This window comes from Sorex fumeus, unplaced genomic scaffold (assembly GCF_029834395.1).
Source record: "Sorex fumeus unplaced genomic scaffold, SorFum_2.1 ptg000002l, whole genome shotgun sequence".
NCBI lineage: Eukaryota > Metazoa > Chordata > Mammalia > Eulipotyphla > Soricidae > Sorex > Sorex fumeus.
The window spans coordinates 21674091-21746179 of record NW_026606059.1 but is presented as its reverse complement, the minus strand read 5'-3'; the positions used below and the strand labels follow the sequence as shown (position 1 = coordinate 21746179).

The following is a 72089-nucleotide window of genomic DNA, read 5'->3' as shown; positions in this document are numbered from 1 at the left end:
GTAGATCAAATTTTATCAAAGCTGACTACTTGGTCTGCAAGTGGAACAAAAGACATAGTTTAACAAATGCAGAAATAATGAGGGTTTCATATTTCTTACCGAGGCACCAAAAGATATACTGTATTCTAGCATTTCAAAGCCTGGGAGTTCACAACTGAAACTGCACCATTGCCACATAGAATTTCTGTGTTCCGTAGGCAGATCTGTTAAAGCAAATGTTTCAACCACTTCCTCTTTGCATTTCTATAATGAGAAGATATATGATAGATATAATAGGAGAAACTTGAAAATTTCAGTCTTTGTGTTGGTTGACAAAAGTAGCCTGTTTATTCTAGAATAATTAAGTTCATTGCTCCCTGTACATTTTCAAGATATAAATTTCAAAATACTAGCACTAGTCTTCAAAAGAACATATTTAATGTTCCTATTTTGACGTATGACTTGGCTGATGCTAACAGAACAATAATGAAAAATAAAAGTAAGTAAATTAATAAATATATAAAATATTGCACCCGCATTTTAATTTTTACCTATATAAGAGCTTGCAAAGTAACACAACTTAAGTTCTAGTTCATTCTGGTCAAGAACACAGTAAATGGAATGAGATTTAGGACATCATTAATTCAGATGCCTAACTTTAGCTAGATGTCTTAATATGAATATCTGTTTCTACATTTTGAAATTAAGAATATTATTATAGCTCACCTTTAAGAACTACAATGAAGCTCAAATATAAACTATAGTGATGTGGGTTAAAAAATCCAGTCACCAATACATTATTATTAATGCCTTTTATTCTTCCCCCCTCTATATATTATACATGTATGTATGTGTGTGTGTGTATATATATAATTAAATGTTCAGATAATAATATACTGACTTCTGCATTAAATGAATATGCATTTTAAATGTTATTGGTTATGTTTTCTCTGACTTAAAATAAACTAAAGCTGGAGCAAAACTGGGTTCAATCCCTGATACCCCAGATGCCTGAATGCAGAGCCAGGAGTCAGCTCTGAGCACTGCCACACGTGGCCCAAAACAAATAAAAGCAAATTCAAATTAAATGAAATAAAGTAATAGTTTCCTAATATCAATTCAAGTAAAAGTTGAATTTGTGGTCTCAGGAACAGAATTTTAACAAAGCACCACAGATATATTTATAAAGATTTATTCTGGACAATATTGATGAAATTTGCAAGTAAATCTGTTTTATTGTATGCATCACATGCAGATAGTAGAGGTGCCCTGATGATGTACCTGTGGAAAACAATAAAATTTAAAGAAACTGCATAGCCCTAAGGCATGAAGACCACATCCATTTGACATGCAGATCTTGAGGTCTTTGGAGCCCTAGAAATTAGAAACTGCCACAACCTTGCAGCAGAACTTCTAGGCCCTGCCCAGAGATGGAGTTTCTCTTCAGGAAAGGAGAAATTCCAGACAAATTTGTGAGACTGTAAAAATGCCATAAACAGTGCAAGGATTGAGGTTGTGGAAAGACCATGAAGAGTAGAAGGCTTTCCCTATGACAAGTTCCAGAGTAACTTGTGTGTATGCAGAGAACTCTAGGAAAATCAAAACAAAACAAAACATTTCAAGAACAGGAGATATCGTTCAGCAGGCAAGGCACTCATCTTGCGCAGGACAAAGCAGGGTTAGCTTTCTGGCAACCCATAAAGTTCCCAGAGACTGACTTGAGTGATCCTTGATTAAGAGCCAGGAGTAAGCCCTGAACACCACCACTGAGTGTGCCCCAAATATGACAAATAAGAATTTAAGAAATTGTATAACACCTCACCCTGAAAGCCACTTGGGGATTGCTCCCTCAAATGATTGTCCTCTCGTGAAGACAGATCTCTCTTGGTCATGTCTACTTCTTTGTCTGCTTTTTTAAAAACTATGAAGAAGAGCTTGTCCTCTCCAAACACGTTATCTCTTCTCTTTCTCTCTCCTCATGTCTTTCTAAATAAATTTTGTCCAATAAAAACTATGTTGCCACTCAGGAATATCACTGGGTGATGAGTGCCACCCAGGCAAGTACCAGGGGACAATCAAGTCTACCACAACTGGTACTAGAGTTAATGGGGAGACGGTGTGCACTGATAAACAGATTTGAGTCATATCGTAGTGTATTTGAGTTCTTTCATTGTGTTTTGCTGGTTTGAGTTTAAAAAAACTATCACATTTAAAGTGGCAATATTCTGAATACTCTCAGGTTTTTTTTAAAGTCTACAATGATCACACACAGAATATAAAATGCTTAACTCTAAATCATATTCAAAGATTTGCTGCTGTTTAGTCTTATTCGAGGCAAGATGTTAGAAGCTCTAAACTTCATGGGTAGATTTTTTAAAAGGTCAACAAGAAAAAAAACACTTTGGAAGAAATGTTTCTGCATTGAAGTGGACAAATAGAATTTTACAACAAATTCGATATTAAAATATGAATAAATCCATTTTACTTATTGTGTACTACATTTATTTTACTTGTAGGGAGGTTACTTCTGGTTCTGGATTCAGCAATCTCTCCTGGCAGTGCTTGGAGTACCATACTGGGTTGGGAGATCATAAGCTGTGTCTGACATGTGCAAGGCAAACACTGTATCTGCTCTACAATGGCTCTGATCTCTATAAAATTATCTTAATGACCATAGGCTCGGTTTTTGTCTTTATGTTTCTCTGTTTTATAAATGCATTTATACATTTATAAATATATACATATATATAGCAAAATTAATTTTCCCACACTTCAGGATCTTTTAAGATATATGTGTAGATATATATTTAATAGATATAAGATATATAGTTATATACATGTATATTTGTGTATATATGTACGTATACATATATATATACTTAGCTATATTTAGTGAAAAGAATAAGAATAGGGGAAAATGTATTTACTGCACCCCATCTTGAGTTGGAGAATTTTATTTTCTTTTTTACTGGTTTTGGAGCCACATCCATCTGTGCTAAGGTCCACTCCTGTCTCTGTGCCCAGGGATCACTTCTGGAGGGGCTCAGGGTTATATGAGTGCGGGGTTCTGCACTTGGGTCAATAGCATAGGTGGAGAGCACCAATATCACTACTATCTCTCTGACTTCTAGGTAGGGAACTTAAAAGAAGAAAGCTATTCAAATTGCCTCTAAAACTTCCAGCACATTCCCAAAATGCATAACCTCCATCAGTCCAGTGTTTTGTCAGTCAACACTGAACAATCATCTTTCTGGGGTAAAAACCTACACAAAGCATAAAATAAAATAGGAAAAGAAAAAGACAGAATAGGAAGCCCCAGGAATCTGTCTCCATCCTATAGCAATTGCATTGGCAGAATCTTGATGATCTGCAACTGCTTTGGAACTAGACTACATGGTTCTGCATGGTTCGCACTTAGTGGGTAAACTTCGATGAGTAAAAAGTAATAGCACTCTGACATACCTACCCCCTCCTCTACCTCGAGCAGAGACAGGTAACTGAAGAAAAATTTTTCTAGCAGAATGTCATCAGACTTGAGGAAAGGCAAGAAGTATCCATCCATACTGAGAACTGATTTCTTATCGCTGCTTCTGATCACAGAAGGGAAGGGGAGGCGAGAGCGGTCATTGCTGCATTTTCGTCCACAATCCCCTGCAGCTTCAGTGAATGACTTCCAGAATTTAAATGATTGGAAGCTTTCCCTCTTCTATTTCTTCATTTTTCTCTTTGTGAGAGAGACCTTAAAGATTAGAACATTGACATATGGAGAAAATTAGAAAGTGACTATTCACATCTAAGGAAAGGTCAGGCTCAGAAAAGAATTGAGAACTTAAGTTTACAACTCCAGCTAATCTTTGGCACAGAACCAGTCTACAGTTTAAAAAAATGAAAACAATAAACAGAAGCAATAATAGGAATAGCAAATTCTAGTAAAGGGGAAAATCTGATTCCAAGAGTTATCACATTATTAGATTAAGAAGCCCAGTTTTCAATGAAAAGGCAAAATGATTTTTTGTGAAATATGAAAGTATATTCAATTTAAGGGGATTGAATGCAGGACAGGATGTAAAAACTTAAAATTAATTGCCATATTTATAAAATAAATATGGATGTAGAATGGAATAGCGGTGTGGAAAATGGTATGTCAGTAGCTCCGGCAATTAAAAATAAAATTATAAAATAAAAATCCAACATTTACCCTTATTGCTGCATGACCAAAAGAATTGAATTCAGGGTCTAGAAAATATGCACTATGTCATTAGACACAGTTTTCACAATAGCTAAAATGTGAAAGTAATCCAACTCTCCATTAAATGACGAATGGTCAAAAAATGGGATACAGACATGCAGTTGAATATTATTCAACCTGCAAAAGAAGGAAATTCTGAGATATGCTGCAACATGTGTGAATGTGAATGACTTCATGGTAAGTGAAAGAAGCCAGTCAGAAAAGGACATGTAGGGCATGATTCCACTTATATGATTTAGTGAAAATCAGAGAAACAAAAAGTCACTAGAGCAGTGACTTGTGGGGAAGTGTGATGCAAAGTCTTGTTGAATGGATATAGAATTTCAATCTTGAAACATAAAAAGTGTAATGAAGATAAATAGAATTGACAGTTGTTCAACATTGTGAATATTTTTTATATCCTGAGTTGTACAATCAAAATAAATAAAATTCAAATGTTTGATAAGTATTTTATTACACTGCTAAAAAACAAATTTCAGATTGAATAGATAGTACAGAAGATTGGGCACTTGCCTTGCATGTAGTCCACTTGGGTTTAGTCCTGGAGGCACATACAGTTTCCTGAGTACTGCCAGGAGTGACACTTGAGCTCAGAGAAAGGAGTACATTCTGAACACTACCAGACTGGACACCCCCCAAAATAACAGAACAAAACAAATTCCCACAGTGACATTTATGATACCACTAAATAGTAATATATGTTCCAATTTAGTTTTGTTTCTACCTATAATTAACCACCAAATATAGACATCAGAAATAATATTACACATCAACTTAACATATTGAAACCAAACATTGGTTTAGAGATAAGATAATTGTGAATATCAGATTCATAAGAGTCAACACCATTATAAGCATGTAAATCACACTAAAATAAGTAAAATTAAAAAAAAAGAAAAATAAACTATCCCTCAATTGAATTTGGACACATTTGTCTTTATCTTAAAAATTCTACTCAGTTGAATTTCTGGTCCACTCTTATTAGAATCTTAGAGTTTTCTTGCATTTAAGTTTTTTATTTCACTTCAAATAAAATACATCTCAGAGAAGGTGTGAATTCCAGAATATTCATTTGTGCTTTTGGTAACTATATACTATTTTAAATTCACATTTAAAATAATTCATTCAACAGAAAAGTGTCCTCTCCTGTTGATTCAGCGGTATGAGGAAGGAGTCCAAATTGGTCAGGTAGCAGTGTCAAGGTTCGGGTAACAGGAAATTTTGATGTGTTAATATCACTAAGCAACAGATCTCTAGATTTCAGAAGTTGGAAGCAAATCTTATGAGTTGACAATTAGGGATAATAATAAGACAACTCAAACCTCCCTCCTACTTGCATTGCTGATTCCTAAGACCATATTCTAACCATGTTAGAATGCACTATATATTCTTTGTTCACTGTAACTGAAGGAAGCATCAAAATCCTGCAAGACTAGACTCATGTTTAATTTTGTGGTCAATGTTTCATTCAAAGGTCATTAAAAACCCAGTCCTTAAGGCTGTGGGATAATAACTGAAATCAGTATTTTCTTGTGCATGGGCATTTAGTCTTGATTATTTTGCTAAAAATGGGTTTCTTGGTGAGAAATAACATAATCTAGAAAGCCATCATAGAAAATGCATTTAATAAACCCATTGATGGTGATGTACTATGGGCAAGAGCCCTTCAGTCTGGAGAAACAAATTCATTTCAAGTGTGTTTACTCTTATTGGGATATATCATTATTTTGTCATTGATTGAGGCAATCAGTAAAATCAATATGACCACATTGTCCCTATATTACTGGAGGTTTGACACTATGTTGAATATACAGAAACTCATATTACAGAGATCATGTATAATATTCTTTCCAACTGCCAGTATCCTCTTGTTCATTAATAATAGAAAGAAATATCACAGCATAGAAATAAAATTAATATGACTAACATTCTAAGAAGTTAATATCTTTTCAGCTTATCATTTATAGACATTTCTTCAACCATTTGGTGAGATCATTTATAAAATTTCAACATTATTACAATATCTACCCTTTTCAAATGTTTATCCAAATATCTTTCACAGAAATCTTTATCAATTAACCAATACTATGATTTCTATGTTCCTGACTAAACAAATATATGTAAATCTATTTGGTGGACCATCTCTCCTACCCTAATAAATATTCAGCTAAGCAAAAAAATAATTTTTTAAGAAATTTTCATGTTGCCACTGTTAAATGCCGGTAAGTTTCCAATTGTCCATAGAATTCAACTGTAGCCAATACCAGATATCTTGTATATGAGGTTTGAATTTTTTTCCTCCTCAGATAAATGAGAAGGAATGCCCCATAAAGTAAGAATAGTTGGTAAAAAGAATAAGTAGAAATGCAACACGTATTGAAAAATTAACAACAATTATGCATATATCTTTGATATGGTGATAAAACTTTGCTATGATTATCAAAATTTAGCTTTGCGGTTATATAACATAGAATGTATAATATACATCTCTGAAAATATTTGTTAATGATAATAAACTACAGTTTAATAAGGCCCAAGTAAAAAATGAAGATAACATTTATTTCCAGGAGGTAATAATATAGCATTACAATTCCTTAAAGAAATGAATCCAAATTCTTCTATGGGACTTTGATCAGAGCTCCATATTGCAAATTTTATAAATTTCTGATATCATTGGATTTTATGACTCACAAGAGTGCTCAAAAATGAAAGTATTTGGTCAATGACCTTTGCAGCACACTCAAATACTGTATGAATCAAAATTGTGAGTATGCATCAACTTCTGAACTTAATTTTCAGTGGTATGGACTGGCCCCATTCTCAGAAAACACTCCTGCCAGGCTCTGGACACTTAATGTGACATCAGGGGTTGAACCAAGATTGGGCACATGCAGGACAAGCATACCATCTTCTATACTATCGCTTGGTCTTCTTTTACAGGTGGATTTTATTTTGAAATGTTCATTATGTGCTACTTTCTGCTCACTAGGTCAAAGCTGTATCATATCCTTAGTGTGGTGAAAGAATTGGGAAATGACAAAGATCTAGAAATTGAGAGAAAACTGAATCTTTCAGTGTACTTCTACAAATAAGATTTCTCTGTAGCAGATCAAGACTAACTTCCAGTTGGTTTCATATTTCCTTATGTCTTCAAAGCAATGTTATCCTGAATATTCTACCTTTACAGGCAGATAGCCACTCATGAATCCTGGAATTCCCTAGTCAATCAAAAAAAGAGAGTGTACCCTGGAACCTGGATCAGGAAAGTATTATTAATGGATCTTATTATATAAACCCCTTAAAGCACTCTATATTCCTAAATATTTTATTTTCTAAATTGTATCAAGAAAGGATTGTGTCTTCAGCTACACTTAATAGTGTAGTTTGTATGTGCCCAACTTCTATTTAAACAACAGTATAATATTTAAATCCACTTCCTCATAAACAAGTTAAGACTTTCTTGTAATATCATCAATATTGATGTTAAATCTGACCAAACCATGCTATTTTCTTTCTTCCATAACTTCTAAAGAATTACTTCTCACATATATTTCTCAGTTCTCTGTTAGAAATTTGATACTTGGCATTTTATTTTTTTGTTTTCACATTTTTATTAAAATTATTGAATCTAAGAACAGCTACTTACAAAATTATTTAGGCATATAACATTTCAACACCCATCTAGCATTTTTAATAGATATCCTTATTGTCTTATACTGTGGATCTAGAGTTCGTGATTACATGGAGAGTATAAATCCTTAAGGATCATGGAATAACTTAGAGAAAGCAGAAAGATTTATTCAGACAAGGACTAAGAAGCTTTATTTCTAATAAGAGATTTAACTTGGTGTAATAAAGAGGGATTGCCAACATACTGAAATGGCGCCAGACAGATTGTACAGCAGGTAGAGTGTTTCCTTACACACAGCCAACTTGGGTTCAATCTCTAGCAACATACGACATCATGCTGTACCAGAAGTGATCCCTAAGGGCAGAGCACACCCTGAGCACAGCTGGATGTGACACAAATCAAACAGGCAAAAGTTATGGATTAAAATTTGTTTAAAAAACAATTGGTGACAATTCCCAAACAATATGACAATTCCCAAACAATATGACAAGTCACACTGTAATCTAGAAACTCATTGACTCAAATTGTTATCTATAGTCTGACTATGTTGGCCCTTTGGCTATAAAAGTTAAATAAAAAAATATATTGAGGGGGCCGGAGCGATAGCACAGTGGGTAGGGCATTTGCCTTGCACGCGGCCGTCCTGGGTTCGATCCCCGGCATCCCATATGGTCCCCCAAGCACCGCCAGGAGTAATTTATGAGTGCAGAGCCAGGAGTAACCCCTGGGCATTGCTGGGTGTGACCCAAAGAACAAAAAATTATATATATATATATTGAGCCTAACCATAGATTTTTTCTACTTCTTTGAGGGGAGGGAACATGGTGGGGGGAAAACCCAGCAATATTTAGGGACTCCGACGAGTGCTCATGGATCATTTGGGAGAACATGGATCAAACATGATCAGCCATTTGCAAAGCAAACACCCTACCTTCTGTACTGTCATTCCAGCCACAAGATTTTCTACATTTTTAAGAATGCCTATATAGGGACTGAAGAGATAGTACAGTAGCTAAGTTGCTTTCCCTGTGTGTGACCAACCCAGATTTGATCTCCAGTACCTCATATTATCCCACATGCTTTGCCAAGAGTGAACCCTAAGCATAATGACCAGAAGAAAGTTCTGAACGCTACAAGGAATGGCCCGAAATAAATAAAGAAAAACTTAGATTAATAAGGAAATATATAAGGATGAACCTATACTGCCTTTCAGGAAGATAGGAGTGGAACTTAAGATGATAATGCTAACCACAATAAGACTGGAAATGAAATACAACTAGAGTATGATTTCACTAAAATGTGGGACATAGGGATCTGCGCGGGACGGGCACGGAGGCCCAGCTCTGGGCAACCAAGCTGAACGGCTCCTATTCCAACCAGGTACGGCCAGCCCCCAAGGGCCTGGGACCCTCTGTGCGCATGCACAGCTAGCTCCATCGACGTTCCCAACTCCTCGCTCAGTGCCAGGGACTCTTTCTGGAGGCTATTTTCCCACTACATATGCCATAGGAACCATAAGCTACTGTCTTCAATGGAAACTTCTCTAGTTTAGCTCAGTCATTAGAAACACAGTAGCCAATAACTCATAAGCCTATCTTAACTCACACTGCATATCAAGCAGAATAGTAACAGTGAACGTTAAGGAATAAACCACACTTTTTACAATGGTAAAGCATCGCAAAAGCCCACCAAACTTTCTTATTGAAGAGTCTAGCCCAGATGACACCAACAGTACTGCAGTGTTAGACAACCTCTCTGACAAGGAATTCAGGAGGGAGCTACTTAGGACACTTAGGGAACTAAAAGAAACAATGGAAAGCAATGCCAATAGAAGACAAGAGGATTTGAAGGCAGAAATGAGGAAAATGCAATCAGAAATGTCAGACCTGAAAAATCTCGTAGGTGAATTGAAAAACTCAGTGGAAGGCTTCAGCAGCAGAGTAAAAGCGGCTGAGAACAGAATCAGTGAGCTCGAAGATGAAGTTCAGAGACTCTCCAGAAAAGAGCAGAAAATGGAAAAGAGACTCACAATTCGGGAACAGATGGCAAGAGAAGATCATGATGAAGCCAAGAGGGATAACATAAGAATTATTGGAGTCCAGGAGGTACAGGAAGAAAACCTTGATGAAGAAGAAACTGTCAAAGACATCATTGCTACAACGTTTCCAGAGCTGATGAAAACTTGTGACCATATTCAGGAGGCCCGAAGGGTACCAGCTAGAAGAAATCCGAATAAAAATACCCCAAGACACATTCTGATCAAAATGACCAAAACCTTAGACAGAGACAAAATTCTGAAAGCAGCAAGATCGAAGAAAGAAATCTCTTACAAAGGAGCATCCTTAAAATTCACAGCTGATTTTTCTGATGAAACCCTTATGGCCCGAAAATAGTGGTGGGACATAGTGAAAAAAACTCAATGAAATAAATGCCTCCCCAAAAATACTTTACCCAGCGAGACTCTCATTCATAATAGAAGGAACAACACACAGTTTCACAGACAAACAACAGCTCAGGAACTTCATAGACTCAAAGCCGTGGTTACAAGAACAACTAAATGGGCTACTTTAAGGCAAGAAAGGCCCCTCAAATACACCAAATTTCAACAGAACAATGGGACAAAATCCCATAATAATAATCTCTCTCAATGTCAATGGGCTAAACGCACCAATAAAAAGACATAGAGTGGCAGGATGGATTAGAAAATTGAACCCAACATTCTGCTGCCTGCAAGAAACACATCTCAATAGTCAAAGCAAACACAGACTCAGAGTCAAAGGCTGGAAAACAATCCTACAGGCAAACAGCTCCCATAAAAAAGCTGGGGTAGCCATCCTAATATCAGACCACATCGATTTCAGAGTGAGGAAGGTCATAAGAGACAGTGAAGGCCATTTCTTATTGATCAAAGGATCTGTACAACAGGAAGAACTTACAATAATAAATGTATATGCACCTAATGAGAGACCAGCAAAGTACTTAAAACTACTACTCATAGATTTGGAAAAAAACATCAACAGCAACACAATACTAGTGGGAGACTTCAACACTGCTTTGTCACCTCTTGATAGATCAACCAGACTCAAGCTTAGCAAGGACATACTTCGTCGATTGCCTCGAGCAGGTCCCAGTAACGTCTCTTTCATCCTAGCCCTGAGACTATATTCAAAGCTATTTAGGAGAATGAGACCCATCATTGTTACTGGTATTTGGCATATTTGGTGCGCCACGGGGAGTTTGCCAGACTCTGCCCTGTGGGCAGGCTACATTCGATAGCCTGCAATCTGAGGGAAACAATGGAAGAAAGGGACTTAGTAGATATATACAGGACACTTCATCCACAAAAAGCTGAATACACATTCTTCTCAAGCGTACATGGAACATTCTCCAAGATAGACCACATGCTGAGCCACAAAACATGTCTCCAAAAAATTAAGAAGATAGAGATTGTATCGACAATCTTCTCAGACCATAATGCACTGAAATTAGAAGTAAATCACATACAAAAACAGAAAACTAAATCAAACACCTGGAAATTAAACAGTGCTCTATTGAACAACGAGTGGCTTAGACAGGAAATCAAAGAGGAAATCAAAAGATTCCTAGAAACGAATGAAAATGAGAACACGAGTTACCAAAACTTATAGGACACAGCAAAAGCTGTGTTAAGAGGAAACTTTATAGCTCTACAAGCATTCCTCAGGAAGGAGGAGCGAGCACACATAAGTAACCTAACCTCACAGCTTAAGAGCTTGGAGAAGGACCAAAAAAAGGAGCACAACCCGAACAGGAGAAAGGAAATAATAAAACTCAGAGCAGAGATTAACGAGATGGAAACCCAAAAAAACAATCCAAAAGATCAATGAAACCAAGAGCTGGTTCTTCGAGAAAATTAACAAGATTGATAAGCCTCTAGCAAAACTCACAAAGAAAGGGAGAGAGAAAAACCTAATAAACCGAATTAGAAATGAAAAGGGGGTCATTACAACAGAAACTACAGAAATTCAAAGGATCCTCAGGGAGTACTTTGAGAAACTGTATGCCACGGAACATCAAAACCTCGAGAAAATGGTTAAATTCCTAGAGTCCTACAGACTCCCAAGGTTGAACCAAGAAGATCTGGAATACCTGAACAGACCTATCACCATCAAGGAAATTGAAATGGTAATAAAAAGTCTCCCCAAGCACAAAAGTCCTGGCCCGGATGGATTCACTAGTGAATTCTTCCAAATCTTTAAAGAGGACTTACTCCCGATCCTCTTTAAGCTTTTCCACGAAATTGAAATATCAAAAACACTTCCAAACAGTTTCTACGAAGCAAATATCACACTGGTACCAAAAGCAGACAGAGATACCACAAAGAAAGAGAATTACAGACCGATATCCCTGATGAACACAGATGCAAAGATCCTCAACAAACTACTAGCAAATAGAATCCAACTACTCATCAAAAAGATCATACACCATGACCAAGTAGGATTCATCCCAAGGATGCAAGGATGGTTCAACATTCGTAAATCAATCAACATAATCCATCATATCAACAAAAGAAAAGATAAAAAGTGTATGATTATATCAATAGATGCAGAGAAAGCATTTGACAAGTTCCAGCACCCCTTTATGATGAAAACCCTAGCCAAAATGGGTATAGAGGGGACCTTCCTCAACATAATTAAAGCCATCTAACACAAGCCTACAGCAAGCATCATCCTCAATGGGGAAAAACTGAGAGCCTTCCCTCTAAGATCAGGGACGAGACAAGGATGCCCACTCTCTCCACTGCTGTTCAATATAGTACTGGAAGTACTTGCAATAGCGATTAGGCAAGAAAAAGATATTAAGGGTATTCAGGTAGAAAAGGAAGAAATCAAGCTCTCACTATTCTCAGATGATATGATACTATACTTAGAGAACCCAGTAACCTCCACCAAAAAACTCCTAGAAACAATAGACTCGTATAGTAAAGTTGCAGGCTATAAAATCAATACCCAAAAGTCCATGGCTTTCCTATATGCAAACAGTGAGAGAGAAGAAAGCAACATGAAAAAAACAATCCCGTTCACAATTGTGCCCCAGAAAATCAAGTACATAGGAATCAGCTTAACTAAGGAAGTAAAGGACCTGTACAAAGAAAACTACAAAACGCTACTTCAGGAAATAAAAGAGGACATGAGGAAATGGAAAGATATACCCTGCTCATGGGTTGGGAGACTTAACATTGTCAAAATGGCAATACTACCGAAAGCATTGTATAAATTCAATGCAATCCCTATAAGGATACCCATGACATTCTTCAAAGAAATGGAGCAAACACTCCTGAAATTTATATGGAACAATAAGCCCCCACGAATAGCTAAAGCAATTCTTGGGAAAAAGAAAATTGGAGGAATCATCCTCCCAAACTTCAAACTGCACTACAAAGCAGTAATAATTAAAACAGCATGGTACTGGAACAAAGGCAGAACTGCAGACCAATGGAACAGGGTTGAATACACTGACATCTCCCCTCAATCATATGATCATCTAATCTTTGATAAAGGTTCAAGCAATGTGAAGTAGAGTAAGGAAAACCTCTTTAACAAATTGTGCTGGCATCACTGGACGACTACATGCAAAAAATGGGCTCAGAACTCTGCCTAACACAGTGTACAAAAGTAAGATCAAAATGGATTAAAGACCTCAACATCAGACCAGAAACCATAAGGTACATTGAAGAAAAAGTTGGCAAAACCCTCCATGACATTGAAGCTAATGGTATCTTCAAAGATGCCACGCCACTGTCTGAGCAAGTGAAAACAGAGATAGATAAATGGGACGATCTTAAACTAAGAAGCTTCTGCACCTCCAAAGAAACAGTGACCAAAATACAAAGACAGTCTACAGAATGGGAAAGGATATTCGCCGAATACACATCTGACAAGGGGTTGATATTCAGGATATACAAAATACTGGTTAAACTCCACAAGAAGAAAACATCCAACCCCATCCAAAAATGGGGCAATGAAATGAACAGAAACTTTCTCAAAGAAGAAATCCGAATGGCAAAAAAGCACATGAGAAAAAGCTCTACATCATTAATGATCAGGGAGATGCAGATCAAAACCACAATGAGATACCATCTCACACCTCAGAGACTGGCCCACATTCAAAAGAACAAAAGCAACCGATGCTGCCGCGGATGTGGCGAGAAAGGGACACTCCTTCACTGTTGGTGGGAATGTCGACTGGTTCAGCCCTTCTGGAAAACAGTATGGACGATTCTCAAAAAATTAGAAATTGAGCTCCCATTTGACCCAGCATTACCACTCCTGGGAATATATCCCAGAGAGGCAAAAATGTATAGTCGAAGTGACATCTGCACTTGTTTGTTCATTGCAGCACTCTTTACAATAGCCAGAAACTGGAAGAAACCTGAATGCCCAAGAACAGATGACTGGTTAAAGAAACTTTGGTACATCTACACAATGGAGTACTATGGAGCTGTTAGAAAAGATGAAGTCATGAAATTTACATACAAGTGGTACAACATGGAAAGTATTATGCTAAGCGAAATGAGTCAGAAAGAGATGGATAGACATAGAAAGATTGCATTCATCTGGGGGACATAAAGTAACAAAATATGAGATTAATTCCCAAGAATAGCTGAGATCAGCACCAGGAGGATTACTCCATAGCTTAGTGGCCAGTCGGGCATTCTAGAGGAAAGGGCAGTTCAGATAGAGAAGGGAACACCAAATAAAGGGTGTTTGGAGGATCCTCCCAGGAGGGGAGATGCATGTCGAAAGTGGACTATGGACTGAACATGTTTGCCACTCAATGCCTCTTTTGCAGATCACAACACCCAAAAGGAGAGTGAGAACACAGGGGATTGCCCTGCCACAGAGGCAGGGGGGGATGGGGGATGGGGGTGGGGGGGATATTATCCATGGTGGTGGAAAATGGGCACTGGTGGAGGGATGGGTATCTGATCATTGTATAATCAAACCCAAGCACAAAAAATTGTAAATCTACAACTGTACCTCATGGTGTTTCACTAATAAAAAAAATTTTTAAAAATAAATAAAAAATATAATGTGGGACATAAATACAGCAAGTGAACTTCTAAACAGCAAGAAAAATAATTCTTACTTTTATGAAAATATGATGGTTAGAAGAGAGAAAAGGGAAGTGGAGGTATAGTGTGATTTTTTGACAGTGATAACAGTGGAAATTTGATGTTGAATGTGAAGAGATGTACATATATAGACCTGCAAATTAGTATTCCAAAATTTTTACAGCCTGGTAAAGCAAACGTTAATTAATATATCTTGATTAAAATATCATATCAACTTTTTAAAATTCACTTTATTAAATGTAATGGTAGCAGATTATTTAAGTAACTGCATTGCCACTGCATCACATAGATTACCAGTATTCTATCTTCCACTGGTAGTTATTTCATCCTTGTTTTAAAATAGAAGCACATCAGATAATAGTAATCAGAAACTTCGCTTTATAATTGGCCTCATGAAAGCACTATTAACAACAAAATTCTCCGTTTGTGTTTGGCAAGCATGCTGTTAATCATTGCAGGTACTTCAGTTAGAAAAAGATTTTAAACTGGAGAATAAATATTTTTACACAAGGAAGATACTTCAAGATTCAGAAAAACTTCTCATAGATCCCAGTATTGCCACACACAGTTGGGGAGCTGTGGAGTTGCATGAACCATTAGAAACTTGAGACAATGAAAACATCTGGCCCCAGAAACAACGCAGGAGATTTTCAAGAAAACTTCTGTAGTTGGTAACAAAAATTTCATATCTGATAAAGCCCCTGTTTCCATTCCCTGCTATTAGAGGAAGGATAGTAAGACTCTGTTACGTTTCTCCTTCCAATTCCTAAATTAGTACCTCTTATTTTTAGACTATGCACCTGACCCTCTGGTAGAATTTACTGGAAAAAAATCCTGGACTTTGAGCTGAGAGAGAATAGAAGCAGAAATGAAGTACAGAGAGGTCTTAATATAACTTGTATTAAGTTTCAGTGTCTTTAATATCAACTGGGTTATAGTTATTTTTTAGTTGTGAGATTGAGGTCAATCTATGACCTATGAAAGATACTCATCCTCTCTTAAAAAAACGAGTCTAGTATTCACCAGCTTTATGTTTTAAAGTAGTACATTGTGTTTCTAAACTAATAGAAGGCAAGAGCAGAACTGGGGGAAGATAACAAGGGCTACTGAGTGAAACATACTGTAAAGGTATGGTACAATATTGGAAATGGAATTTGCTGAAGAGTCTGCAACATTCCAAGGGGAGCAAATAATGACAACTAAATTAATGATGTAACTACTGAATTTAAAAGAAGGAATAAATATAGGAATCATTTTAGCAAAATTAATCTAATTGTATATTGGATTGATATGTGAATGAATAGTGACTGGTAGGGTGCTATTAGTTTTTCGTGTTTTTGGAAAAAGTGTATTTTTAATATTTTAATATTTTAAAAAGTCCATTGAAGACCTTATGGTACAAGCACGAAAGATCAAGTACGACATCATTGGTCTGACCGAAATGAGAAGACATCAATTCCATCATGCTGTTTTCGACACTGGAGAAGAACTGTTCCTTGGAACATGTGATAAAAGAGGCGTCGGTGGTGTTGGTATCCTTGTCAACACAAACTTAGTCACGAGCATTGATTCATTTGAATGCCTATCAACCCGAATCGGACGATTACACTTGAATAAATGTGGCTCAATACCGGCAGTTTCTATCTTTGTTGTCTATGCACCAACATCCAGTTATGGTGAAAGAGAAACTGAGAAATTCTACATGGAGCTGGAGAAATTCTATAAAGAAGATCACACCTTCTACAAGATCATTGTCGGTGATTTTAATGCCAAGATAGGACCAAGAAGATCAGTCGATGAACTCCACATCGGAACCCATGGCCTGGAATGGAGCGAACAGGGTGACAGACTGTCTGAGTTCATCATGTCAACCAAAACCTTCCATGGTAACTCACAATTCCAAAAGGCTGAATCTAAACGTTGGACATGGGAGTCTCCCGATGGACGGTTCCACAATGAAATAGACCAAATCATATTCAATCGGCGGTTTTGCCTAACCGATGTTGCTGTTGTCCCAAAATTCCAAACGGGATCAGACCACCGTCTTCTTCGTGCAAAATTCTACCTCACAGAACGAGGAGAAAAGAATGCAAGGTTTAAGAAGAGGACTCCCAGAACAACCACCAACTGGGAGCTCTTTGGCTCTGTTGCGGCAACATGGGAAGATGCCGTCATTGACAACATTGATGAGGAATACGATCGAATGATTCAGCACCTCCATGATTGTGCAAGGAATTCCAAGAGAGAGATAACCACAAAAAACCGTCTTTCTTCGAACACTCTTGAACTTATTCGCCAACGTGACTTGGCACGTGCCTCAGACAACCACAAGCAAACGTCCGAACTGGCAAAACAGTGCAGAGAAGCCATCAAGGATGACCTCAAAAACAGGAGAGCAGCAGTACTGGTAGATGCAGCAGAAGCTGGGAAAAACATTCGTAATGCCCGCCTGTCCTTCACCAACTATAAAACCAAGATGACTGCCCTCCGACATCATGATGGATCTATCACATCTTCCAGAAGGGCAATGGAGAAGATTATTCATGACTTCTACTCAGATCTCTTTAATAGCCACATCCACTTGCCCACATACCACATACCACATGATGGATATGTCGTTCCCAATGTTCTCCCTTCCGAAATCCAACATGCCATCTCGTCGGTAAAGAAACAAAGAGCACCTGGCCCAGACAAGATCAGACCTGAACACCTGAAGAACTTACCATCAGTACTCATCAATACATTAGCTCAACTCTTCACACGCTACCTGTCTGAATGCAAGGTTCCATCCCAATGGAAAACCAGCAAGACTGTACTACTATACAAGAAAGGAGACATCCACGACATAGGCAACTATCGCCCAATCTGCCTATTGTCTGTCATCTACAAACTATTCACTCGAGTCATCCTGAATAGGATTAGCAGAACACTAGATGAAGGACAACCATGTGAACAAGCTGGATTCCGAAAAGGATTCAGTACCATTGACCATATCCACACAGTAACCAAGCTCATTGAGGTATCTCGGGAGTTCAAGATGCCACTCTGTCTAACGTTCATTGATTTAAAGAAGGCCTTTGATTCTGTTGAGACGGAAGCGGTCATAGAAGCCCTAGCCAATCAGGGTGTACAAACTCAATACATCAGGATCCTTCGTGAGCTCTATTGCGGATTCACTACCAAGATCTCACCATTCTACAAAGAAGTAATCATCCATATCAAGAGAGGGGTTCGGCAGGGTGATACCATTTCACCAAAACTCTTCAGTGCCACCCTCGAGAACATCATGCGACGGCTGGAATGGGAAAACATGGGAGTGAAGATAGATGGTCGGCAACTACACCACCTCCACTTTGCTGATGACATCGTTCTAATAACACCAAACATCAACCAGCGGCACAAATGCTGGCTGACTTCGACCGTGAGTGTGGAAAGGTCGGACTACAGCTGAATCTCACGAAGACAATGTTTATGAGAAACAGCCTTGTTCCTGACGCTCCATTCGCTCTCAACGGAACCACCATCTCCGAATGCAACAGTTATATATACCTAGGTCGAGAAATCAACATGATGAATGACCTGGCACCTGAGTTGCGCAGGAGGAAGAGAGCGGCTTGGAATGCCTTCGAGAGCATTGAAGAAATAACTAAAAGGACAAAGAACCTCCAGCTATGAGCACATCTCTTTGAGTCCACTATTCTTCCTGCATTAACATATGCCTCAGAGACCTGGACCCTACGAAAACAGGATGAGAACACTATTCGGGTCTCTCAAAGAGGAATCGAAAGAACTATGCTTGGAATATCACGATTCACTCAAATAAGAGATAGAATCCGGAGTTCTGATCTTCGTCAATGCTCAAGAATCAGGGACGCTGTCTCATTTGACAAGACATCAAAAATCAGATGGGCTGGACATGTAATGAGGTTTACAGACAACCGCTGGACTAGAGCCATTACTGATTGGATTCCACGGGACATCAAAAGATCACGTGGACGCCCACCTATAAGATGGTCAGACTTCTTCGTCAAGACCCTAAATGATTGGTTTGAGGCTCTACATGTTCCTAAAACGAACAGATACCATTGGGCTACGCTAGCATGCAACCGGGATGAATGGAGAAGTTACTGGCACCTGCTCGAATAAATCGATGAATAACGGGGATTAAGTGATTAAGTGATAAGTGATTAATATTTTTATTTATAAGTGACACAAAATTAGCAAGTTATCTAAATCACAGTTTTCCACTTTTGCATGAATTAGTTTCTTGGGCCTGGAGCAATAACACAGCGGTAGAGCATTTGCCTTGAAAGCGGCCGGGCCGGCCGACCCAGGCTTGATTCCACTGCCCCTCTTGGAGAGCCTGGCAAGCGACAGAGAGTATCTCGCCCGCACGGCAAAGCCTGGCAAGCTACCCGTGACGATTCGATATGCCAAACACAGTAACAACAAATCTCACAATGGAAATGTTACTGGGTCCACTCGAGCAAATTGATGAATAACAGGAGGACAGTGCTATAGTGTAGTGCTACTAATAGAAAAATTCAAAGTCACTGAAAATAGGCTATATTTGCTAGTCTGAGGTAATAGTAAAGCCAAAAACCAAGAGATTAATTGTAGCATCAGCTGATATGATTAAATTTACATCAATCAAATAAAATGATTAGTTTATATCATTTGCGAGTAGATAGCACAAACATATACATATTCATACATGCATATAAAACTACTCTAGAATAAATAGATACAAAAAGTTTGTATAAATGAATACCAATTTATGAAACATGGGAGATTAGAATATACAGATTTATGTATGTATTTAAAAGTTTAGTTTTTAAATATTTGACTAAGATTAATATATCAAATAGATCACTAAGTTATGTAGTTAATAGTTTATAATGTTCTTATGAGCATTTCTATTAGAAACTATTTTATTACTAGCAATAAAATATATTCATGTAAATATTGTGCTCCATAATCCAAAGCCACATCTATTTAATAACAAATTTGTGACAAAACAAATTGAGCAATGGTTTTTTGAGCAATAACTTTTACACCAATATGTACTCATTTTGAAGCTACATCCCACTGTTTTGGCAAGACTTTAAAATGTTTTCTTGTTCCACCATCTTCTTAGCAACAATGCCAAGAGCTGTGACCAAGGCAACCATTTTGGCCCTAGTGGAGCCCAGATGACGACCTCTGGAGTATCTCCAGCAGAAACAGTGACATCTCGACTATTTCCTATATTTGAGAGGATCTTGGCTCAATTCCACACATCCAGCTTTGGAGACATCTTTAACACTATCTTCAGGAAGGGAAATAGTTTTATATGAGAAACTTTTATTTTGGCTTCTCATTATAAAACTATTCACATAATGAATGTGAATGTGTGCGTAATTGTACACAATGTGTATACTTTGTGTGTAGTTTTAAGACTATAGTTGCTATGTTTGCCTTCAAAATGAGAAAATTAGTGTGTATGTATATGTATATATATATATATACATATATATATTGCAATGTTAAATCTTCCATGTTTTAAAGAAACAACTTGTAAATATACAATTACTGAAAAACAGCATAAAAATCACTAAGGAATTTATAATCTTATTTCTGGAGAAAAGCATATGAAATTACAAAAAACAAATGAGAAAATTATCAATTACAAGTTTTTTGGTGCATTATATTTTTAAAAATACTGTTATTTAATATTTATCTATTAAAATTGCCTTTACCTTTTACCTTTTAAAATTGTGTTAGGGGTCAGCAAAACAACACAGAGGAATGGTGCTTTTTCTGTATACAACTCTAGCTGTGTACCTGGTTAAAATCTCAGCATTAGATATGGTCAGCCGGGCATCACCAGGGTGACCCATGAGCACTTGGTGTGTCTATTAGGGAAAAAAATGTTACTAATAATGCATTATCTTATTTAATTCTCACAACTCTGCCAAATATGTGTTAGCATTGTATAGAAAATTTAAAATTGTAATTAATACATTTTGTACCATTGTGAAGTTCCTCCCAAAAAAAATCTCTTGAAATCTTTTAGATCACATTTTTATATTTCAAGTGTTTATATAACAAGAAGCCACCTCTTTTTAAATATGGCAAGAACTAAATCAGTACATTGAAAACCAAGCATCGTGTTAGATTTTTTTGTTTGTTTTTGTTTTGAGACCACATTGAGGACAATACTTGTCCCTTATTCCTGGCTCTGCACTCACTGATTACTTATGGTGGGGCTCAGGGAATGTTCAATGGGAGCAAGGGATCTTACCCATTCAGATGTGTGCAAGGCAAGCATTCTGTCTATTATACCATCTCTTTGGCCAGAGATTTTCTTTATAAGTTAATGGTTCTTCAGCAATAGCACAGCGGGTAGGGCATTTGCCTTGCATGTGGCTGACCCGGATTCAATTCCTCCATCCCTCTTGGAAAGCCCAGCAAGCTACCAAGGGTATCACACCCACAGGGCAGGACATGGCAAGCTCCTCCTGGCGTATTTGATAGTCAGTAACAACAAGACTCACAATAGAGATGTTACTGGTGCCCGCTTGAGCAAGTTGATGAACAATGGGAGGACAGTGCTACAGTGCTACAGTATAGAAAAATAAGTGATAATGAAATCCCTTATATAACTCTTCCATGGCAGATTTGGATTTCATTTTTTTTTAACATTTTCAAGTTGGTATGGGGGCCACACCAGGCTATGTTCAGGTATCACTTCTGGAGGTGGGGGCAGCATTTGGGAGCCCATGTGAGAGGCGGGGAATCTCATCCAGGTCTGGTACATACAAGGGAATCACTTATCTGCTGTGCTATCTCACCAGTCCCTGGGGAAATTGAATTTCAAATGTCTATCTGCTTTTCCTCTGTGTCCCATGCCCACAAACATGTAGTAAAGTACCTTATTAGCCACAAGTTTGCAAAATAAGTTCTTTCATAAACAGTTAATTGCCTGAAAATACAAGAACAGTAATTGCAAAAAAAAAAAATCTCTCCAAGTGGAATAAACTGCTAAGATAGAACAGAAATAAATGGAGACAGGACATTCCAGGGAAGAAAATGTCCCATTAGTAGGCAAATAATTGGAAGTTGACAAGCCAATTTAGTAAATTGATTGACTTCTCTGCAATCTCAGATCTAGAGAGGGCATTCTGATACATGCAGTGAGCGAACAATACCCTCTGGACAGTTCTTTCTGGTAATAGTATTTTTAATAAAATTTTCAATTACTGACAATTGTTATCAAATTTATCCCTTCATTTTCTAATTTCTAGCACAGATACTAGTATTCTGTTTCACATGTTCTGATACATTCATGCATGAAGTTGTTACTCTCATTTTATTCAAATAATTTATATTTAGTCTTTTTAATTATTTTTATTCTTAAATATGCTTAATAAAACATAGAATAAACATTTTTAAAAGTGTTGCACAGGTTTTGCTACCTAGCCAACAAAAATTGTTTTTAAAAAGTAAACAAAATTTATTATCTTAAATAAAAGAGATGCACCATATTTTTAAATATGTGGTATGATATAGGATTTAATCATTTCAAATAGATAGTAATACATGTAATAAATAATAATTTCACTATTAAATCTGGTGATTAATCTCAATACTGCATTCAAAATTCAGGCAGTCTCTAAGCATGTGCCTCTTCTGGCTTTGTTCTCAAGACCTGATCTTCAACTAGGTCAAATTGGCTCACTATGCCTTTCTTCTGAGTTTAAACAAATATTTATGTATGCATCGACCAAAGGCAGGATTTTATCAAGTCCCGCTTTTAAGACTTAGTATTCTGATCTCCCTGTTGTGGGGAGTTTGCTAATATCATTTACCCCAGCTGAAGTTTTAAAACCAGAGATTAGCTTTTCATTGCCATGTTTACCACATAGATTTCATTCCTTTGACAGTACCCTAGGTTATGGCATTTTTAACTGTTTTCTCAGAATGAGGTAAGCTCCCCCTCCCTTATCTTGGCATCATTTTTTATGTTATAGAGTTGCAACGATGGGGGGGCAGGGCAGAGTTCAGTAAAGTTAGCCACAGGGTCCCACTCTTCTGGCTCCAGGAGATTTTTCAAGTCAACTCTGAATTCTAATATACAACTCTGGTGAATTTTAGTCTCTTCAGCTTTTTTTTTTTTGCTTTTCCCCCTTTTCTTTACATTTCTTTTTCTTTTCTTTTCTTTTCTTTCCTTTTTTTTTTGTAGAAGGGACATGCTGAACTCTAGGAATTCTAGAAGTCCTTTCTTTTCTTTTTCTGTGTTTCACCCCCTCATTTCTTTCTAACTTGAGGAGATATTGAAATACTTTCACTGCAGTCTTCTTAAATATGATTTTGTGGATTTGTTTTAAAACTTGTTTTGAGCATAAGTTTTCCTACTTAAGTTCAGTTCTCAACACCTATGAAAGGCACTTTACTAACATTCGTGAGTACAGAAAAAGTCAAGAGTGTATAGAAGTTCACAGGAAAATAAAAAGTAATAAAAAAATAATTTTCTCTAGCTTCTCCCTCTTCACACATCTCTGGAACTTTCTAATATCCTAGACTCCATTTCTTCTTGGTTCTCTGGCTAGAAAATCAGTTGCTTTATTTTTACCCTGTTCTGCTGTGTACTCCCACAATTATGGACAAGTTGTGAGAGGCCACAGAAAGAAAAAGACAACATGGATAAGAACCACACTCTTGGCACGGCAGGCCCCTCAGTTAAAATAAAGGTTCCTCTCCTTCAGAGTTAGAAGCTTTTGAAATTCCCCATTATGCAAATGCCACAGGAATGCTTTGCTAAAGCAAAAAATAATAAAGACAAGAAAAAAAAAACAATAATTGGGGATTTCCCATATTCTTTCTGGTTGTTAGAAGACTCCTTTCAGTTCCTAGCAACAGAATTATAAGAAGTCTCCTGTCTTAGTAATATTGTTGCCACATTGAAGAATTCCTGAAAATACCGAAGACAAAAAGATCTGACTGTTTGATATAGCCTACTTTGATATAGATCTACTCTTCTTTTCTAAACTGCTAGTTACTATGTGCTTTCTTTATTATGCTGTTTCTCTAAAGCATCCAAAGTGTAAGCTTTATAACTATGTGCAATGGGAGAGGCAAGATGTTCTTACTTGAGCTTATCCAGTGTAGTTTGGCCTCCTCATGCGTTCATAACTATTTTCTAACTCAGTTGAGTTATGGCATATGGTGATGTTTCTATATCAAGTGGTTATTCAGTGGACTGAAACGCATGCATATATGCACACACATACAAGCATATACAAACGCTTAGCTACACAAAGAAATAATTATAATTGCTTTAAAAGACTTCATGTAGGCCTCACATACCCTTTTTCCTTTAGAGTTTAAATTGAAGACTATTAATTTTCATAATAGTAAATAGATAGTAAAAGAAATAAACTCTGAGTCTAAAAAGTCTTTGTTTATCAGAAATCTAATCATTAACAAATTTTCACTAGTTTTTAAAATATGAATGTCAATTTTTACCAATAATTGACTCAGATATTCTCATGAGAGAATAGTCAGAAATTCTTCAATCACATCTTCTAAAGTGAAATATGCTGGCCCTAAATCAGAATATTTCTGCCAGGAGTGTACTTTTTTGAGTTGTGAATGTGTTTAAGATATTTTACTGCATCTTTCAAGATCTAGAAGTAAATTTCTTCTGTTTAGATATTAGATAAAATAATCATGGTGAATGTTTTGACTGAAGGCACAACCGAAATGATAAACTCCTGTTACTTAGGCAAGCAGGAGACTATAGAATTTCTTTGAACAATTAATATTTCCAAAATAGCTGATCTTATTATTTTAAAAGCTTTATAAGTCAAGTGACATTTTTAGCATAAAGTGGCATGAAATTTGACTTCTTTCAATTATGATGTATTTTTAACAATTTGAAATATATAATCTTTCTCATTGCTAATTTAAATTTCATCAAAATACAGTATTTTGAGATATTTGTGTTTATAAACATTTTTTATATCTGGCTCTAAATTAAACATATGAATAATAGCTAAAGCACATCAAACAAAAATAGTTACATTTATGTATATTTCCTTTCTAATTTTTTTTGGATCACACCCAGTGATGCAAAGGGGTTACTCCTGGCTTTGCAGTCAGGAGTTACTCCTGGCAGTTCTCAGCGGACCATATGAGATGCTGGAAATCAAACCTGGGTCGGCCGCATGCAAAGCAAATACCCTACCCATTGTGCTATCGCTCCAGCCCCATGTGTTTTCCTTTCTTATATGGAAGATATCAACATAGAAATTTCAGGGCAGTATTCATTCATCTTTTAAAAATGTGCTGAGGGGCCAGAGAGATAATACAACAGCCTTACACACAGCCCACACAGGTTCCATCTCAGGCACTCATCCCATATGGTCTCTAGTTCTGCTGGGCATGACCTCTGCATGCAGATTCAGAAATAAGACCTGAACACAGCTCAGTGTGGCTCCAAAACAAGCAAGCAATAAAAATTAAGAAGGCATTTAATGAAAATCATGGAAAGGTTGTGGAAAGATAGTATAATAGGTAAGGAACTTGCCTTGCATGCTGCTGACCCTGTTTGATCCATGGAATCCCATACAATCCTCCGAGTCCGACCAATAGTGATCCTTGAGCACAGATCCAGGAGTAAGGAAAGAGCACTTACATGTGTGATGCCAAAACAAAAGAAGGAAAAAACAAACTCTCAAAAAAGAAAAACAAACCCTAAGTTGTAGCTGTTGGTACAGCTAACCTGGGAACTTGGAGACTATTATGCAATCTACGATTAATGGCTCAAAGATAAGGCACACTATGCATAACCTGCACATGATGGTCATATTACAAAGTTTATTGGGGAGGATGACGGTTTCATATGGGGGCATAAAGAAACATATTACGTACGGATTACTAGACAGAAAGAGAAGAGGAATTCTATGGTTACATGGTCTAGAAGGGAAGGAATGTCACAAGGTGTCATGAGATTTCTATGAGCTATTGCAGAGGTGGAACAATGAGCTCCTCAGACACTACAAGTGTAGCCTTGTCCTATCTCAAACCCCCAGTCACAAGCAATTGCAAGGCCATTGAGCCATGCTAATCAATGCGGATTATTGGTTCCATGCCAGTGTGCCCCCATCAAGGCCAAGACCAGTGTTCAAACTTGCCCAGAAGGAAGACGGTCAGGTGGTTAGTGAGCTGCACCAGGAAGCACTCCAATACCAGTTTATCTACAGGTGTTTGGATGTTTAACCTTTCTTTCCTTGACCATGTAAATGATCATGGACTATTGATGGTTTACCATTAGTAAAGAATATTGATTTTATTTACTTAAAATAAAGAAAATAAGACCTTAAAATTTAAATTTTACATGGATACTATATGGTTTATTTGTTGTGGCATATTTCAATATTTAGATAGGTTCTATGCTAAATTTTTTTAGAGAAATTAGAGTTGTAACAGTAACGACAATTTATTACCTAATATGCATCCTTACAGTATTCTTTTGACTATGAATTTTGATACATTTAGCAGATAGTAATGGGTCAAGCTAAAATATTACCAGCATTAAGTAAGGTTTATCTGAATACTCCAAATAGATGTCTAAGATAAAATTTCTTCTTTTGTTCTTGCAAAAATTTTCTTTGTTTCTACCTAAAAGTCATACAACACTACTGAAGCTCCAGTGAATGCCCTATGATCTCAAGTAAAACTTGGTGAATGGAAACCACCAGATTAGGATGAGAGAATAGGAAGTCATAAGAAACCTAGGCTATTGAAGTAGCACTGTAGCACTATCCTCCCATTGTTCATTGATTTGCTCGAGCAGGCACCAGTAATGTCTCCATTGTGAAACTTGTTGTTACTCTTTTTGGCATATCGAATACGCCACAGGGAGTCTGCCAGGCTCTGCTGTGTGGGCGGGATACTCTCAGTGTCTTGCTGGTCTCTCCGAGAGGGATGGAGGAATCAAACCTGGGTTGGCCACGTGCAAGGCAGATGCCCTACCTGCTGTTCTATCGCCCCAGCCCATTGAAGTATATATTATATATTTTAACTAAATTTAACAGGCAAGAAAAAATGTGCACTGAATTTTCAGTTGGGGCTTGAACGAATAATAAAAAAGTAAATAGAATATATTATTAAGGGATAAGAATGTGGTTCAGGGACCGGAGAGATAGCACAGCGGGTAGGGAGTTTGCCTTGCATGCGGCCTGACCCGGGTTTGATTCCCAGCATCCCATATGGTTCCCGGAGCACGGCCAGGAGCAATTCCTGAGTGCATGAACCAGGAGTTATCCAAGGTGCATCGCCAGGTGTGACCAAAAAAGAAAAAAAAAAAAGAATGTGGTTCAGCACCAGAGCACATGCCTTATATGTGAGGGGCTTAGTTTTATCCCTGCTCACTCTGGAGAGAAAAAAATATTAATTGCAGAGAAATAATTAACTATTAGATGTAAATAAGAAACTGTGAATTGTTTGGGAAGCTTGGGTATGGATCACTTCAAGAATTTGTGTGTCATCCTTGCTCACTGGCCCTGCTCATCTTCTCTATATAAGATTCATTTTCAACAAAACTAACATCAAGTGTCTGTATAAGAAAAATCATTGTTTATTCGTTTTTGATGTAAGTTGTGCTTGAAAAGCATATTAAAATTATGGTTTATAAATGTGATACTTAAAATGTAATCTCTAGATTAGCAGGGTAGCCCCACTTGGGACTGACTAGAAGTATAGCATCTCAATTGCTTCCACAGATTTCATTGTCCTCCCATTGTTTATCAATTTCCTCGAGAAGGCACCAGTAACGTCTCCTTTGTCCTAGCCCTGAGAGTTTAGAAAGTGCCACATTCGAGGCTATTTCAGGGCCAGGGGAATGAGACCCATCATTGTTACTGGGTTTTGGAATATCAAATATGCCCCGGGGATCTTTCCAGACTCTGCTGCTAACCTGCTGAGTTCTCCAAGAGTAAGAACTAAATAATAAGAGGTCACGTGGTCACAGATGTGGCCGCACACTTCCGGGAGCTGGGTTTTATAGTTTCTGATTTATTGCATCAAAATTTATAACCTAATAAGATCCTCAAGAAACTTTAGAGACATTAATGCTACTAAATTGTGTTTTCAGTTCACTAACATTGATAGAACTATTATGTCTTATGTAGGATTAGAGGATTTTTACATGCAATCTTTATTGCATCTCTAAATGGCATTAAAACACATGGAATGTAGTATTTGGCTTTGTTGAATTTGTTTTTAGTGGATAACAACCACACAATTAAACCATGTGCTTACCTTGCAGCATGTAGGGATTTAGCTGAAATGAAGTGAATAATACTAATTACAGCGATAGCACAGTGGTAGGGCATTTGCCTTGCACTCAGCCAACATGGCTAACCCAAGTTCGATTCCTCTGCCCCTCTCGGAGAGCCCGGCAAGTTACCGAGAGTATCTCGCCCACACGGCAGAGCCTGGCAAGCTACCTGTGATGTATTTGATATGCCAAACACAGTAACAAAAAAATCTCCAATGGAGACGTTACTAGGTCCGCTTGAGCAAATCGATGAACAACGGGAGGACCTTTACCTTTACCTTTTACAAACACAGGAACCTTGAAAGTTAAAAATATTGTTCCCACACATTGTGACTAGGTCTGAGGAAAAAATGTTTCTCAAATCTCACCCATCCACTCCAACAATGTTTTGCCATACAAAATGACCCTTGTCCACACTTAAATTGCAAAACCCAATGGTCATACCAAAGACATATGCCAATTCATGGTCTTTTATTTTGGAGCTATTTCAATTGAACTCATTTGCCATGTTCATAAATCCTTGTTTATAGGGGATCCATTACTAACACATAATCTCTTCTTTTTCTCCAGAATTACAAGTGTAAATTGATCAGCAAAAGCTCCTTCTCTGACTATACTTTTCCACCATACATCAATTCCCTTCTTTATTTGATACTATTCCTTGAAACTTACCTTTCTAACACACAATTTGTGACTGAGATCATTGGTGGTGGAGAATGGGCACTGGTGGAGGAACGTGTACTCAATCATTGTGTAACTGAAACCCAAGCATGAAAGTTTGTAAGTCTACATCTGTACCTCATGGTGTTTCACTAATAAAATAAATAATTTTTTTTAAAAAATAACACAACTTGTGATATGTAAACCTATATGAGTAGTTCAGCTACATATTAAATACTTTCTTCTTACCATCTTAGTTGCTTCTTATGCCTGTGTTTGCTTAAACGTTAGTAATTAATATTTGTTTAGTAATAACTTGGAAAAATTATTCCAGAAAAACTGAAAATTCTTTTAAGGAATGTAAGGAAATATTCTGATGACTATATTATAGACAATGTAGAAAGGTAAATTTATGATAGCCAACGTTTATTAACTTTAAGTAAATGTAGATGAATCCATTTACAGATAAATATACAGATCGATATATAGATACATATAGAAATACCATACCTTCATGGTAACATTGCTTCTTATCCCTCAGGATCAAAGGGTAAATTGTTATATGTAGAGCTATTATAAGGATCCTAACAGATGAGTATAAGTTAAGTGGCTTATGCTATCAAACAACAATGCTGCACTTTTATGAGGACATTAATAACAGATGTGAGAGAAATGTAAGTATAGATAAAAGTAGAAAATGCTAAGCATAAATTATAATTAACTTTATTATTGTTTTCCCCAGTAATGTTCCTTTGAAATAGCATAAATATGCAGGCTGAGTTAGTTCAATGGGACTGTCTTCTAAATACCATATATATATATATATATATATATATATATATATATGTAGGTCATAAAAGAATACCCATATCTGGGCAAAGTACACTGCCTGAAGAAGCTGCCTCTGATCAGGTTCCTTCAAGAGCTGACAAGTGCAGAGAATCTCCAGTACTGATGGAGGATGAGTGATTTTCTCACTGCCCTTCTGAATTTGCTCTCCGGTAGTTTACACTCTCTCTAGTTCACTGCCAATTAAATTGTATGCTGATACTCTTTTGACATGGATTTCTCTCAATGTGATCACAATTATATGTATTATGCCGGTATGTGGCTGGTTTGTAAGTGAAACGTTTCCATTCAAGTGAACATGTTGAAATACAAATCAAATATCACAAAGTCAGATCAATTTCCATTAACTTACATTTATATATGTAATATATATACATATATATTCCATTTTTCTCTCTGAAACTTTTATAATATTAAGTTCAATCTGAATACATTGATGTTAAAGAGAAATATATTGTACTTAAACTATATGGGTTACTGGAAGATAGAAAATTCTGATAAGGATAATTTTTCTCTGAAATTTATGATAAAATAAAACATGATGTCATGAAATTACTAGAATGTTTAGAATTAATGGACGAATATAAATAGTTATGGTATATTATTATGATTGCTCGGCATAGAGGATAATATGTTCCATACTGAGAAAAAGTAAGACTTGTTAGTATTTACTTTTATTTTTTTATTTTGGGTCACAACTGGCAATGCTTAGAGATTACTCCTGGTTTTACTCTTAGAAATTACTACCGGCAGTGCTTGTGGAACCATATAGTATTCTGGAGGTTGAACCTGGGTAGACCACATTGAACATAACTACCCTAACCACTGTACTATCTCTCCCTGTACTTGCTTTGGTATTTTCTAAATAATCTAGTATCACAATCATAAGCAAGTATTTTGAAAATTTTCAAATTTTTTAAATTGGACTTTATCAGTGAAAAAAAATCAGCATTTAAAAATATGTTAAAATCAGTTGTTTGTCTACTTATCTTTCATTATATGAGTTTTTCTTAGAAATAAAAACATGTTAATATTATTTTTTCTTCTATGCACGCCACCTCTATTTCACTTGATCACTTGATATTCCGTTACTCATCAATTTGCTCAAGCAGGCGCGAGTAACATCTCCATTCATCCCTGTTGCGTGCTAGTGTAGCCCAATGGCATCTGCTCATTGTAGGAACATGAAGAGCCTCAAACAGATCGTTCAGGGTCTTGACAAAGAAGTCTGACCATCTCGTAGGTGGGCGTCCAGGCGTTCTTTTGACGTCCCGTGGAATCCAGTCGGTAATGGCTGTAGTCCAGTGGTCGTTTCCAAATCTCATTACATGTCCCCAGACCATCTGATTTTCAAAGTCTTGGTAAACGAGACAGCGTCCCTGATTCTTGAGCATTGACGAAGTTTGGAACTCCGGATTCTTTCTCTTATTTCAGTGAAACGTGATACTCCAAGCATAGCTCTTTCAGTTCCTCTTTCGGAGACCAAATAGGGTTCTCACCCTATTTTGATAGGCCCCAGGTCTCTGAGGAGTATACTAATGCAAGAAGAACAGTGGAATCAAAGAAATGTGCCCGGAACCAGAGGTTCTTTGTCCTATTTGCTATTTCTTCAACACTCTTGAAGGCGTTCCAAGCTGCTCTCTTCCTCCTGTGCAACTCAGGTGCCAAATCATTCTCATGTTGACTTCTCGACCTAGGTACACATAACTGTTGCATTCGGAGATGGTTGTTCCATTGAGAGCGAATGGAGCATCAGGAACAAGGCTGTTTCTCATAAACATTGTCATCGTGAGATTCAGCTGTAGTCCGACCTTTTCACACTCACGGTCGAAGTCGGCCAGCATTTGTGCCTCTTGGCAAATGTTTAGTGTTATTAGTATGATGTCATCAGGAAAGCAGAGGTGGTGTAGTTGCCGACCATCTATCTTCACTCCCATTCCTTCCCATTCCAGTCGTCGCATGATGTTCTCAAGGGTGGCACTGAAGAGTTTCAGTGAAATGGTATCACCTGTCAAACACTTCTCTTGACGTCAATGATCACTTCTTTGTAGAATGGTGAAATCCTGGTAGTGAATCCGTAATACAGCTCACAGAGGATCCCGATGTATCGAGTTTGAATGCCCTGATTGGCTAGGGCTTCAATGACCGCTTCCATCTCAACAGAATCAAAGGCCTTCTTTAAATCAATGAACATTAGACAGAGCGCATCTTGAACTGCCAAGAAACCTCAAAGAGCTTGGTTATCGTGTGGATATGGTGGATAGTGCTGAATCCTTTTTGGAACCTGGCTTGCTCACATGGTTGTCCTTCATCTAGTGTTCTCCCAATCCTGTTCAGGATGACTCAAGTGAACAGCTTGTAGATGACAGACAATAGTCAGATTGGGCGATAGTTGCCAATGTCGTGGATGTCTCCCTTCTTGTACAGTAGTACAGTTCTGCTGGTTTTCCATTGGGATGGAATCTTGCATTCAGACAGGTAGCGTGTGAAGAGCCAAGCCAGTGTATTGATGAGTACTGATGGCAGGATCTTCAGGTGTCCAGGTCTGACCTTGGCTGGGCCAGGTGCTCTTTGTTTGTTTACCGACGAGATGGCGTGTCAGAGTTCAGAAGGGAGAATGTTGGGAACGACATATCCATCCTGCGGAATTTTGTATGTGGGCAAGTGGAAATGGCTATTAAAGAGTTTTCAAAGATGGGTGTTTTTCGTGGTTATCTCTCTCTTGTCGTTTCTCGCACAACCATGGAGGTGCTGAACCAGTTGATTCCTCATCAGTGTTGTCAATGATGGCATCTTCCCATGTTGCCACAACAGAGCAAAGAGTTCCAAGTTGGTGGTCGTTCTGGGACTTCTCTTCTTAAACTTTGCATTCCTTTCTCCCTGCTCTGTGAAGTAGAATTTTGCTCGAAGGAGATGGTGGTCCGATCCTGTTTGGAATTTTGGAATAACAGCAACATCAGTCAGGCAAAAAAAGGTGTTGGTAAAAATAAACTGTTCCACCTCTATTTAAATTTTTTAAATGTTCTTTTGCTCTTTCTTTATATTTATACTATACATTCAAATATTATTTTCTTTCTGTTAATGCTATTTTGTATAAAAATGCCTAATTAGACTTTTGCATTAATTCAGACAAAACATATAATGGACTGGTGCTTAATTGAATATCACTTAAGAAAATTTTCAAAATTTTATACTCAGTTATTTAGAATCAAATAGAAACAAGGAAATAAATTTTAAATACAAAGAAATGAACAAGATGCAAAGAGATGGACAAAACAAATGCTCAGAGATTCTGGGGGTCACTCCCTGTAATACCTGGACAATCAAATAGGTTTTTCACTGCTGTGGCCCAAGGATGCAGCTCTGCTTGGGCCCCTCCTTGCCACGACCCACCCAGACCAATTTACTGTTTCTCTTGGGTCCCTAGCATCACACCCAGTTATGTTTAAGAACCAGTGAGGTGTGGACAACTGTATTTAGGCATGGAGGTTGTGTCATGCTCCTTAATCTCTGTACTATTTCCCCAATCCAGCACAGAATAAAGATATCTAGTGATTAATATATTTTGGCCATAAGTGGTAATGCTTTGGGGTAATAAATCCTGGCTCTATACTCAGGTATCACACTGGACAGTGCTCAGGGGACCATATGGAATGTTGAGATTTAAACTAGAGTTAGATGTGAGCAAGGCAATTACTTTAACCTCTGTACTATATCTACAGCACCAAAATTTCTGGATATTTTGTTTAAAAAATTATTGCAAGATTTACATAATTCATGTGATATATTATGAACTTTCAACAACTTCAAATTTCTCATTAATTCTGGGATAAAATCAAGTAAATTTATTAGATTGTCAAATCTTGTTAAGGTGTCAACTTCAATTTCCTATTCTGACACAGGATAAAAATAAAGGATTCTAAATTTCTTCCATGTTCCTCAAGTCTCTCTGTCTTTCATATGTCAATTATTTTAATCTTAGCAATTTTTCAAGATTTGGTAAAATTAAGGTCATCTTTTCAGCTATAAAATTATTGATTTTACAGAGAGTTCTGAGTATATTACACTCGCTATAGTAGCCAAAGCATCTATTTTATCTGGTTTCCATGTTCTGAAACTCAATTATAATTTTGTAAATATTAACTCAGCTAATAATATTTAGAAATTTGGCACAATATTACCAAAAATTTTCTCTTGATGTCCCTATAGTATAAGACTTGGAAAAGCTAAAGTTAAGAAATCAGAACCTTGGTTAGTTTAATTCCATATTAAAAGAAAACAAAACATAAAATATTTTGTAAGATAAATTTACCATTATAAAATGACATAAATGGCTATATATAAGATATAATTAACATAACAAAGCTATAAAATATGTTTAAAACATGTCACTGCTTTACATTCTACATATAGAAAAATATATATCTTATTTTATTAAATATTTCCTTCATTTCTTGCTGATACTTTATGACTTCCCAATCCTTAGGACCCACAGTTAAGAACTATTCTATCATCTATACATCAGAGGAGAAAGTGTCTGTGTCCTATGTTGATAGTCACTCTAAACAAATATTTATACAGTTGAGATCAGAGATATAAAATGTCAGTCCCAAATCCACCCATGATGGCACATATACCAGACAGATGACAAAGTCTGGCTCAGGTTATAAAGGCTTGTGAAATACTTGAATCATATTTTGCAACCCTTGAAAGAATTCAAGTTGGAGATTAGCAGAAACCAGGCTCAGGTCTGTCCATAATCCCCTTTATCTGTCTTCTAGCCAACAAAATAAAATCCTTAAAGCCAAACTGACAAATAGAGTATGAAGGGCCTTCTACTGCATTTAAGGAAAAAAAAATTGAGCTGCTATAAGTAGAAATTATCTTTCAGAAATTATGCTATATTGCCACTATTGTTGTCATTGAATATAAAAATGGTAAAATAGAAATGACTAATTTATGTATTGTCCACGATATATAACATGAAATAAATGACACTTATTTACATTATGTTCAACATATAGAAGGAATATATTTGCAAAGGGAGAAATCAGTTTCTATAATGACAAATTTGTCCGTGATGCAGAAATCTATTATTTTAAGTTAAGGAAATTGAATACATTAGAGTATAAAACAGTTTCAGGACAATTATTCTATGAAAATAATATTTAGAAGTAAATATAGCAAAAAAGCAATGATATTTGATGCTAGTTATATAGAAAATACAAAGTAATCTGTGTGTGTGGTTCTAGCTAGAAAACTACACTAATTTACATAAAAGGAAAGCAATTGCTATAAATAAGTTAGGAAAAATTATCAGTGAATATATGTACTTTTAAAAAGGTGAAAATTTTACCGAATATAAAAACTTTTAAATTGATTAAAGAAAAAAGTAATTGAAAGACAGAGAGGCAGAAAGATAATTTGAGTTAATAGAATGAATTGCTGTTGAAAATCTTTTCTCTAATTCTAGGCAGATTGTCATGGTGACTAAACTCTAGCAACAAATAAAATGCAAATGAACAAAAAATGAGTAAAGTATTGAAAATGGAAGAGAAATTCCAAGTTCCTGGGCTTAAGGAGAAAATTTGATTCAACCTTAGTTATAAGTAGGAGGTCTATCTTTAAATATCTCTTGTCTTCTCAAAGAGATATCAAAATAGTATCTTTAACTATAGAAGATATATAGCTATCATAATTAAAATTCCACACCTAATTTTTAAAAATCACTCAGGAACAAGAAGAAAATAAGGACATGTTGGTATATAAAGATATATAAAAGAATTAGCAAACATCAACTCTAACTGGAAAAAAAGTGACTAAAATGATTGTGGTAGCTACTGGAATCTGGAGAGAACTAAAATCATTTCTGTTGTTGAATTCAGCACTTCTAGAGTTCCTTACTACTTAATTTATTTTGTGTTAGTACATCAATATATAAGTTTTTATATATTTTTTTATAATTTTACACTTGGTTTCCATGTGTTTCAGCAAGGTTGAATACCATAGAACAAATGATGATCATCAGTTAGAAATACATACACACACACACACACAAACACACACACACACACATACACACACAGGTGCACTGAAAAGTGATGAGTAAATAAACTTGTACTTCAAAGGTAAATTTTAGTGAGTGTCAAATATAAAAGGTAAAAGGTAAAGGTAAAGGCCCTCCCGTTGATCGTCGATTTGCTCGAGCGGGCCCAGTAATGTCTCCATTGGAGACTTTGTTGTTACTGTGTCTGGCATATCCAATACTCTCAGTAGCTTGCCAGTCTCTCCGAGAGGGGCGGAGGAATCGAACTCGGGTCGGCCATGTTGGCCGCTTGTAAGGCAAACGCCCTACCCGCTGTGCTATCGTTCCAGCCCTGTCAAATATAAAAATAAAAAAATTATTATGTGAGGGAGCTGGAGCGATAGCACAGAGGGTAGGGCGTTTGCCTTGCATGCAACTGACCCGGATTAGATCCCTGGTATCACATATGGTCCCCTGAGCATTGCCAGGGGTAATTCCTGAGTGCATGAACCATGAGTAACCCCTGAGCATCAACCGGTGTGACCCAAAAAGAAAAAAAAATTATTATGTAGTAGGTTCAAAGTAGAACTAAAACACTAGGTAATATGCTGAAAGACTAGAAATCTGAGTTCAAAGGCAGTTTATTTCAGGCTGAATATGGCATAACACTTAATTTAGACTCTACAAATTGAGGAATATATGAACTTTAAAAATCATTATATGTCAAAAAAGAACAAATATAAGGAGAAACAAGTCAACATATATAATTTACTTTTAGAGAAAAGTAATATATTTTAAAATTTAATTAACGTTGCTTCAGAAGAATTCTGTACACAATTTTTAGTATCCTCTGCCATATTTCAATTAAAATTAACTATGAAAATGATTTTTTAATTACATATGAGTGATTAAATTTTTAAAAGTATAAAAATAAGCATAATCATCTATGGCTTTATCTGAGTCTACTAATAAAAAGGCATGGATGAAAGTATTCATATGTAATTCATGAAACTTTATCTAAAAGATTATCTAAGGAAAGGCAAAATGGTAAAAAAATGTATTGAAGGGGATAAAATCTTTCAAATATTTCAATATTTATTTATTAAAGGTAAAGGCCCTCCCATTGATCGTCGATTTGCTCGAGCGGGCCCAGTAATGTCTCCATTGGAGACTTTGTTGTTACTGTGTCTGGCATATCGAATACGTCACGGGGAGCTTGCCAGGCTCTGCCATGCGGGCGAGATACTCTCGGTAGCTTGCCAGACTCTCCGAGAGGGGCGGAAGAATCGAACTTGGGTCGGCCATGTTGGCCATTTGTAAGGCGAACGCACTACCGCTGTGCTATCGCTCCAGCCCTAATATTTATTTATAGTGCTTTATTTCATGCTTGTGCACATCTATGTGCACACAGAAAGAATTCAAATGTGTGCTTCTTCCACAACATGATTCACTGTACTTGACCATAATATTAATAAGAGATCAAGCAATATGGGCAATTGTGCAGAAAATATAACTTTTTCACATGCATACATATAATAGAATGAAGCTCTTTTTACTTCTTCAATCCATTATTAATTATAATCGAGACATGAAACAAGGTTTTACAATTATTTAGTTAAGGTCCAATTATTTTTACAGAATGTACTAACTATATACACACCTACTACTATTTGTTTACCTGATGATTATAACATATACAATTAGCTCAAAAACTCACATGAATACATTTGGAAACTAGTTAAGTGAGTTACTGGGATTCTTTTTTAAGATAAACATAAAGTATAATGTATTTTATAACTTTCTAATAAAAATTATGGTTTTTAGTCTTTCAAAAGAATAGTGAGATATTTCTAAATTACAAAATAATTGAATAATAATGATAATAATTAGAATGTTCTTGTTATAAAATTAATGTGTATAATATTTTTCATAAAATTTTGTTTGTAAAATATTAAGATAAAATGCAGATATAGGAAAATAAAATCCAAATTCCATAATAAAGATAAGAGGTTAGTTATTACGAAGGCAATTGAATTAAAAATTATAGGAACATATCTAGCTATGTATCAATGATATAGAGAAAATGATAGTTTTTGGTCATTCTACCAAGAATGCACTTGAACTCCTCTGATCTCAGAAAATGATGGTCCCTTTAATTATGCACACCTAGTTTAAATAAAAGTCATTGCAAATGTTTTAGAAAAGCAATATATTACTTATTAAGAAATATCTAAATTTATTGAAAGTCCCAATTTTTAGGGACTATGGGTAAATGATGCTACAAAGAATAATAATTATTATTGCAACATTGAAAAATCGGTCACTGAAAAATTTTATCTGCGAATTTAAATTGAGCACCAGTTTTTAAAAATATATATGCATCCTAGACTATTATTTTATTCTTCTTTAAGTCAAGTAAAATCTCAAATAGTATATTTAGTTGAAGTTTTAAGATATTTCTTGAAGCTTGAGCAAATTTAAAGCAATTTTATTTAGATAATGAAGAAATATATTTAGATACAAAAGAAGTCATGAGAATGGCTTCAAGATATAAACATGGAAAGAGAGCTTTTTTTATATGTCCACTTCAAAAAGCATGCACCAGGGGATGGAGCGATAGCACAGAGGGTGGGACGTTTGCCTTGCACACTGCCGATCCAGGTTCAATTCCCACCATCCTATATGGTTCCCCGAGCACCGCCCAGAATAATTCCTGAGTGCGTGAGCCAGGAGTAACCCCTGTACAACACCTGGTGTGACCCAAAAAGCCAAAAAAAAAAAAAGCATGCACCAGTGCTCATAATGTAAAATTTGAATATTGAATACACATTAAATGTCATCTTTTCAGTCCCTTTACTTATTCTATCCTAATGATGTTGTTCTTAGAGTTCAAAAGTGCCAATTAATACCTGTGTTATTCATAACTCCAGATTTTCCTAATTCATCTTTCAGTATTTCATTCATTACTAAATGTCTATATAGCAATTACTAAGGGTAGGAAGAACTGGTGATTAAAAATTAGTGAATATTTATTTGCTTATAAGTATGTATAAACTAATAAAGAATGTAACAAAGGAAAACAGATGGTAGCATAAAGTAATAATAAACCTGTTTATTTAGAGGAGGGCCCTATAACCAAGAAACAGTTAAAAATCAATCTTTGTCGAAGAAGGATTTGTGATTGAGAATGCGCAAGCACATTTATCTTATGCGTCAAAGATTAGCATCTATTATAATCATAAATACTATAGCATAGCAGCTGGAAAGAGGACAATGAAGAAAAGCATCATATTTATTTTTTTATTTTTATTTTTTGCTTTTTGGGTCACACCCGGAAATGCACAGGGATTACTCCCTGCTCTGCGCTCAGTAATTACCCCTGGCGGTGCTCAGGGAACCATATGGGATGTTGGGAATTGAACCCGGCTCGGCCGCATGCAGGGCAAACGCCCTACCCCCTGTGCTATTGCTCCAGCCCCAAAAAGCATCATATTTAGAGAGTAAGGAAATGGGGCAATAGGAGAGAAATAAGAGAAAATAAACAAGGCAACAGATTAAAGGTTTGTTAAATTATGTTTCCTATTGTTTTAGACCTTGGTGGGAAGAATTCGCTTCATTCAAATTTCTAATTCAGAATAAAAATCATATATTGAATATTGCAAGAATACCATTAATTAAATTCATTCACAAATTGATCAAAGAAGTAACATTTTAGACATATTCACTGGGGAAAAGTAAGGAGGATAATCAGTCATTAATTGTTCCTTGTCAACAAAGATAGACAAAGTTTTATTAGGTAGAGGTCAATTCACAGCCAGAGACTACTTACTATTTTCACGAATGACTTGAATGATAGGAAAGAACCTAGTACTTTACAGTTCTCTTTAGCTGGAAATACTGGTGATTTACTCTTTGAATGTCAAGATCAAAATTCAATAGGACCATTAGGTGACCCTGACAAATCAGAGACGTGTTTTAACACAATACATTCAATAATAATAATAATAATAGAGCACATAGAAAGCTGAAAGAATTGGGAAAGAAATAAAAATTGTATAAAATGCGAATACTATGTTAATGAGGACGTGTATGTGAGTACAGTACCTGCTACGTTTAATACACAGTAAATTAAACAATGTTGAGTATGATAAAAGAATAATTAGTAAAAGATTTTTGATTTTTCTCTTGCTTTGTCATTATGCTTACTTATATACATTTGTATGTACAAAAAATATATATATAGACATGTCTGCTGATAAAATTAAATGCAATTCTGAGGTATATAAAGATTAAAGGAAAATTATAAATACATAGAGAACAGTTAATATATAAAATGATTTATAATTATATTATGCATCACCAAAATTATGCATGTATGCTATTTCTCAAAGTATAATTTATAATAACTATAATATAATATAGTTATTATATTACTCATTAAACTTCTTAGACTATTTATTTATTTATTTTTAAATTTTATTAAATCACCATGAGATAGTTACAAACTTTCTTGTTTAGGTTACAATCACACAATGATCAAACACCAGAGCACATTCCCCACCACCAATATCCCCCGTATAACACCCCCCTTGTCCACCCTCCCCCTGCCTCCATGGCAGAGCTGATTCCCCATAATCTCTCTCTACTTTGGGGCATTATGGTTTGCAATACAGACCCTGAGAGATTATCATGTTTTTTCCTTTATCTACTTTCTGCACACATCTCCCATCCCGACCAGTTCCTCCAGCCATCTTTTTCTTAGTGATCCCGTCTCTATTCCAGGTGCTTTCTCCCCTTTGCTCATGAGGCAGGCTTCTGGCTACTGAGCAATCTATCTGTCCCATGTATCTACTATCCTTAGGTGTCAGCCTCATGTTCTGTTGTTTTATACTCTACAAATGAGTGAAGTCCTTCTATGTCTGTCCCTCCCTTTCTGATTCATTTCACTTAGCATGATACTCTCCTTGTCCATTTATAAGCAAAGTTAATGACTTCATCTCTCCTGACAGCTGCATAGTATTCCACTGTGTGGATGTACCAAAGTTTCTTTAACCAGTCATCTGTTCTAGGGTACTTGGGTTGTTTCCAGATTTTGGCTATTGTGAGCAGTGCTGCAATGAACATATAAGTACAGATGTCATTTCTACTGTGCTTTTTTGCATCCTCAGGATATATTCCCAGAAGTGGTATTGCAGGTATCCTAGAAGTAGTATCCTAGAATGATCAGACGCTTTGGGCTACACTAGCACACAACAGGGACGAATGGAGACGTTACTGGCGCCCGCTCAAGCGAATCGATGAGTAACAGGAAGTCAAGTGATCAAGTGAAGGTATTGCAGGGTCATATGGAAGCTCAATTTCTCATTTTTGAAGGACTTTCCATATTGTTTTCCAGGAAGGTTGGACTGGTAGGCATTCCCACCCCCACCAACAGTGAACGAGTGTTCCTTTTTCCCCACATTCACGCCAGCACTGGTTGCTTTTATTCTTTTGAATGTGTGCTAGTCTTTGTGGTGTGAGATGATATCTCAATGTTGTTTTGATTTGCATCTCCCTGGTTGCTAGCGATGTGGAGCATTTTTTCATGTGCCTTTTGGCCATTTGTATTTTTTTTTCCCAGAAACTTCTGTTCATTACTTCTCCCCATTTTTGATGGGGTTGGAGATTTTTTTCTTGTACAATTCTACTAGTGTCTTGCATATCATGGATATTAAATCCCTTATGAGATGGGTATTGGGTAAATATTCTTTCCCATTCTGTGCGCTCTTTCTGTATTTTAGTCACTGCTTCTTTAGAAGTGCAGAAGCTTCTTAATTTGATGTCGTCCCATTTGTTTATGTTTGCTTCCACTTGCATGGTCAGTGCTGTTTCATCCTTAAAGATTTTTTTAGCTTCAGTGTCATGGAGAGTTCTGCCTACATTTTCCTCTATATACCTTATGGATTCATGTCTGATATTGAGGTTAGACTCTTTTTCACATACTTGACATTGCATTAGGTGCATAAAACACAAAGTAGGGAAGGGCAAGTATCATGCATATTTTCTTAGAATCGCACCAGATTAGAAGACTATACCAGAATAAGCAAAAGATCTTTACTTGACATGCTGTACAATATTGATAATGAGTAGCACTGTAGCACTTTCGTCCCATTGTTCATCGATTTGCTTGAGTGGGCACCAGTATCGTCTCCATTGTGAGACTTGTTGTTACTGTTTTTGGCATATCAAATATGCCCTGGAAAGCTTGCCAGGCTCTGCCGTGTGGATGGGATACTCTCGGTAGCTTGCTGGGCTCTCCGATAGCGATGGAGCAATCGAATCTAGGTTGGCAGGGTGCAAGGCAGCCGCCCTACCCACTTTGATGCTAAATTTGATGCTAAATAGGGCTAAATATTTCCTCAGCTATCAGACGAAAATTAGAATATTATATGTATATATCTGGAACATATGATTAATGAATGTAATTTCTTTATCTAATTTTTTAAAAATCATTGTAATTTAAATACTTAACTCACCTTTCTCTTGTCCATGATAAATTAGCCAGGTCTGTGATAGAAAGGTGACTAAGCTGGACTAAACTTATTCATATGTTTTAGTACTACGTAAATTTAATTTGAGGTTTTAAAGGAGTAGCAAAACAAATAATTGAAAAGTTCTAAAGTCATGCTATTTCCAACCTAATCTTAAGTTAACCATTTAAAAAATAACTAGGAGGGGCCAGAGTGATAGCACAGCGGGTAGGGCATTTGCCTTGCATGTGGCAGACCTGGGGTGGATTCCCGGCATCCCATATGATCCCCCAACACCGCCAGGAGTAATCCCTGAGTGCAGAGCCAGGAGTAACGCCTGAGCATCGCTGGGTGTGACCCAAAAAGAAAAAATAAATAAATAAGTATGAGAAAATAAAAAGGTTGAGGAAATTGAAAGGGGTGGAGAGAGATAAGGGAAAGAAGTATGTCAAATAATAAGTTTAAAATCAAGAGTTCATTTGATCCAGCAATACCACTCCTGGGAATATATCCCAGAGAGGCAAAAAAGCATAGTGGAAGTGACATCTGCAATTGTCTGTTTATTGCAGCACTCTTTACAATAGCCAGAATCTGGAAAAAACCTGAGTGCCCGAGAACAGATGACTGATTAAAGAAACTTTGGTACATTTACACAATGGAGTACTATGTAGCTGTTAGAAAAGATGAAGTCATGAAATTTACATACAAGTGGTACTACATGGAAAGTATCATGTTAAGCGAAATGACTCAGAAAGAAAGGGATAGACATAGAAAGATTGCATTCATCTGGGGAACATAAAGTAACAAAATGGGAGACTAACACCCAAGAATGGCCGAGATTAGTACCAGGAATTTTACTCCATGGCTTGGAGGCCAACCACACATACTAGGGGGAAAGGGAGCTCAGATAAAGAAGGGAACACCAAATTAAGGTGTTGGGAGGATCCTCCCAGGATGGGAGAATCATGCGGAAGGTAGACTATAGACTAAACATGATTGTCACCCATTGCCTCTTTTGCAAACCACAACACCCAATAAGAGAGAGAGAACAAAAGGGAATGCCCTGCCACAGAATCAGGGTGGGATGGGGGGACGGTGGGTAGGAGGGATACTGGGATCCGTGGTGGTGGGAAATGGGCACCGGTGGAGGGATGGGTATTTGATCATTGTATAATTAAAACCCAAGCACAAAAATGTGTAAGTCCGCAACTGTACCTCATGATGTCTCACTATTAAATCACTTAATCACTTAACTTCCCGTTAGTCGTCGATTTGCTCGAGCGGGTGCCAGTAACGTCTCCATTTGTCCCTGTCGCGTGCTAGTGTAGCCCAATGGCATCTGTTCGCTCCGGGAACATGAAGGGCCTCAAACCAATCGTTCATGATCTTGACAAAGAAGTCTGACCATCTGGTAGGTGGGCGGCCACGCAGTCTCTTGACATCCCGTGGAATCCAATCAGTAACAGCTCTAGTCCAACGGTCGTCTTTAAATCTCATTACGTGACCAGCCCATCTGATTTTCGAAACCTTGGCAAATGAGACAGCGTCCCTGATCCTTGATCGTCGACGGATGTCAGAACTCCGGATTCGTTCTCTAATTTGAGTGAAACGTGATATTCCAAGCATAGCTCTTTCTATTCTTCTTTGGGAGACCTGAATAGCGTTCTCATCCTGTTTGCGTAGGGTCCAGGTCTCTGAGGCATATGTTAATGCAGGAAGAACAGTGGAATCAAAGAGATGTGCCCGGAGCCGGAGGTTCTTCGTCCTCTTAGCTATTTCTTCGACGTTCTTGAAGGCGTTCCAAGCCGCTCTCTTCCTCCTGCGCAGCTCGGGTGCCAGGTTATTTGTCATGTTGACTTCTCGACCTAGGTACACATAGCTGTTGCATTCGGAGATGGTCGTTCCGTTGAGAGCGAATGGGGCGTCAGGAACAAGGCTGTTTCTCATAAACATTGTCTTTGTAAGATTCAGCTGTAGTCCTACCTTTCCACACTCACGGTCGAAGTCGGCCAGCATTTGTGCCGCTTGGCTGATGTTTGGTGTTATTAAAACAATGTCATCAGCAAAGCGGAGGTGGTGTAGTTGCCGACCATCTATCTTCACTCCCATTCCTTCCCATTCCACTAGTCGCATGATGTTCTCGAGGGTGGCACTGAAGAGTTTCGGTGAAATGGTATCACCCTGCCGCACCCCTCTCTTGACATCAACGATCACTTCTTTGTAGAATGGTGAGATCCTGGTAGTGAATCCACAACAGAGCTCACGGAGGATCCTGATGTATTGGGCCTGAATGCCCTGATTGGCTAGGGCTTCAATGACCGCTTCCGTCTCAACAGAATCAAAGGCCTTCTTTAAATCAATGAACGTTAAACAGAGCAGCATCTTGAACTCCCGAGAAACCTCAATGAGCTTGGTTATCGTGTGGATATGGTCAATGGTGCTGAATCCTTTGCGGAACCCTGCTTGCTCGCATGGTTGTCCTTCATCTAGTGTTCTGCTAATCCTATTCAGGATGACTCAAGTGAACAACTTGTAGATGACAGACAATAGGCAGATTGGGCGATAGTTGCCAATGTCATGGATGTCTCCCTTCTTGTGCAGTAGTACGGTCCTGCTGGTTTTCCATTGGGACGGAACCTTGCATTCAGACAGGTAGCGAGTGAAGAGCCGAGTCAGTGTATTGATGAGTACTGATGGCAGGTTCTTCAGGTGTTCAGGTCTGACCTTGTCTGGGCCGGGTGCTGTTTGTTTCTTTACCGACGAAATGGCGTGTCGGATTTCGGAAGGGAGAACATTGGGAACGACATACCCATCCTGTGGAATTTGGTATGTCGGCAAGTGGACATGGCTATCGAAGAGATTTGAGTAGAAGTCATGGATAATCTTCTCCATTGCCGTTCTGGAGGATGTGATGGATCCATCAGGACGTCGGAGGGCAGTCATCTTGGTCTTATAGTTGGCGAAGGACAGGCGGGCATTACGAATACTTTTCCCGGCTTCTGCCGCATCTACCAGTACTTCTGCTCTTCTCTCTTTGAGGTCTTCCTTGATCGCATCTCTGCACTGCTTTGCAAGCTCAGACGTTAGCTTACAGTTGCCTGAGGCATGCACCAAACCACGCTGGCGAATTAGCTCAAGAGTTTTCGAAGATAGGCGATTTTTTTTGGCTATCTCTCTCTTGGCATTCCTCGCACATTCATGGAGGTGCTGAACCAGTCGATCGTATTCCTCGTCAATGTTGTCAACAATGGCATCTTCCCATGTTGCCGCAATAGTACCAAAGAGTTCCCAGTTGGTGGTCGTTCTGGGAGTTCTCTTTTTGAACTTTGCAGCCCTTTCTCCCCGCTCTGTGAAGTAGAATTTTGCACGAAGGAGACGGTGGTCCGATCCCATTCGAAATTTTGGGACAACAGCGACATCAGTCAGGCAAAACCGTCGATTGAATATGATGTGGTCTATTTCGTTGTGGAATCGTCCACCGGGAGACTCCCATGTCCATCGTTTAGATTCTGCCTTCTGGAACTGTGAGTTACCATGAATGGTCTTGGTCGACATGATGAACTCAGACAGTCTCTCACCCTGTTCGTTCCATTCTAGGCCATGGGTTCCGATGTGAAGTTCTTCAGCTGATCTTCTCGGTCCTATCTTGGCATTAAAATCACCCACAATGATCTTGTAGAAGGTGTGGTCTTCTTCATAGAACTTCTCTAGCTCCATGTAGAACTTCTCGATTTCTCTTTCATCATAATGAGATGTTGGTGCGTAGACAACGAAGATAGAAACTGCAGGCAGTGAGCCACATCTATTCAAATGTAAACGTCCGATTCGGGTTATTAGGCATTCGAATGAATCAATGCTCATGGCCAAGTTTGTGTTGACAAGAACACCGACGTCTCCAACACCTCTTTTATCGCATGTTCCGAGGAACAATTCTTCTCCAGTGTCGAAAACGGCATGGTGAGATTCGTGCCTTCTTGTCTCGGTCAGACCAATGATGTCGTACTTGATCATTCGCGCTTGTACCATCAGGTCCTCAATGGATGCATCTGATGCTAGCGAGCGTGCATTGAAAGTACAGACGATCATTTTTGTCTTCCTTCGTTGTGGCAGCCTAGGTCGGCCTTGAGATTTTGTCGGCCTCTCCTTTCTCATCCTTCTCAGTGCTGCCATGTCGGTGAAGCCTTCAGGGTCAGGTGAATGAGACCAGTTGTAGTTACTGGTTTTGGCATATCGAATACACAGCGGATAGCTTGCCAGGCTCTTCCGTGTGGGCGGAATACTCTCGGTAGCTTGCCAGTCTTTCCGAGAGGGATAGAGCCGTTTGGGGCGACCTCTAATCCCCCTTGTAGGTGTTACCATATTTGAGCCCTATCAAATATGGTACGACAATTCCAGAAGATGGGTATTTAGTGTCCTATGATGTGTCGCGCGGCCGCTTGAGGCCGCGCGGGTCAGGAAAGTGTCCTGGAGTGTGGCGACGGCTGGGTAGTGGAAGTAGTGTCTGTCTCACTATTAAAATTTTTTTATTAAAAATAAATAAATAAATAAATAAATAGAATCAAGAGTTCAGGGACCATAGCTCTCTACGTCTTGCCACAGTCTTAGGCTGTATTTTTCTTTTCTATTTTTTAAAATTTTTTTATTAGTGAAATACTATGAGGTACAGTTGTTGACTTACAAATTTTTGTACAATTTTTCTACCTCAAACCCTACTTTTTACACTGAGGTAAACCCTTTAGCCAGAGCACATTGGATAAAGGCATTGCTGGTCCCAAGATTCATTTCATTTACAGATAGATAACTCTAGTCAAAGAAGGAGATTTTGTAAATCATTTGTTTGGAGGGGGAAGGGCAATATTTGGCATTGAGACACTGAGTTCGAATAGATTATTTGTAAAGAGTACACAATGAAGGATAGCCACAACTAGCTAAGTAGTGGCCCCAGAAAAAAAAAGAGAAAGGTTAAAGTTGAGAGACTAGCAACAAAGGAGAAACAGTAAGAAAACAAATCTACTATTTTTATTTAAGTCAAAAATTGAACTGTTTTAAAAATAAGTAAATACAAAAGAAAATGTTATTCTGTACATAAATTAATAGTTCATGTGGGTGGAGTGCTGCTATTTCTCTAAATGTGTGACTCATAAAGGAAATATTCTGAATTATACAGACCCACAGCAAAATGTGGTAATGGTTTTAGAAAAGCTCTTATTTTGTGTTGAAATTACATATAGGCACTGGGAAAGACCTTATTCTGTATACAAAGACTGCCTGCATGGTGAACATGTGGAACTTATTCCATCTTCTGTAAACTACACTTGACTTTCCTTCTGCTATATCCCTCATGCAGCAATTCAGCAGGAGAACCATGTAGCCATCACCCTGCCTTTCAGCACATCTCCCAGTTTTACACTGACACAAAGGCCAACATCTTGTCAATGGACGTGATGCAATGTACACAGCTCTAGGAACTCTAGAAAGAGCAGTTCATTAGAAAAGGATTGCATACAAAATTGCAGTTGATCAAATCCACTTGAAGTTCTCAAGCAGGTCTAGCATTAAGTATTTCAGAGACTCTTGGGAAATATACAGCCTCCATTCCACATTAGTAGCCTGGGTAGACTATTTACCAGTGTGATCACGTCATGAAAATGTCAGAAAAGATGTTCTAGGTTTGCATTTGAAATACTTTGAAACATTATGCATTAAAAGTTTATCAGTTATTGTAAAGTTAAATTATACAGCTAAATATTTTCACGTATGTGTAATGTAATAATGAACTATTACTGAAAAAACACACTGAAAAATAGAATTAAGGTTAAATGTCTTTAAAGAATATTGCTATCAATAGAGTTAACTGTCTCAGAGTATAACCTTTTTATTTTTTTAAAAGAATCACAAGTGACTTGGAAGGGATAATGATAATATATACAACTTTGATTTCTCAAATTAACATGAAACCAATAATTACTAAAATGTGGTAGACTTTCCACTGAGTTCAACCATACTCCCACCCACAAATCAGTTCTCTTCTGATTTATTCTGTAGATGGGCCAAGAATTGCATAGATAAATTCCCTTTGGGACAGTGTTAAGGTACATCTTTTCAAAGGAACAGCATGTACTTATACAGCTTAAATCCATTCTTATAATAACATTCTGACCACAAAAATATGTCTGAGCTATGTCAATTCAGCATTCTTTACAAAATTCACACCAGCATTGGAAAGAGAAAGATGGATACCTAACTTTGAATATATTGGACAAAGACAACCAAATATTATACTTAAGTAAAGAATAGAAGTAGAAGCACAAAATTAAAGTTAAGCCTTTGCAGTTATAATGAGCTTAATTTAATTTCTGATATTCAGATGGCAGTGAGACTCTATGCAACTTAATTTATATTTCCTTTTCCTTATCTTTCACATGGAACTAATAATCAAGCCTTTGTGGGAATTATGAGATAAGACATACAGTACTCCCCTATGCGTAAAGTTGCACTAGCCACAAATACCTTTTGAGCACTCTAAATGCGCTGGAGTGAATTCAGATGTGCAGTGTTAAACACACAACAGATTTCAAAAATAATACAGAAAGGACATAAGATAAATCACTACTATAATATCATGACTATAGTTTGGCAAGATAATATTTTAGATATAGTGTCATAAAATAAATTTATCTGATTAAATATTTTAAATTGATAGTACAGATTTTAAAATCATATAATTGCTTCTCATTGTAAGTCTTTTTTTGGTAGTCCCAACAAAGACCATAAATGTTCAAAAACAAATAAATACATAAGTAAAAATACTAAAAAATAAAGACATAATTAAATATCATACATTTTAAAGAAAACTTAACCTGTGTCAATATTTATTAACTTTAATACTATTAGTTTAGTCTAGACATTAAAGGTAAATTCACTTGTTTCTTTGTCTTAAAAACACTTTATTTTTAAATGAATATTTATAGCAGTTAAGAAATTATTCATTCATCCTGTGTTAGTTCATGGAGAGAAAACCATATGATTTTTGAGACTAAATTTTCTACTTTAAGGTGCAAAGTATAAACAAAAATGTAGTAAAACTGGTGAGCCATAGCGATCGTACAGTTGGTAGGTTTACAAACAGCCAACCTTGGTTCGATCCCCAGCATCCCTTAATCCTCCACTAAAGACCATCCTGAGGGACTCTTTTAAGCACAGAATCAGTAATAACCCCTGAGCATGGCAGGTTAAGAGCCAAAACCAAAATAATAACAGAAATAATAGGCCTATAAAATTTCCAAGAGTGAACAACTCCTGCATGGAGCCCTGTTGAAGAACTATAAAGCAAAAGTGGGTTTTGGGGTGTGTGTGTGTGTGTGTGTGTGTGTGTGTGTGTGTGTGTGTGTATGTGTGTGTTTTGCTTTTTTGGGTCACACCTGGCGATGCTCAGGGGTTACTCCTGGCTCTGCACTCAGGAATCATTCCTGGCGGTGCTCGGGGTACCATATGGGATGAGGGAATCAAACCAGGTTGGGCCCATGCAAGGCAAACGCCCTATCCACTGTGCTATAGCTCCAGTCCCAGACCAAATGTTTTAGTTCAGTTTGCTGAGCAATTTAGCAAACCTAGTGCTTCTTCTCCAGGATGATCTGGAGATAAGAAGGTTTTCAAGAGCTGAAAGTTGGGGCTGGAGAGATAGCACAGAGGCTAGGGCATTTGTCTTGCACGAGGCTAACCTGGGTTCGATTCCCAGCATCCCATATGGTTTCCTGAGTACCGCCAGGAGTAATTCCTGAGTGCACGAACCAGGAGTAACCAACCCCTGTGCATCGCCGGTGTGACTCAATAAAGCAAAAAGTAAATAAACAAAAATAAGAGCAGGAAGTAAAGAGTCTCTTGCAAGAAAACTGGAAGGAGCACATTTAAGGATTAAGGATTTTTCTTTGTTTCTAACAACAATGACTTATACTTTATTTTATGATTTTTATCTACCATTCTAAAATTCCACTCCAAATTACCATTAAAGGTCTCTTTGAGAGCAGAACCTGTGCTATTATTGCTTCAATAGAAGCAATGTATGTTGGACTTCCCTGAGGGTGAAGATGTTTACAAATATGGCCAGAATTTAGGAAGCAATAAAATAGCAAAGATCATAAATGCATCAGAAGCAGAAAATTGGCATGAGAAATACCAAGGAAAAACGCAATGTCTTGGATAATCTTTGGTGCTAAGTCACCCACATCATAATAGAAATTAAATCTCAATCTAAGATAGTAAAGGAAAATTGACCTCAGATAAATGGAAGACATGAAGGCTTTCAGAGAATAGCAATTTAATTATATTTACTGATGCCTCTGTACCAGGAATTACAGGAATGCTTTTAGCTAGCATTTGTATATTGAATGTTTTACAGTTCATAAAGCTCTTTCAAAAGGAGTGTCCTGTTTGATTCTTAGAATAGTTGGACATAGTAGTCATCTCCTCTATTTAAAAACAATCATACTGAAAATTAAAGAGGCTAAGCAACAAAATCAAGATAACTAGTCTGTTAAGTAGCAGGAATTGGAATAGTGATATTCAGAAGGTAAATGTTATTTGATATGTATAAATAAATTAAATAGACAAAAACATGTGATTCTCTGTAGTTTGTTCTACTAATTATGAATCATTACTCTTCATATTGTTCTTTTATTTGAGACTTGCTATTTAAAATTTGACAGGTTTTCTGTGTCTGATTTTATTATCTGTTGTTATCATTATTTATAGTTTAAATAACATGGGTACAGTGGATTTGGGTTGTTTATGGGTTGTTTGTTTTTGTTTCGGGAATTTTGAGGGAGAAGGGGTTGGTTGCTGTTCCTGGTGATGCTCAGGCCTAATCACTGATTCTGCAGTTAGGCATCACTCCTGATCATGCTCAGGGGCACTTATGGAGTGCCAGAGATTGAACCCTTAAGGCCATTGCCCTGCATACTGAACTATAGCCCCAACCCAAAGTTTATGGTTTAGATGCTACAAAGTTACTGCGCCTTCAACCATCTCCCAAAGTCCCCAAGATACTCCACCACTCTCCTTGTTTTTTCTAGTCAAGGAACTAATATATACATTTTTCTTTAAGGCACTGTGATTAACAAAGTTGAGTTTCAGGCATACAACATCCAGAATCAATCCCATCACTCCATTAATGTGCTCAGATTCTCTCCCCTCTCTGAGTACCCTTCCTTCACAGGCACATTTTTAAGTTTGGTTGTTGTAGTTTACATCTCATTTTTTTTACTTTTGTTGATTTTGTGGTTCAGATATAATGCTATATCACAGTTCTACACCACAATGTGTACAAGGCAATGCCCTCTGCCTCTTTTATAGTTTATGCAATTCAGTTCAATAGTAGACATCTCAGTAGTAGGTGATGATAGGGAATTTTTTTTATTGAAGCATCGTGAGATACAGTTAACAGCTTTCATGTTTGAGTTTCAGTCACACAATGATCTAACACACATCATTGAGTCAGAAATGAGTCTATGCAAACAATTTCCCCCATACTCTCTCTCTACTTTTGGGCACTATGGTTTACAATACAGATACAGAGAAGCTATTACGTTTTGACCTTTATCTACATTCAGCACATAGCTCCCATCCTGAACGATCCCTCCAACCATCATTGACTTAGTGATCCCTACTCTATTCCAGCTGTCTTCTCCTCTAGCTTGTGAAGCAGGCTGACAACCTTGGAGCAATATTCCTGGCCTTTGTTTCTGCTGTTCGTGTGTGTCAGTCTCATATTATGTTATTTTATATACCACAAATGAGTGCAGTCATTCTATGTCTGTCCCTCTCTTTCTGACTCATTTCTCTTTGCAAGATACTCTCCATGACCATCCACTTACAAGCAAACTTCATGATTTTGTTTTTCGTAACAGCTCTATAGTGCTCCATTATAAGAATGTACCAAAATTTCTTTAACTAGTTGTCTGTTCTCGGGCACTCAAATTGTTTCCAGATTCTGGCTATTGTGAACAATGTTGCAATGACAAATTGTTAATACCAATCAGTGCCAAGCCCAGCTTATTCAGGATCAAATGGGGTCTGGATCCAAGGCGTAGTAAATGCAACTCTCTGATGTGAGGTAGACAGTGGAAGCCCCAGAGAGACTGAACTCTGAATAGAGTCCCTTTGCGCCTTTAATGCAAAGTGTGCTCTGTTACCAAGGTAGAAGAATAAATGGTTCATCAGTATTCAAGTCTTGATTACTTATCCCAAGTTTTGCAGAGTACAATATCTATTAAAAGCCAAACATAGGCTTTTAACCAGGTATTTGTTTGTTACTTAAGGTCAATGGAATTCCAGCATCTGTCATGTGTTAATATCTCGATACTCTGCTTGGTCCCCAATCACCACATCTGCACAACCACATCTACTATAGTGACAGTTTTGTTGATTTTATCTTTCATATATATTGCTATACCACAGCTCTACACAACAATGTGCCCAAGGCCCCTGCCTGCTGCCTCCATTATATGTTATACAAGTTCAGATCAATAGTAGACATCTCAGTAGAAGGTGATGATAGTGGAATTGTTAGTTTCACTGTGGCCACTGTGGCAAACTATATTGGGCTGAGAGACTCATCAAGCAGGGTCCCAAGAGATCCCCAAAGACGTCATCAAAAAAAATTCCAAAAAGCCTATTTTGTGTATTCAGCAAATTTAAATTTCTGCAAACTACTCCTGATAAGATAGATACTGATAATTCCAACAACAGAGCTAGACAACAAGCTGCTACAAGTATCACTAAGTCATTGAATTCAAAACATTCAAATAACAAATTTTGTGCACACAAATTTTGTGACTAAGTGTGTGCCAGGAACAGTGATAGGTGCGTAATATGAGCATAAAAGCAGGACTCAGAAAAAGCCACGGCCGATGGCCTTAGGATTCAACACAATCAAAGAGGGAGATTTGAAAAGCAATTAAAAGTTAAGGCAATTGAACATGAACAAATAAAAAGTTATAAAGAAAAGTACAGAGGATCATGTTCACTATTGTCAGAGAACATTAATATAGGCCAGTCTGGGTCCTTAGGCACAGGGGACCATGTCTTTTGCTTTCAGAGGCAACAGCATCTAGCAGTTGAAATAGTTAATAGGTAAATATTGCTCAAGCGGGCCTGGACCAAGAGGACAGCGGGTAGGGTGTTTGCCTTGCATGCAGCCGTCCCCAATTCGATTCCCAGCACCCCATATGGTCCCCTGAGCACCACCAGGAGTAATTTCTGAGTGCAAAGCCAGAAGTAACCCCTGTGCATCACCGGGTATGACCCAAAAATCAATAAATATGTGTATACACATATATATGGAGGTCATAAGCTAACTTCCTTGCGTCCTTGCTTCCTTCCTTCTTTTCCTTTACTCTTTCTCCTCCCTTTCCTATTCTTTCTCTTATTTTTTCTCTTTCTGAAATTCGAAATTATGCCAATCACTAGACAGTAAATTGGTTGTATCTGTTTTTCTATTTGACATTTTTAATGACTATAAGATGGCTAATTTTATTTGCCGGGGGTTTTGTGGGTTAGATTTATTGCTCCTATTTTGAATTATATAAATAAAGATCCAAAAAGCTACTTGTAAAGATAAAGATTAACAAGGAATTCTGAAACTGGCAGCATAAATATATTGGTGTAACCACTATGAGGGAGATTACAGAGCAAAGTGAGTAGAGGATTTGGGATCAAAGCTAATTTTAAATTCTGGCTCTGCTTCCAGGCACATGGTGTTTGTCAAATTACTGGAAGTCAAGAAGTTCCAGTTTCCTTCTGAATAGAAGGGAAGAAAATAATGACACTGCAATATGTTTTATTGAAACCTGAATAAAAACAACTATGTTCATAAGAACCATAGGCACCTCATAAACTTCACACAACACAGAAATGAACAATAGAACACTACCAGTAAACTTATTTATCATAGAACAGATCATTCAAACTTATATCTTCCATGAAGTGGGTAAGAAATTTTAAAAAATATAAAGTTTGCTTAAACTATTTTAAAATATAAAACAAATCTAATGCATGTAGTAAGGACTCCAAAAATAGTAAGTTTTGTTCCTAATTCCCTCCCTTTCTTTTATATTTCATTGGTCTTTTTTACTTAATCAAGTACTGTGCATGTGTGTTTTCTCCATGTATGGATAAAAACAACTTCTTTGCAACATGTGTAATTTGTAAGAATGCAATAAATACCTCCAAAACTTACAATCTGGTTCATCACCACAAAATAAAAGCATTGTAGCTAACTATGCACAGAACCCACTAAACTAAAAGCAGTCCTTGGAAAACAAACTGTTCTTTTCTTAAGCAATCAGTGCAAATTGCAAGAGCAACAAACATTTTAGCCACAGATAAAGGAGCCACTGACAGTCCGCAAAAGCCTCATATGAAATTTGCCGCATTTTAAAGAACTAGAAGAATCCATTTGGTAGTGGTAAGAAGTGATTGCACTAGGATATTCTAAGAAATACTTAGAACTCTCAAGTGCATGAACTATTAGAGTCATCATTTTACTGGCACAATAATGCATTCTTCATTGGATGGAACATGGAGTATCTTTATTTAATTTTGAAATATAACCATCGAGAAGATTTGACTTTAATAGAAGCGAAAGCTTACTATAAAATAAATGCAAAGAATATTTCCAAGAAATCAAACATAATTAGTAGTTTTTAGATATATTTGAATGTATGTTCTTTAGAATCCTATGTGACAAACTAAAAGGACTCTAAGCAATGACATTATCTCTCTTTGGTAGTAATTCTGTTATTAGGGGAGTCAAATCCAAATTTTCTGAGGATTATGTAACGTTTCGTACATCCGTACAAAACATTGAAAGAAATGTAGATAAACAATAAAGAAACTACACTTGGATGTAAAGAGACATAATTTTATTTTAAAAAACAATAAAATATTACAATATCTAAATCCATAAGAATGGTCAAATAAGTATAATTCAGTAAATATATCATTTATGTAATGTTAATATTTTGAAAAATAGCATGCAGTTAAGTTCTGAATCCTACCCACAGTTTTCAATCCTTACTACATATGTAATTTTTATATAATTCGAAACACATGGCCTGCTTTTTTCATTCTTACATTGTCTTCACATAATTCAGAATTCATTTTATATTCTATCTTCTTTAGAACTTTCACTCCAGTTTCTTAAAGATGTTAGACATAGCAGACAAAATACCCTTTATTTTCAGAGATGAAAGAGGAATCTTAGCCTGAGGTTTATCTAAAAGTTGCCTGAAGTTTAGGAACGTAAAGTAAAAGAAATGAACAAAACAAGTCTGACAAGTATATTGATACTGGGAAGGGTAGGAAGGCAATGATACAGTATTCTCTACTCTTCTGTTGAAAACAGAAGATAAAGTGCTATATTTAAAATAAGAGATATGTACACACAAAACTATTCCTTGCCTTTTGTTACACCAAACTGATTATGAAGATGTCAAGATAATCAATATTGTCCCGTGTTATTAACCATAAATGTTATTATTACTTATAAATAGTCCTTTATTATTACTTATGAACAAGCCTATCCTGATTTGAATACCTACCTCGAAATCAGCTTAGAAAACTGTAAAACACTGCTACAAGAAAAGAGAGAGGAAACGAGGAAATAGAGACACATTCCCTGTTCATGGATCAGGAGAAGTGATAGTCAAAATGGTGATACTCTCCAAAGCATTTTACAGATTCAGTGCAGTCCCTATAAAGACACCCATAAAATTTTTCAAAGAAATAGACCAAACTCCCTGGCAGCATGATGTCCGCTGCCTCAGAGCTTATTGGTAAGCCAGGTATGAGGTGGCGGTGATGGGGCGACTGCAGCCTCATGGGATGGGGGGCATTGAACTGGCTCGTTGTTCATGCCCTACTGAGGCCATGAGTTGCCCCCCACGAGTGGCTCTCAGGCAAGGCCATGGCACCAGAGGTACATGGACCTAATCTAGAACCTGGCATGTCCCCCCCACCCGGGAGTGAAAGGGTGTCTGTCTCTTTCACCTTTCCTCCCCTCCCCGGCAGCATGGTGGCCACCGCCTTGGAGCTTATTGGAAAACCAGGTATGAGATGGTGGTGACGGGGCAACTACAGCCTCATGGGATGGGGGTTGGAACCGTCTCATCCCTTCTACCCTACCAAGGCCACGAGTTGTCCTCCATGAGCGGCTCTCCGGCACAGCCAAGGCACCAACTGCACAGAAATCTCATAATTATCAGGCTCTTGGCAGAAATCCCTCCAGGATTAATTAGTAAAATATCAGAAATCCAAAATTACGCAGCCGCGATAATGGCCGCACAACAACATATGGTTTTCATAACCAGCAATAGAAAACAAATTATTTCACAATGCCTTTTAAGCAGTTCTGATTGTTGGGGGGAAATTACAAACAATAATGGTGCATCTTTTGTCGAAACAATGAATTTAATCAAAGTGGAGGCAAGAGTTAAGTAGAAATTATCTGCCTTGCAGACATCTGGAGGGGTGGGAGGGGAGGTATATTGGGGTTCTTGGTGGTGAAAAATAATTACTGGTGAAGGGAAGGGTGTTTGATCATTGTATGACCAAGACTTAAACCTGAAAACTTTGTAACTTTTCTCATGGTGATTCAATAAATAAGTTTAACCAAAAAAAAAAAAAGAAGAAGAAGAAGAAGAAATAGACCAAACATTTCTGAAATCCATCGATTTGCTCAAGCAGACCCAGTAACGTCTCCATTTTGAGAATTGTTACTGTGTTTGGCATATTGAATACGTCAAAGGTAGCCTTCCAGGCTTTGCCGTGCGGGCAAGATACTCTCAGTAGTTTTCCAGGCTCTCCAAGAGGGGCAGAGGAATCGAACTCGGCTTGGTCGGGCTGGCTGCGTGCAAGGCAAACACCCTACTGCTGTGCTATCACCCGCACAACTACCTAAAACAATTCTTGGGAAAAAGGAGGTGGGAGGCATCACCTTCCCCAGCTTCAAATCATACTCATAACTAAAACAGCATGGTATTGGACTAAAGAGTAAAGTAAAGTAAAGTAAAGGCCCTCCCGTTGATCGTCGATTTGCTCGAGCGGGCCCAGTAACGTCTCCATTGGAGACTTCATTGTTACTGTGTCTGGCATATCGAATACTCTCAGTAGCTTGCCGGGCTCTCCGAGAGGGGCGGAGGAATTGAACTCGGGTCGGCCATGTTGGCTGCGTGCAAGGCAGACGCCCTACCCGCTGTGCTATCAATGGAACAGAATTGAATATCCTGACATAGTCCCTCATGATTAAATGACATGATTAAATGATTAAATGACATGATCATTTAATCTTTGGTAAAGGAGCAAGACGTGTGAATTAGAACAAAAGAAAACCTCTTCAACAAGTGGTCTGTGAAAGCTTTAACAGGCAGGTACACATTAAAACATGAATTTAAACCTCTGTCTAACACCATGCACAAAATGGACCAAAGAACTCAATATAATACCTGAATTCATAAGGTACTGGAAGAAAATGTAGGCAAAACTCTCCATGACAATGAAGCTGAAGACATCGTCAAGGATCAAACACCATTGACCAAGCAATTGGAAACAAAGATAAATAAATGAAACTACATTAAACTAAGAAGTTTCTGCATGTCAAAAGAAACAGTGACCAAGATGCAAAACAGCCAATGGATTGGTAAAAAAAATATTTACCCAGTAACCATATAACAAGGGGTTATTATCAAAGATATATAAGGCACTGGTAGAACTTTATTAGAAAGAAAACATCCAAACCCATCAAAAAATGAGAAAAAATGAACAGAAACTTTATCAAAGAAAAAATTCAAATGGTCAGAAGGCACATTAAAAATTCTCTACAAAACAAATCAAAACAGCAATGACATGTCATCTCATGCCACAAAAAGTGGCACACATCAAAAAGAATAAAAAAAACTAGTGCTGCTAAGAATAAGGGGGGAAAGGGACTCTCATTCATTGTTAGTGGGAATGCCAGTTGGTCCAGTCTTTTTGAAAACCAAATGGATATTCCTCATAAAACTAGAAATTGTGCTCCCATTTAACCCAGCGATGCCACTTCTGGGAGTATACCCTAGGAGCTCAAGATCACACAGCAGAAACATTATCTGCACTACTATGCTCATTGCAGCTCATTGCCATAGACAGAGAACAGATGACTGGATGAAGAAACTATGGTATATCCACACAGTGGATTATTATGAAACTGTTAGGAAATATGAAGTCATGAAATTTTCTTACAAATGGATGGACATGGAAAGTAACATGCTGAATGAAATGAGTTTGAAAGAGAAGGGCAGATATAGAAATGACTGCACTCATTTCTGAGATATAAAAATAATAATTATATGAGACTAATATCCAAGGCCAGATAAAACAGGTGCCAGGAGGTCAGGTCAGTGGCTGGAAACTTGTCATCAGTGTGTGGTGGACAAAGGGCAGTTAGGATTGAGAAGGGACAGTAAGATAATGATAGTTGGAAGCGACCACTTCGGACAGAACTGAGTGTTGAAAGTAGATAAAGGGATGCATAATAACCTTCCAGTATCTGTATTGCAAACCATAATCCCCCCCAAAAAAAGAGGTGATAAAAGGTCCAATGTTTTTAAACATACTCATTATTGGACCTGGCAGGTTTATAATAACTAATGTTTTAATTTGGCATGTTTCCTAGTGATAATTGATTACTTACAATTACAGTTAGTAGATTTTTTACACTTTTTTAAGTTTTCAGTTTGTATGTTGACCATAAGCATTGTAGAAATTTTGAAACTACTCATTCTCTTCAATGTGTGGCAGCATGCCATTCTAAAGTTCAAATATCAACATAAAACACATTTTGGTAACTGATATTTAAGTGAATCTTGCTTTGAAATCTACCTTTCATTGTCATCTTGGATCATTTAAAAATGAAAATGATGATCTCATACATCTTATGGATGAAGACATGACTGAACTAAATATTTGGGAATAGAAATCAGCATTATAAATAGAAATTTTATAGAAATTTTAGGTTACAGTTGATTATATAAGAACATATCATAAAAAGAGACTTTTGAAAATATGCTACCTTATAAAAATTTTTTCCAGCAGCAATTTCACTGTAGCACTGTAGCACTGTCCTCCCATTGTTCATCGATTTGCTCGAGCGGGCACCAATAACGACTGCATTGTGAGACTTGTTGTTACTGTGTTTGGCATATTGAATACGTCATGGGTAGCTAGCCAGGCTTTGCTGTGCAGGCGGGATATTATCGGTAGCTTGCCAGGCTCTCTGAGAGGGGTGGAGGAATCAAACCCGGGTTGGCCGCATGCAAGGCAAACGTCCTTCTCGCTGTACTATGGCTCCAGCCTCAGCAGCAATCATGGAAATTAAAAGTTAAATTAGATAAAATTATGAGTTAGTTTAATTTAGAATTAACATAATTTGCAATTTAAATGACATTCACACATAGAACAAAAAATAGACATGGAAATAAGTTTAAATAACATGCCAAATATTTCTGTAAAGTATAAATTATTTTTAGTCTAATATTAAATACATACACTAAAATAAAAGCTTATATAATTGAAAGGCTCCTAAAAATAATAATGCGAACTAACTTCTTTTAATAGTGTCATTTCTATTTATAGGTTATATATATTTATGCACAATACAAATATATATATTTACAACTCCTAAATTATTTTTTATTCCACAGTTTATATAAAGAAACACTGGATTAATAATAAGCTTTATATTTTGATGTGGAAATTAAATAATTTTAAACCAAAGGATAGAATTTAGGAAAAGAAAAGATATGGAAACAGTATAATATAAATAGAAAACTAAATATTGGGAATGCAAAATAAACCCAATTGAAAAGACTCCCCAAAACAAAATCTCAGGCCCAATGTGTTTAATAGCAAGTTCTTCGAAATCTTTTAAGCAGAACTATTTTCAGTCCTTTTCAGAGTATGCCAGAAAGTCAAAGAAACAGGATTTCTCCTAAACAGTTTCTTCAAGGCAAACATTAATCTAATAAACAAAAGGAGACAAAGACAATAGAAAAGCAGACAATAGACCTAAATCTGTGAATAACATAAAGATCCTCAACAAAATATTAGCAATAGCAATCCAGCAGTACATGAAAAAATCATATGTCATGACCAACAGGATTTATTCCAGGGATGCACAGTTGTTTTAATATTAACAGGTCAATCAATGTAATATGTTATATCAATATAGGGGAAAATAGAAACCATAAGGATATATCAATATATGCAGAGAAATCCTTTGATAAGTTTCAATATACATTTATGGGAGAAAACTCTTAATAGCATGTGATTAGAGATCTCAATATCAAATCCAAATCTCTAAATTATATAAAGGAAAAATAGGCAAAATGCAAAATTGAATCTAGAGGCGTCTTCAATGATTCAGTGCCATTGACCAAACAAAAACAGCCATAAATAAACAAATAGGAATACATTAAATTAAGAGCTTCTGCACTGCAAAATAAATGATGAATAGAAGGAAAAAAAACAGGACAGATGGGAGAAAATATTTTACGCATCACTCATGAGATGAAGGTGTGCTATTTCAAGTATAGAAATCACTTGTGAAATTTAACAACATCAACACCACCACCAACAAAAACAAATTTATCAGAAAATAGGAGAAGAGATAACCAGATACTTCTCTAAATACACAAAGATGGCCAATCAGTATATGTAAAAATTGTGTAAAAATGCTCATTATTTATCATCAGGAAAATACAAATCATAACTATAATGAGATACTACCACACATTAGTAAAATTGGCAAATATTAGAAAGAACCAAACCAATAAGTGCCAGTGTGAATGTGAATAAAATAGAACCTGCATTTGTTGGTGAGGATGTCAACTGGTCAAAACCCTTTGGAGAACAATTGGAGTCTTCTCAAAACATGAGAATTGAGCTTTCTTACGACTCAGCAGTTTCACTTCTTGGCATCTATCCCTTTGGTCAAAAAGCACTATTTTGGAAACATGGTTGTGTTCCTATGTTTATATGACACTATTTAAAATAGACAAAATATAGAAACAAGCCAAATGTCCAAGAATATATCACTCAACAGTGTATATGCACAATGAAATATTACTTGGCCATAAGAAAGCTGAAATCATGGAACCTGCTGCTATGTGAATAGAAGTAGTGAACATAAAGCTAAGTGAAGTTATTCAGAAGGAGAGGGACAGATAGAGAATGACGTTTCTCATCCATGGGATATGAAAAAAGAACAGGATCAGAGGCAATAGAATCTGAGAACTGTTCTACAGAAGTGAGATTACTAAGGGTGGGAGTGAAGAACCTGTGATAATGGTGCAGGGAAACAGACATTCTGGTGGAAAGTGTGGTGTTGAAATGTTGTATGCATGAAACCCTATTATTAATAGTATTTCAGCGATAGCACTGCAGGTAGGGCATTTGCCTTGCACATGGCCCACATGGCCAACCCGAGTTCAGTTCCTTAGCCCCTCTTGGAGAACCCGGCAAACTACCAGAGTATCTCGCCCACAGGGCAAAGCTTGACAAGATACCCGTGATGTATTCGATATGCCAAACACAATAACAACAAGTCTCACGATGGAGACATTACTGGGTCTGCTCGAGAAAATCGATGAACAACAGGAGGACAGTGCTACAGTGCACAAATAATAATAATAATTGTAAATCATGATGCCCCAATTTTTTAAAAAGTCCTTCTGAATTGCTTGCTGTTAAATGTTTCACACACATTCATATGCACACACATGCAGAGAGAAGAAGAATGCAAATGACTTCATAAGCAAATAAGTCACAGAGTCTACTAAAATTATCCTGTTGTTTGATATTGTTGAAATGTTTTCTGCAAGGTGCATGGACAGATCTTTCAAAATCAGAGCATGATGGAAAGAATTGAAGGAGGACAGGTGGAAAAAAATATACATATCTGCTTTACCTGTTGCATTACTGTTATATGGAATCTATTGTCCTTTTGAACATATATGTGTGTGTTCTCATCAATTTTCAAATTAAACTACCCAAATCAATTGTAAAATTACATATATGTCAAAACATAATTTTATGTTTTTCATAATCTAAAATGTTGCTTGGGAAAATATAAAGAAACAGTGCACAGGGTTGTCACTCAGGAAAATTTAATTATTGTGTTATTTGAGCATTTCAATATGTTTATGAAACTATCATTTAAAGATAGGCAGTGGTTTCTTTTTTTGATCATTGAGAATAAAAGAATAATCAAAAGGGGAGTATTTAATAAAACAAGTGACACAACTTCTCAGGCTGCTATCCTAAAGAATTGTAATTTAGCAAAATGAGTTGTGGTTGGAAATTCAGGCCAAAAGAGCAACTACTTTTCTCAAATCCACCCAAAACTTATATAGTGGACTTTCCAATTAGTGTAATAATTCAACCCTCCTTGGGAAGGGAGGTCTTTTGTTTGGGTTATTTCCTAAATAAACAAGCCTGATTGAAGTGGGATCTAATTTTAACTTTGTAATGCCAAAGTATGACTTGAAGAATCTTCTTTTATTTCAAAAAACATTGGCATTACATTTCCAAGTTGAGATAGCTGTCATCAAATGTCTATAAAATTGATATTTAATGCAAAAATATAATGGTAGTTTAGAAAGTGCAGCTTAGAAGCCAGTACTTTGTTAGGTTCATTTTATTGAGTTAAGCATTTGTACTATTAACAATCTCCATATTTATGAATAAAATCCACATACTGAGCAGCATCCCCCAAATTATTAGAAAATAATGTAAAAATCGAACAAAGGAAACCAAGTTTTATCTCCAGTAAATTGTTGTTACATTTAAAATACCTATGAATAGTTCAAATGCAGTTGTGACTTTTGCTGTTTTTGTTGTTTGTTGCTTAAAAATGACCAATAAACCCGTCTTGATGATTCCAAAACAATTATATAAAGTATTTTTTAAGAAAAATTCTAATTCACAGTTTTACTCTTTGTAACCTAAAGATTTTTCCTTTTTAAAAAATCAAACTGAAGTTTTTTTGTCAATTCTCTAAGTTAGAATCAAGAATAAGCACATGATATACACAGGATAAAATTTTACTATGCCCTCTCTCATTTCTAATTCAAATAACAAATCACTTTGCTCCAGATCATCTATAATCATAAAAATTTAAAGACAAGTGATAAACAATTTTAAAATAATGGAAATTAGCAAGATAGGAAATACATTATAAAAAAAATTTAACATTTGTAAATAATCAGAATTCTGTTTAACATGATATCCAACGGGCAGGTTGAAAGATAATGTTCTTCTAAATTTTTACTGGGATAAAATGTTGCTTCTTCATAAACACTGTTATCCTGATCCCTGTCTTCTGTAGGAAGGGGAGGATGATTGATACCCTTTTAGAGCCTCTTCATAGAAAGTGAAAACTGAACTTGGTGTCATTTTTTAGAGAGAGTAGAAGGTGGTAGAAGTGATGGAATGCCACTTCTTTCATACTTTGTGCTGCTTTAAGGATACCCACAAAGCCAAGAGGGAGACCATCAACCAACATTCTGAAAGCCTCTGGGACCCTAGGTGTAACATCCCGAGTGGAAGTCAGTCATGAGAATTTCAGACCTTCAGTGTGGAAAAAGAATCAGTGCATGAGACCTACACTTCTACTTAATAAATTGGTTACCTTTAGATAGATGTAAGCAACTAAATGATGCCCTATGTCAGAGCCACAATAACTCTGAGAAACTAAATCTTTGCTATCTTAAGATATGATATTTGTTGATGTTCATACTATGACAACAATTAACTATCACTATGTCTATCATTCAGATCTTTCTCTAGCCTCATTTGGGAGACACATTAGAGTTTGGAGGATGGAAAGATGGAAAAGGATCCATGTTTGTGGGTCAGTGTACAGTATTTCATAAATTATGTCATATAAAGTCCGGTAGACAAGATCAAAGAGTAAACACCTAGTGAGAAGGAAAATAATTTAATTTACTTCTTCTGCTTCTTCAAAAAATTCTAGACATGTAGCTCTGGAACGCAGATTCCTCTGACCACTTTATGGTATCAATTATGTCACTAGAAATATTTCATTCTATTTAAGAACACAAACCATTTAAAATAAGAAAAGTACAAATGAGGAAGATGAAGCTACAGCGATAGAACAGGTGGTAAGGTGCTTGCCTTGCATGTGGTCAACATTTGTTTGATCCCGGACATCAAATGTGGCAGCGATTCCTGAGCCTAGAGCCTGAGTGCCACAAAACACCCCCACCCCGAATTAGAAAGGCGCTAAATAAAAGGGGCTTTGCTTTCAATGTCATTTTAATATAACACTTTATGGTCTGAAATGGTGAATCTGGAATTATGTTCCAATAATATTTAATGGAATGTCCTAGAACACAATTTCTAAATATTCATTAATCACTGCCAGCATGAAGTGGGATTTTCAAAAATATTTTTATGGATATTTTTTAAATATTAGTACCTTTGCTGTACTAAATTTAAATTATGAGAAATGAAACCATACTAAATGATTTACAAAAGTTATCAGTCAGAATCTGTGTTCCTAATATTTGAACTAATTTTTATTTATTTCTATATTTGAAGTAATGATTTGGGGCTTTACTTTTATTTTATTTTGCTTATTGAATCACTGTGATATACACAGTTGAAAAGTTGTTCATTATTGAGCTTTAGTCATACAATGTTCTAGTACATACCCCACCACCCTCTTCACCTCTTCACCTGTTTAACCCACCCCAAAGTGCATACACACACACACACACACACATACCACACACAAACACACACACATACACATACATACACACACACACCCAGCCTGCCTGTTTTCAATGTTTTGGCAGTCTTAACACACATATACACACACACACATATAATATACTGTAGCACTATATATATATATGTATGTATGTATATATAATATACTGTAGCACTGTCCTCCCATTGTTCATAAACTTGCTTGAGTGGACACTAATAATGTCTCCATTGTGAGACTTGTTACTGTTTTTGGTATATCCAATACATCACAGATAGCTTGCCAGGCTTTGCTGTGCTGGCAGATATTAAAATGACATTGAAAGCAAAGCCCCTTTTATTTACTCAAGCTTACTGGGCTCTCTGAGAGAGGTGGAAGAATCGAACCTGGGTTGGCCACATGCAAGACAAACACCCAACCAGCTATGCTATCGCTCTGAGCCATATATATGTATGTATGCATGTATGTATGCATGTATGTATGTATATATTATTATATATAAGAACATAGCTGCTTTTGGCTACTAATGTTAATCAGACATTGGAAGATTTTTCATCAGAAACGTGATCAGATGTTGATGGAGAATATTAAGAAACTCCAAGTCTAGTCTTGGTATTGATGTAGGTACAGAACAAATATAAAGTAAAATTTAAAGTGACACCTGAAGGCAATTTTTAGAAATTAGGACCTAAAAATTCTGAAGAAAATTTCAGAACTTCCTTTTCTAAGAGATATTCTGAGGGTTTCTAGCAATATCATCTGAATTTGAAGTTTTTAGTACAAATCTAGAAGAGGTTTCATGTAATTACTGAATGACAAAGTATGAAAATAAGAAATAAAGCAAAGTGGCCCCATGCGTCAGGACTCATGTGTGTAGAAATGCATTTATTTGTTCATGGCATGTGAAACAGCCAAAGGCAAAAATGCTCTTTCATCATCATTTAAGTAATCAACATGCTTATTTTAGGATTAGGTTCTTGGATATTCCGGGGAGATTTGCAGTGGGTATAGTGCTTACATTGTACAAAAACAACGGGTTTCATCCATTCCTTAGAGCATTTCCTGAGTGTCACCAGAATAATCTCTGAGCTCAGAGGCCTGGAGCATAGCCATGTGTTACCCCTACCCTTTGGCCCCAAATATAGGTTCTTGGGAACCAGATTCCGATACAGGGATATGTGTTTGTAAATTAACTGGGAAATGATATTTTCCATGGTTAGGAAATGAAAGGTTAAGTAAAAGGGAGGTACAATTTGAACCTCTGTAATACAATGGGAGGTCAACCATATGAAGAACTGAACTGACTCTTGAGCATTACTCTTCAGATAGAAGTAATAGATCTCTATGTTCCATCAGCAGAGCTTAAGTGCATAACCTTGGACAATACAGTGCTCTGCTTCCCAAGATTCAGAGAAGGATGTAGATGTGAGTTCATCAGCACACAGTTTATGCATCATCTACTGGGAGAATGAATCATCTCTTAAAATTTTGAACAGAGCCCTAGAGGTCCCCATATGTTCTTGGTGCGGATGAATGGTACATTTCTGGTACATATTAAAAGGTGACAGCAGAAGACCAAAGCAGAAGAAAGGTCAGGAGACAGAGGAATGTGCCTATCCATACAACATTGCTTTTACCAGTGCTATAGAAATAGGATTATCTTCTTTTAAACATGGTTCCTACTAATAATAATAATAATAACAGAAATTATAGTTCCTTTTTTCTCTCCTGCTATAACTCATTCTAAGGAATTAGTCTTTATCCCAGCTGACCCCAGGATGTATTCATATTTATTTTTGTCAGTATGACTGATTGGTAAGTATATGTGTCACTGAGTAAGGAGCATGAAGGCTATAACTTCCAATGGATATACAATATTGGGAAATGTCCTTGATTGTTTCATTTCTTTATTTTTCTACAAAAGAAAAGTGTTTCTTAGATTTTTTTCTAGTAACTATGATCAGAATAAAAATAAACATTCATTCTAACACGTGTGAAATAATTTGGGCTTTAAGACACTGCTGTAAAAGGCTCATAATTACAATTTAAACTCAGTTTTTATACAGTATATATAATTCTATAAGAATACAGTTGATGATATAAACCATGAATTCAATTTCAAGTTCTGCCTTTCACAGAGACCATATTGCCTTTTAAAAAATTCTTAATCGATTAGTCTGAGAGTCACAAGCACGTTTTGAAAATAGTGAAAAAAAAATGTCATAAGTATTAGGGAGTGCAGCAAGCATTAAATATAAATTGAATGTATTTTACCTTTCTGGAATACTGTTGCATTTTAGAAACCCATCGTATATAAGAAAATATGGTCATACAATTTGCTGCTGCCTGACTGAATCTGTCGAGTATTATGCTGAGTGAAGTTAGTCAAAAAGAGAGGGACAGACACAGAATAATCTCTCTCATATGCGGGACATAAAGAAACATAGTAGGTGTATAACAAATACCCAAAGGCAACAAAATCTGAGAACTGGTCCTAAGTAGGAAGCTTACCAAAGAGAAGGTTTGGAGGGATTAGGATAAGAGGGAAACACTGGGACAATGGTGGAGGGAAGTGGTCACACTGTGGGGAGGGTGTGGGGGGGGTTGTGTTATGGATGAAACCCTATCATTAGCAATACTAGAAACCACTTGCGCCTAAAATAATTTATTTTTCAAAATGAAAATGAAAAATTAGTAGTATATATTTCATTCGAAATTCATCCTTTTCTTTTTCTACCCCCTCTCAAATATTTTTAGAATTTTTGTGCCTTTCTACTATTTTCTTAGACAAATACAACTACATGCATATAATCTTCAAAGTATGAAGCAAAAGTAAAATGTGACCACACTCTTTTATGTTGACTCTCATATTAATATTTCATAAAAAAATTTCCAAATTGGAGAGTTTATTACTTAAAAATATTTCCATATTATTCGATTGAAATGGGAAGATTATAATTATTACAGCTATCATTATTGATAGACTTTGGGACTTTTCAAATACCCTTTAATTACAAATCATGCTTTTATGAATTTCTTCTGTTCTTGCATTCAAGGAAATTTAAGTCACAGGCTTCCATGTTCATATGTAACTCACTAAGGGCAATATAATATGTTAGATACAAAAGCAAAGATAGTCCTGAAGAGGTATTTTTTTAAGTGTACACTTAAAACAAACTTCTAACATTTTAGAAAAATAATCTCTGAAATCTTATTTATTCTATTTATTAAATATATTGAATGATCTGATGCTCAAAGTGTCCCTTATTCAACTCCTTGTGCCTTCCGTCCTAAGGATGTGGAGCTCCAAATTCATGGCAGCTTAGTTTATGTTCTGACCAAACAACATCACTAAATATAACAACAGAAACACTTTTCATTGTTCATTTTAACAGCCAAGTGAACTTCTGCTTGCAAAACACTCAGTTAGTTCGCTGTACTCATATAACTTGACTGTGATCATGTTCACGGACCCTCATGAATTACTCCCATTGTTTCACTCCCATATATCTCCAAGGAAATATGATTAGAACATAACAAAGAAAAAGCTGTCTTCTGATTCACTGGAAGTTGGATATTCTTGCACATTTTTGAAGTTAGACATTTTCATTCTGGTAGAATGCCCAGTGTCTCTCTTCATAATGTTACCTTGTTACCTAGATAATTAGAATGAGCAGAGTATAGACTTTGTCAACTAGGAATCTCAATAAATTGCTCTCTCAAGCATATTCAATTAATGAATCAAATTCAATATGCCATTTTTCTAAGACAAACTGCTATTCTGCTGTTTTGCCTCCCTGAAAATAATACTGAAATGTTTATATTTAGAACAATGTCTTCTCAATCCATCCAAATAAAAAGGAATTTTAGTAGTACAAATGAAAATAGGTTATCAGAAAGTAACACCTCCAAATATTGAATAGATAGCACTCACTTAATTCCTGCTAGATATCTCAAAGGAAAATATAACATTTTAATATTTATATTTACACAATTCATAAATGACAGAGTAGACTCAAGCGTAAAACCAAGGCTTTCCCCTTTGGACCGGTGCTATGAGTGAATTGCCAACTTTCAATGTGATGGAAGAGTGTTGATCGACCTAGGGATAAGATCCAATCAAAAGGAATTCTGTCTTATCTGGATTCAATTTTAGAAAACTTTTGGCGATTTCCCCACAGTAAGTCAGCCAGCCAAATAAATAGATTCACTGAAAAGAAATTGTATAATATTTCTTGAAGTGGAGCAAATGATCTGTGTGTCATCTACGTATATAGAGCTGAGCAGAGTGTCTTCCAAAGCTGTGTGGGTGTTAATGTATAAATCTTTAAGCCATTTGGATCTAACACATACAGAACCCTATTATGCAAGTGTCATAATCTCCTGATGAGTCCTGGCTGAAGGAAACTGGAATTAAATAAGAAACAAAATCAACAAACAATGCCAGACAGACCTCGTTTGGATTGAAACACATTTTATTAAGTTTCCTGTTGGAAGGCAGCGACTCCCCAGCCAAGAGGCCTGGAAGCAGCAACTCTATAAAGAGCCTGTGAGTGTTAGCGAGACCATCAGACCGTTTCTAACTTTAAGAAGTACAATTTATGTGCTATGAAAGGACAAAAATCCTGACTGAAATTCACTCTAGATCTGATGACAGTTAAGATATTCTTAGAGCTGATCGGCAGCACTTTCTTCTACTGCGCGTAGTTAAATTTGAAAAATAAGGTTGTATATGTTAGTCACATTGTCCTTTGTGAGCAAGATTTTTTTAAGGACAAGAGTTACAATTGCAGATTTTAAATATGATGGCAATTTACCAGAAGTCAGAGATTAACTAGGAGGGTTAAACTGAACCAAGGAAACTGAGAACTGCCTTTCACCATTGAAGAAGGCCAAGGATTAGGGACTGGAAGTAGTTGGCTAAAGCTTCAGGATAATATCATTTAAATCCTCAACAGAAAGCAAATGAAACTGAGAGAAATCTTGATTGCCAGACTTATATGGACTAAAGGATACAAAGTGAATTCAAAACTACTAAGAATTCCTATGTGTTCAGAATCAAAAATGTCATCAGAGTAAATATTAAAATCCCTTTGAATAAGCAATTTCTGAGACCTTAGGGTGACAGATCTAAAACTAATTGAAAGAATTCCAGAAAAGAGGATCAGGCAATCTTAGCAGCTAGGGAGACAGGCAACAAAGCTAACAATATAACATTTAAAGGGGCAATGTCACATTTAACTAATAATATACACTTTTTTTTATTTTAGAGCAAATTTAAAATTTATATTAAAGATGTGCTTTATCTCAATGTGCTTTGTACTATTATGTGTGGAATAAAATGGATCCATTTGCTTTTTTAACATATTTTTCACCTCTCCTGTTGAACAAAAACACAATAGCTTTGTTTACATTTCATCTGTACCTTTCATTCTACACACACAAAAAACCCCGGCATTTTGTTTCCTTATCATCCCACCTTTTGTCATAGCTCAGAATAAGCAGACTACAAAATATCTTAAGTGTTGCAAATGCTGGCCTTATTTTAAAGATTTATAATTATTGGCTGCAGAATTGGATTTTTAAAAAAAAATATGTGTAGAATATAGAATCTAATCATCACCATCTGACATTTATAGGTAGGATATATTTGGTGACCAAAATACTTGACAGATTTTCTTTTTAGTGTGAAATAAAAGCCTGGTGTTCAAAAGAGCCATGAGGACTAATGGAAATCTGACTGATTTTTTTAGACTGGAACAAAAGAGATCTGTGAGGCTGTCACCTTTACCAGCACTTCAAGGGACATGGAAAAAGCCGGAACACTCTTAGGACAAGCTTCAGGAAAAGCTAAACATATCACCTCAGGTTATCTGAATTTTAGTTAATGCTTAAAGTTCCCTTCTGGGTAGGATATGAAATGTGGTACTGTTGCCCTATACAGGTAGAGAAAGTTCTATCTATAAGACAATATACAAGTGGTTCTAATTAATTAGGTGACAGTAATCTTGGTAGGTAAACCATTTATCCAGCGCGCGCGCGCGCGCGCACGCGCGCGCACACATACACACACAAGACATGGTAATAGAAACTAAGATACATAATAATTCAAAGTTGCACCTGCTTTTATCCATATAATTTCATCCAAAAGAAGATATTTGAGGGAGCTTGCAAACATGTATGAAAGAGAAAGGCAGAGTGTTGGACAGAGGGCTTGCTAAAATGAACTCGCATACATTCTATTCTGAGATCTTTTTTGAAACTGCACAACTTATCCCAGAATGAACTGACATAAACTAGGAGTATACAAATGAATTTGTCTGAGGTTCTTGAAAGAAGTGTCCCTCCTTGTCCATTTAAGTTATAAACAGAGGCTATTATGTCAGAGGCTGATATACTAATGGTTTCGTGTTTGATCTTTTACTGTCTTATCATACATAAGAATAATTTTGAATCATCCTGTGTTTCAAACATGAAATAAAATCAAACCTCTAAATGCACATTTGACATACAATGTCTTTTCATCCTAAAGAAGAGCACAAGTTAGTACTCTCTTAATTCTCCCCCCCACAACAGCAACAACAACAACAATAACCACCTCCCCCACAACACCCATTGCTATAATTAGGTACTAAATAGTAGCAATAGGAACATGACACAACTCTCTGCCTCCCTGAAAACGACTTCATATCTAGTTTAAAACAAAGATCATAGCATGAGTACCAGGCTGGACAGGGGTTCAAGAGCCATCCTAGCTACCTCGCCAGGGAACACTAACTCCAGGACTTCACAGCAGGGGCTCCAGGCACTAACAGAGTCAAGCTCTACACTCACGATCTTGAAAACCTCATTAGATATTCTTGCTAAATTGGCAAGAGAATCTCAGCTCAAATGAAATATCCAATCACTTAGCGCTTTCTTTTG

At 36.7% G+C, this 72089-nt stretch overlaps 1 non-coding gene across 1 annotated transcript; it reads right to left on the bottom strand.

Annotated features, from left to right (window-relative positions):
• Positions 1-27471: 27471 nt before the first annotated feature.
• On the bottom strand, positions 27472-27577 carry LOC130023112 (U6 spliceosomal RNA). Its single transcript, XR_008792416.1, has one exon. It is a non-coding gene; the product is annotated as a U6 spliceosomal RNA (small nuclear RNA).
• Between the last annotated feature and the right edge of the window lie 44512 nt (positions 27578-72089).